Here is a 66,859-nt window from a genome sequence, read left to right as displayed (position 1 = left end):
TTCTTGGGCTGAATTTGAAGTTGTTGTCGTGAATTACTACTTTGATGTTGTGAATGTGTCTCATGTGTAGGCGTTGTTGTAAGTCGATGCGAGACATAATTGTTGAGCTGATTCTGCAACAACTGATGACTCACCGGGAGGTTAGAGGAAATCTTCTAGGACGGTCAGTTGTCCAATTTGGATAATATCAAGAATGGAAAATGCAGAAAATAAGAATTTTCCTATTGGATGGAGCCTTGACTTTTAGAGCTTATAAAAGGGGTAGCCTCCGCGCTTTTCACACCCTTCTTCTTCCCATTATAATTTTTCTAATTTTATGTCATCATTAAAAACAATAAAAAAATATCACGTCAATGTTACAGTTAATTTTTAAATATAGATGATTGAAATAAAATAAAAACGTCTGAAAAAGATAATAGTTAGATGACTAAAACAAATATTAAGTAATAGGTGAGTGACAAAATAAGTAGTTTACTCTTAAATCTTTAACAGAAAAGGCACAATTTGTTAATTCTTTTAAGTCGTGTGACCATTTTGTTATGTTTCATAATTGGGGGACTAAAGAAATATCCTATAAATTGGGGACTAATTTATATTTTATGAAATTATGGCGAGTAGCAGAATGGTATCACGTGAGTTTGGACAGTGCCAAATTATCTGTTGCTTCAAACGGTCGAATTCAATAGGATGTATAGGCATAGCTGATCCACTTCTGATTGTACTGCCATCTTCTGTGCCATTTACCCGTTATATTTATTTATTAAAAAATAATTACCTTTAAATATATATATATATATATATATATATATATATATATATATTGTTAATGGTTTGGGTTGATGGATTTTGAACCGATTAATTTTATGGTTTAAATTGTTAATTGGATTTTTTTGGGTGTTAATTGAATCAATTATTTGATATTAAATGTTTATATTTTTATGTACATGGTACTTGAATTTGATATCTTAAAGAATAACATTAATTTTTTAATTATTAAGATTGCCTAGATTTATGAGATTTTGGGTGTTTGTTCAAAAATATGAACAGTGAAAAATATTATTTCGAGAAGACGAACTTTTAATATGTCGAACTTTTAAATAAACTTTCATCGATTTTGATTGAGTTTTGTTATAAATCAATCCTAAGAGAAAGAAAGAAGAGTGAAATACTAATAATTTGGTACTGATTTAACCATGAGATATGATCGATAACAGGCCGTGTTTGTTGTAGGTGGAGACCGAAAAGTGTATTGCTAAAAAAAGAAAATTGTTCAAAAGTTTAATAGTAAATTTGATACACTCCTAAAATTCAATATCTAGAATGACTTCGTTTTAGTTATCAAAATAGCCACATCAAAATGACGTCGTTTTCGTGTGGCATGCAACATTGGTCACTATTAGTCATGTCATCGTCTTATTACTAGCTTAACAACATAGTGATACGACTGAATGTAAAACAAAAATTTAATGCTATAATTGATAAAACTGAAAGTTTAATAGTATAAATAAATTACCAGATAAAGTTAAGTGGTATTTGAAATAATTTCTTATATCAAATAATAATTTTTAAATTAAATCTATACTTGTAAATTAGATAAGGCTGTGGAGGTCAACGGTCTTCACTGGGGCAATATTATAGTAGTTGATTTTTTTTTCAACTATTAAAACTTAAGTTGATTTATATTTCCAATATCTAATTATATGTTACAATCGGATGGTGATAATGCTATTTTTAATATCCAAAATATAATGATCGGAATATAATAAAAAATATTAGGATAAATTACACATTTAATATCTAAACTATCAGTTTTGGTCTGTTTTAGTACTTAAACTTTAATTTTTAAAATAATACATAACGTTTAGTTTTTATTTCATTTTAGAACCTTGATTTTAAAAACTTAGTTGAACTGTTACAACTTGACACTTTTTATGGGCAAATTATATCATTCATCACTCAAATATCTTCTCACTCTTATTTTGGTCATTAAAGTTTCTTTTTTCAATTTAATTAATTAACTTTAAAATTACTCCTAATTTAATCACTCTAAATTTCAAAATAATTTTTTTATTTTAATTATATAATAAAAAATCATGCCACCAAATATTATTAATAAAATAAATTAGAGTGATTAAAACAAGATCAATTTGAAATTTGAGTATTTAAATTCATTTTTTTTAAATTTAATTACCAAAATAACATTGAGAAGATAATAAGGGATGAATGATGTAATTTACCATAAAATATCACGTAAAAGTTTAGTTAAAAAAATTTAACGACGGTACTAAAATGAAATAAAAACTAACAGTTAGGTATGATTTTGATAATTTTGAAAGTTTATATACTAAAATAAATCAAAATTGATAATTTAGATACTAAATGAGCAGTTTACCCAAAATATTAATAATAAAGAATCTTCCATGTGGCCCACCACAAGGAATTTCCATTCTCATTATCGTTTCTCTTTAACTTTTAGGGTAAACTACACGAACGGTCACTAATTTTTAGTAAATTTTTGTTTCCCCTGAAGTTTCAAAAAGTAACAAATTAGTCACTAACATTATCGATTTGTAATAAAATTATCACTAACATTATCGATTTGTAACAAAATGGTCACTCCACCATTATTAAAATATCAAAGTATAACACATTAAACATAACTATAATATATAAATAATTTTTAAGATTTATTTAAACAATATAAATTAAAATAATATAAACATTCTGATAACTCGGTCAATTAATTACTTTTTTTAGATTGTTAAATTAACCGAAAATAGTGACTAAAATTAAAACTTTTAAATGAAAAATAATTTACATTTTTCATAAAAAAAATAGTTATTCTTTTTTATTTTCAATCTCACCTTTTCATCTTTATTTATTCAACTATAAAAAATGTATAAAATTATATATATATATTCCATATAAATACACAAATTATTGTGTCTTTGCTAACATAAGGAAATAATAATGTCATTTTCGAGAATATAAATGGTCTCTTGATTATATGATACTTTATTATTGAGTCCATTGACTATTAAAAGTTATAACATGATCACTCCACTATTTATTATGTTCTAAACCGGTCATTTTTCATTAAAAATTAGCGGTCAATTGGGTTGGACGTTAACATGCTGATTGAGATATCGTTTGAGATTATGAGATTAAATTTTATCATATCTATGTCAGTAGGTTAACGTACAACTCATATAATCGTCAAATTTTTAACGAAAATAGATGAGTTTGGAACGTAATGAATAGTTATTTACCATTTTTAACTTTCAATAGTCAAGGGACTCAACAAAATAACTCTCTATAGTTGATGGATCAATTTGTAACTTTTAATAGTCGGAGACTTAATAAATCAATATCCTATAGTTAAGGAGACCGTTGATGTGCTTTACCCTTATTTTTAATTAAAAGTGATATGTAAAGTATTCCGTCCTTGACCTAGAATACCCCCAATGTTAATTTCGTTCGAAAGTGATATATATCCCACATCCACACGGACCACACCCAATGTTATTTTTTATTGAAAAAATTATTTTAGATTAGAAAAATTAGATTAAACAAAATGTAAATAATATTATTTTTACTCCATATAGGATAGACCGAAGGGGGCGTGAGGATATAATTGATATTTGAAAATTTAAAATTATCATATATTTTATATTTTTTTTATGTATTTTCTATTGAAAATATGTTTTCATCCCCTGAAATTTTAGTTCATCCCCCCAAATTTAAGTTCGCTCTCCTAATATAAAATCATGTGTTCGTCCCTGCTCCCATAAAAGGTAACTAGATCGTCTTCATTCAATCCCTTGGCTAAACAATCTACTACAATTTCTTTTGTTCTAAAACAATGTTTCAAACTCGTCATATTATGTTAAAAGATTGACGACCGTCTGTGCTATAAGTTTAACATGTTGATTAATATATTATATTAGTATGTGATTTTAAGATTATATTTTATTATATCTCAGTCAGTGAGTAAACTTCTAGCTCAAATTGTCTTCAGTTTTTAACAGAAAAAAAGAGTTTGGAATATATGAATTGTCGGATGACAATTTTGTAACTTTTAATTGACGGGGACTCAACAAAGCAATGTCATATAATAAAATGATCATTTTATAATTTTTAGTAGTCAAGATACTTAATAAAGTATCATTCTATAATCGAGGACCATTTGTATACTTTACCTTTTTTTTAATGGAGTTAACTTTTGAAGCACTTTGAATAATGTATGAATACTTTAGATATGAAATAAATATTTTAAATATTAAATTGATAATATATATATATATATATATATATATATAATTTAAGTATAATTTATCAATTACTTTAAAATAAATACTTCTTTTGGAAAGAGTCAAAGTAGAACTTAATCTGAAAATAACATGTATGATTATATACATGAAATTAGTGTTTTATCTTTTGAAACTCTTAAACATAGTTGTAATGGGATAAATTGACGGAAGTTTCAATCAATAATTATTTGGGTAAAGTACATAAATGGTCCCGGCTATAGGATAATATTTTATTGAGTCATTGACTATTAAAAGTTACAAAATAACCCTCCAACTATAGTTAGTTGCTTTGTAGAGTCCTTCGACTTTTAAAAGTTACAAAAATAGTCACTCGACTATTCATTATGTTCCAAACTCATCATTTTTAATAAAAATTTAATAATCATTTTAGTTGGACGTTAACGTGTTGATTGAGATATGATAGTTATTAGAGATTATGAGATCATCTTTTATCATATCTCAGTCTGCATGTTAACGTACAACTCAGATTGTCGTCAAAATTTTAACAAAAAAGGTAGGTGACCATTTTGTTACTTTTAATAGTCAAGGGACTCAACAAAACAACTTCTTATAATTGAACGATCGTTTTGTAAATTTTAATAGTCAAAGAACTCAATAAAGTATTATCCTATAATCAATGAACCATTTGTGTACTTTACCCAAACATTTAGCACGAATCAAAAATATTTAGATAAGGATACAAACAAAGAATAAAATCGGTCGGTTTTTGTTTTTCTTAAAAGGGTTAACTACACGATGATTACTTATATTTGTGTTTTGTCTACTTTTGGTCAATGATTTTAAAAAACATAAGATATGGTCACTTTTATTTTTATTTAATTAAGATGTGGTCTCTCCAAGTCAAATGTCGTTAACAACAGTCAAATATTTTGATATAATCACACATTTGATCTATGTTATTTACATATTCTCTCAATCTAGTCTTACTTTTAATAAATTAAAATAAATTCAATCATTCAATCGAATGATGCCACATGTCATGCCATGTGTCATGCCAAGACCATTGTTTGGTCTAAAGTAGACAACATGGTGTATATATTTTGTATCTTAGTGTACAAATACTTAAATTCATAATATTTTATATATATTAACTTAAAAATATTTTTTATATTAACTTATTAAATATATTTTATTATTAAATTAATTTAAAAATATTTTATTTTTATTTTCATTTAAAAATATATATTTTATGTTAAAATTTATTTAAAAGTATGATTAAATTGAGAGAATATGTAAATAATAAGGACCAAATGTGTGATTATACCAACTGTCACGTCAAATATTTTGTTAATTATTAACATCAGTTAACCCGTGATGACCACGACTTAATTAATTGAAAATAAAAGTGACCATATCTTATATTTTCTGAAATCAGTGACCAAAATTAGACTAAACATAAACATAAGTGATCATCCATGCAATTAACCCTTCTTAAAATTATAGCAAAGTTTGGCAATCGATGACAACAGGTACAGCTTAGAAAGCAGCGTGAATTGGCGGCAAGCTGTGCCTTTCCAAAGTTGAAAATCGCAGCCAACAGGGAACAAAATCAACTCGCCAAACTCTTTCTTTTTTTCTTGGGTAAACTACACATTTAGTACCTCAATCATCACTTTTGTTTCATTTTAGTTACTTAGCTATTTTTTAAAATCATACTTAACGTTATGTTTTGGATTCATTTGATAATCAATCGTTAAAAAATTAACAAAATTATCGAGGTGACATTTTTTGATGATGATGTGACACCACCTTTATGGTGACATGTCAACATCATCATTATTTTTTTACTAGCAAGTGACGGAAATAAAATTATAACTAAACATTAAGCTTAATTTTGAAAAAGAAAATAGATGAGTGATAAAAATGGAACAAAAGTAATAGGTAAGATACTAAAGAGTATAGTTTATCATTATTTTCTTTCTCCTAACATTACATAACATATTAAATTTAAGGTTAAACTACGCATTTAGTACCTAAACCATCAATTTTGGTATGTTTTAACAACTAAACTTTTAATCTTTTCAAAAGCATACATAACATTTAATTTTTATTTCATTTTAGTAGCCTACAAAAACTTAACACTTTTAGTACCTATAACTATCAGTTTTAGTCTATTTTAATAACTAAACTCTTTTTTTTTCAAAATCATTCGTAACATTTAGTTTTTATTTCATTTTAGTACCCTACCGTTAAAAACTTAAAATGTTTAGTACCTAAAACTATCAGTTTTGGTCAATATTAGTACCTAAACTTCCAATTTCTTTCAAAACTTAACGTTAAGTTTTGAACGAGACACTAAAATAAAACAAAAACTAAACGTTAAGTATGCTTTTGAAAAACTTGAAAGTTAGGTATAAAAGCCGACCAAAATTGATGGTTTAAGTACTAAATTTATAATTTAGCGATTTAAAACAACAGATGATTATAACCAAAAAAGAAAAAAAAAAGTTAAACAAACTATAATATGCAAATTATACTATAAGAAAATGCAAATTATGGACATCCCTAAGCTTCCATGTTCAAGAATAATGGTGGTTGTAGTTGTACACGCTATTCTTATTTGACCGCCCAAAAAACCCATTAACATAAAGCCTCCTCTTCCGCCTTCTTCTTCTCCAAATTCAAAGCCATTGAAATTGATTTAACCTATTTTGACTGCCTCTTGTTTTAGCCATCCATTAACCACCATTATTATTATTTATTGAAGCGAAAGGGAAACAAACCCAGAAGCTTACTTGCCATCTAAAACCTCTCCTCCTTCCTCATATAAATCTCTTTCTTCTCTCCTCTCTATCATACTCGATAATATAACTTTCTTTTCTTTTCTTTTCTCGGGAAAAAGTTAAACAAACAAACCAAAAACCAAGTGAGACACCTTCCTCAAAGCACACACTTTCTTCTCAAAAACCATCTCCTTTCCCTTTTCGTGAAATTGGGGTTCTAGTATTTTTTACGACCCAACACATACTTTGCATAGAAAGCAAGCTCCTTTCGTCTTCCTTCTTCTCTCTCCCAAAGCAAAGTTTGGGTTTTGAGCATAGGAGATGGTGCACCATCATCGTTACGCTTATCAGTTGAAAAAGGATGGAGATGAAGAGGAAGGGACACTTGTTCTCGTTTGGACAAACCCTGGTTACTACAAGAGGAGGAGGACCAAGCTCTTCTCTTTCCTTTTGCTCTCTCTTCTCTCTTGTACCTTCATTTTGGCTCCTCACCTCTTTTCATTTTCTACTCCCTTTTCTCATCTATGTGAGTTGTCATCTTCCCCTGCCTTTCTCTTATTTTTTCCCCTGTTTTTTCCTCTGCGTTCTGACATGTCTTGTATGGTTTTTGCAGATTCTTTTGGTGTACAGAATGAAGGCCTTGCTGGGAATTTGGATGTAAATGCTCCTATTTGTTCTTCAATCTCTAATGGTTAGTTATATTTTCTTTTAATAAACCGCTGTTAAAAATTTTAGTTTTATTCGAAAGTTTAGGTACTAAAATGAATCAAAATTGATAGTTTAAGTATTAATTTTTAACTGTGGATACTAAAATGAAATGAGAACTAAACGTTAGGTATGATTTTAAAAAATTGAAAGTTTTGGTATTAAAACGATCAAAACTGATAGTTTAAGTACTAAATGCGTAGTTTACCCTATTTTTAACACTGAATGATATATCAAAAACACAATATTAGGTATGATTTTTAAAAAATAACAGTTAGGTGATCAAAGCAGAATAAAAAGAATAGTTGAGATACTAAATATGTAATTTACTCTTTTTTTCAATGTCTCCAAAGTGCTTATTTGAATCTTATGGTTGGGGTTAAAAAACAGGTACAATTTGCTGTGACCGAAGCCATTTTCGATCCGATGTTTGTTTCATGAAGGGTGACATAAGAACACATTCTCCCACCTCCTCCGTTTACCTTTACTCATCGAGAGCCGATGCCGACGAAGGGGAAGACGATGAACTCCAACACGAGAAGATCAAACCCTATACCCGAAAATGGGAAACGAGTGTGATGGACACCATCGACGAATTGGACCTTATCTCAAAGAGACGAAATTCGGGTGTTCGCCATCGCTGCGATGTGATTCACGATGTCCCGGCGGTTATCTTCTCGACCGGAGGCTATACCGGCAACGTTTATCACGAGTTCAACGATGGGATCATCCCTTTGTACATAACTTCACAGCAATTCAACAGGAAGGTCGTGTTTGTGATCCTTGAATATCATAATTGGTGGGTCATGAAGTACGGCGACATACTTTCACATCTCTCCAATTATGCACCAATCGATTTCAACCGAGACAATCGAACCCATTGCTTCACCGAGGCGATAACCGGTCTGAGGATCCATGACGAACTCACCGTGGACCCTTCTCTGATGAAGAAAAACAAGAGCATAGTCGATTTCCGACACCTTCTCGATCGAGCATACCGGCCTAGAATCGAAGGTTTGACACATGGTGGTGTTGAGGATGCACAAGAGAAGATGCAACCAAAGTTGGTCATACTGTCACGAAACGGTTCAAGAGCCATAACCAACGAGAAAGCTCTGGTGAAAACAGCGGAAGAAATCGGGTTTCTGGTTCGGGTCCTGAGACCCCAACCGACGACGGAATTAGCCAAGATCTACAAGGAACTCAACTTGAGCGATGCCATGATCGGTGTCCACGGTGCAGCCATGACTCATCTGTTGTTCATGAGACCTGACTGCTCGGTTTTCATTCAAGTGATCCCACTCGGAACGGATTGGGCGGCCGAGACGTACTACGGGGAGCCAGCAAAGAAGCTGGGTCTGAAGTACATAGGGTACAAGATCATCCCGAAAGAGAGCTCATTGTCCGACGAATACGACGAAGACGACCCCGTTCTGAAAGACCCTTCGAGTTTGAATCGAAAGGGATGGGAATACACCAAGAAGATCTACCTCGAGCGTCAAACCGTGAAGTTGGACATGCAGAGATTCCGGAAGCGGCTTGTTCGTGCTTATGATCATATAATCAGCCGGAAAACTCAGCTCCGGTCGCACTCAATTCGGCAATTGAGATTTGATTATATTACTTAATTCTTTAAACTTGATTTCATGTATAAAATAAGCTTTTGTACAGCTTGTCACATTTGTTGAATAAATTTTGCGATTCATATTTCTATACTTTCTTAAATCTTGACTAATAACATAATATCATGCGGTTTTAGTGATTAAAAAAAATATTAATGTTTTAGAGATTTTGAGTTTAAGAGGTTGTTTCTGTGAGTGTGTATACGTTAGGGATAGAAATTGGATGGGTCGGGTTGGATTTTCAGTCCACTTGACATGACCTAAAAATTATAAATCCTTCACCCAACTCGAAAAATACACTTTCCAACCGACTTGATTTTCTGAGATAAAATCCGAACCCGAACCAAAATAATATATTTATTAAAGAAATATTATTGTTATTCAATAAAAATAGGGATTTAATTGAAAGAAAATAATATATAGAGTAGTATTATTGCAATTATCTTTAATTATATAAGATAAAATTACAATTTTTTTGGTCGGTTCGAGCTTTTTTACCCTAAACTCGAATCCGACCATACCCGAACATAACCTTAAAATACCTAACCAGACCTGAACCATAATTTTTCTTAAAATGAAAAAATCCGACCCGATTGGGTCGGGTCAAAACCTGTCGGGTTCGAGTCTCATACCTATTCCTAGTATACGTTATTAATAACAAAAAAGTTTAAACATATATTATTTTATAGTAACTTATTATTAAAAAATTATTTATTTAGTAGTTAACTTTTCTTTATACTTTAATTTTCACTTTAGTCCTTCAGCTATCGCTTTAAAAAAAAAGTTCCAGACACAAGCCAATATGATTAAGCTTAAACTACGCCAATAGCGCTGAATTAGTCAACACACAAGCCCGGTAAATGGGGGTTATGCCCAACCTATATTGTAAAAAACAAATAGATAAATTAGGGGTTTAGTACTTAAATTATCACTTTTCATCTGTTTTAGTACCTAAACTTTTAACTTTTATACAATCATACCTAAAGTTTAATTTTTGTTTCATTTTAGTACTCACCGTTAAAAAATTTAATTTTTGTTTTATTTTAGTACCTTGTTCAAAATTAGGTATGACCTCTCTCCCACTTAAAATGTCCTTTATTGACTTTTAAAAGTCAAAATTTTTAAACTTTGACCATGATTATATTAAATATTTTTTAAAAAATAAATTATATTAAATATATATTTCGAAACTACTTGATTAAAATTTTCTAAAATATATTTTTCATATTTTTTGTCAATAATAAATTTTAAATAATAATGAGTTGAAGTTGAAAAACAAAATTGACCCAAAAAAAGTCAATAAGGGACATTTAAAATGGGACAGAGGGGGTATAATTTTAGGTACTAAATGCATTAATTTTTCAAAGATGAGACACTAAAATGGAATAAAAATTAAATGTTAGATATAATTTTTAAGAAATTAAAATTTTATATACTAAAATAAATCAAAAAATAATAATTCAAATACAAATACTAAATGCGTAGTTTATCCGTTAAAAATAGTGCATAACTTAATCTTAAAAAGGGAAACGTTTCTTAAAAAATAAAAAATAAAATAAAAAAGGAAACGTCTTTCAAAATTAAATTATTATTATTTTGAAAATTTGTTACTGTAATAATTTAAAGATAATAAATTTATCAAATGATTGGCGGTAAAAGAAATATTATTTTTTAAAGAGATATTAAGTTCGAGCAGATATGTCAGTAAAATATGTTTACATTATCAATTGATTAAGAAAATTTAAAAAAAATATTATCTTATAATTATTTTATACTATTCAATTTTTCTAAAGATAACAGATTTAAGTGATGTTTTTTAAAATAGTTAAGTATTAGGAAATAATGAGTAATTTTAGAATTGCATCATAATTAGAGATGGAAACAGGTCAGGTTTTTAGTCAATCCGACCCGAAAATATGTATCTTTCACTCTAACCCGTCTCGACCTAAAAATTTTATATCCCCCACCCAACTTTACCGGACTCAAAAAATATATATTTTCACCTAACTCAACCCGACCCAAATTTTAGAGTATAAATCCAACCCGACTCGACCATATATAAAATAAGGATTTAATTAAAAAATAATATTTTTAAGAAACTTACATTATTATCCTTGGATCGGGTCGGATCGAAGTTTTTTCACCCTCCACACGACCCGACCTCTCCCCTTAAAAAATTGACCCGAACCCGATTTGTTTATAAAAATATACGACCTTATCGGGACAGGTCAGATCGGAACCCTTCATATTCGAATTAGATTGCCATCCCAATCATAATATTATCTTAGATATTATGTGTTAGGAAATGCATAAAAGTTTTAAATCATGATATTATCTTTGTGTTATTCATGCGTCATATGATTATGTCGTATTTAAATTAATTTTTTTTATACATGCGTAATTAAGTGTTCTTAATATGTATGCTTTAATTTCAAAAGGCCTAATAGGATGTGTGACAGTGTAAACAAAATCTAAACTAAAACTGTTTATACGTTGGGATTTCAAATGTTTTAATTAATACATTTGTTTGATTTGTACTAATAAACATTGATAAAATGTATTACCAATATGGTCACGATCGTGCTTAAAGAATTTGTCGTTAAAGATAGATGTTTAATATTTTTTTTACACTTTTAGATGACTACAGTTTAAAAAATCGTTAAGTAACACGTATTACATTTATATTTTTATATTTTTTTTAAAAATATTTTTTAAAAATATTTTTAAAAAAAAATTAAATATAACACATGTTATTTAACGAGTTTTTTTTTTACATAATATAGAAAATATTACACACCTATTTTAAATAAAATTTCTTTAAGCACAAAAAATAAATTTTGGGTATGGTTTTGATTTTAGTTTAGACACTTATTTTTATATTAAGCCGAGATGTAATAAGAATCTGCCATGTTTTGATATTTCAAAGGCTTAATTATAAAATAAGTGTCCAAACTATATTGTTTTTCTCAAATAGGTGCCCAAACTTTTTTTTGAATCATCCAGGTGCCTAATGTTACAAATATTACCACTTTAGGTGTTTGAGCCGTAACTGGCATTAAATTTCTACTTTAAGTGACATGTGTCACGTTCAGGTAATTTTGAAAATAACTAGACATCATGATGTAGTTCGAGGTCACCTCAGCATCACGGGACTCACACCCCTCTAATCTACGACGTAGGTACTTTGGATAAGACCTGAGTCACGAAGCATCGACATCTTACGTTCAAATGATAGTCGTTACTAAGTACCTAGGATGAAATATGGGTCACGAATCATGAACATCTAACAACCGACTAGTATATACTTCTAGAGTACTCGGGACGTGTCTAGGTCACAAAGCTTCAAAGTGACATTCAACTAGCATTTAAAGTGATCTCGCACTGATTTGGATAATTCTCAATCAATTAGACGGTCGTCACACACACACAAGTAACTCGAGTGTCTTCATTGTTTCTCAAGCGTCAAATAAAGGCACAAGTCTAATATAATCATACTTCATAAGGTTCTTATGATTTACACACATATAACATTATTATCATATTGTTATCTCGTCTTTATTAATAAGCTTTTCTATAGAAATAAGCATCACATCTCACATTAACCAATGCCACACAAGGACAAATGAGGTAATTAGACTACACACTACCATAGTTCTACAAACAGGTGAGGTTATCCCATTACTCGTTACTATCTCGCTCGTTCTCTAATCTAAAATGTTATGTAAGGGTTTATCGATCTTTTAATGTTTTATTCCAATAAGGAAATTAATATTCATCGATATTCATTTGATATATTATTATTAGTCTGACACTTGATTTGGGGTTGTCTAATCAATAACGACTCTCTAGTCGCTCTCATCAAACTTCCCAACAGTTCATCCTTAAATTAGATGTTCAACTTGTGTATCTTTGATTTATAGATGTTCACGTGGTACTTGATTTCTTCTATCACACTATTCGCAAGGTTCATCCCCTTACTTGCGATCGTTTGATATGTGCTCAATTGAGAGGTATTTGGGAGTATCCTACCATTTAAGGTTATTTCGATCATAACCAACTTCGAAGAATGTTTTTAATCATTTGTAACCATTTAAGCCTCCCTCAGGCTAAAACCCACCATTACGGGTCATCCCTCGTTCTTCAGGTCTTAACGAAATCGAAATTAACAATCCAAAATAGGCCGTATCGATACCCGACATGTAGTATCGGTACTCCCTAGTCAACTACCGATACTCTCTTGAGTATTATTGCCAAAAATAGCTTCAAAGTTGCAAAAAATCCCTTCAGTATCAATACTTACACCCTCATTATCGATACCAAAGGAATAGTATCGATACTCCCCCTAACAATATCGATGTTACCCTTATAAAATGCCAAACAAATCTTCTCAATTCATCTAATGTCGATATTGTTCATCTAACATCGATACTTAAACCTAGAAATGTCTCATTTAAGCTCAGAAAACACTTAAGAATCCTTCCAAACACCATCTATGGGATAAATCAAGTAAAAACCCTAATATCACTAAACACTAAAATCTCAGCAAATCATCATGATTATGAAAGTTATAAGACCACAAAGGATCATAAATACACTACCCTGACACTTGAATCTCAAAATGAAACTCATTTCTTAGCTATACTTTCTCCTTCTCTTTTTGGATTAAAAAACTCTCCGCCCTTTTTCTCTGGCCATCAAGAGAAATTATGAGTTTCTAATTAAAAAGGATGTTTTTGGAAGACTAAGGGACGAATTTAAAGTCTAAAGGAAACCTGAAAGATGCTCAATAACTTACCTTTGAGCTATGGTACTTAGAGAGAAAGGATGGAGAAGAAATGAGAGAGAAGAAAATAAAGAGAAAAAATATAAAAGCCGAAACACTCCAAAAAAATCTCAAAATATCAGTCATATTTTCATAAATGGGATAATTACACTTTTTGTCCCTCATGCTTTGATCCCAAAAATACCCTCTTTTATAACCCTTTGGGTGCAATCCTAGCCCAAAGCAAGCCCAAACTTGGTTCAATTCTTCTTAATGGACTAATAGGTTCATCTAAGGCTTACTCATGTCAACTCAAACTACTAATTCAGACTTCAGGGTGTTGCACTTATTCAAATTGAAAGTTATCCCTTGAGATCTCGGGTTCGAACATCATGAATATTAGGGGTATAAGTATGTAATGTGGTAATGACTATTTCCATCCACCAAGAAGTATGCAATGTGGTAATGACTATTTCATCCACCAAAAAGTGAGTCCCCCCCCCCCCACTTGTTCCTTTGATTTAGAGCAGCATAGAGAAGTCGGTTGCAAATTACTCCAAGTGTATAGAGCACTAAAACAATCTAAAAATTTAGCTATTTAGCACCAAACAAAATATCTAAATTTCCAATTGGGTCCAAAGAAATCAGTGTGAGGCCACTTGACTCCCTGAATCATTGCTAATAGCTTCGATCTTTCTCAATTTCCTCTTGTGCCCAACCTCTGATGACAACCTGACCAATATCCAACATTAACTCCCAAAATATAAAATTATCTGAATTTCATATAAATCATATTTTTTATCTTATGTTTTATAAATTTATTAGGGTAAACTACATCTGATATCACTGAACTTCAGGCGTTGTATCATTTATACCACTGAACTTTTAATTTTACCAATTATAGCACTGAACTTTTATTTTCGTTTCAATTATACCACTGAACCGTTAAATCGTTAATTAGACGATTATTGTATGAATGAAGAAATATGTCTAGCATGCATACCCCAAGTTCAAGTGCAAGGAAGTGTCGGAATGATCTTCATCGTCGTCATCGTCTGATGCGTCGTCAAAACCGAAAGCAGCCTTTAAAGTGTTGGGAGAGAATGTTATTTGCAGAGGATTGCGTTGTAGTAAATTTGAGCTTGTTTTTTGTTGCAACTCCTCAACCTTAGTATATATATGTGTGTCACATAGATAATAGAATTTATATTACAAACACTTAAATTTATTTTGGTTATATTTCATGTGTACCTGTTTACGTAGGCTCTCCTTCTCAAGAAGAGCTTTCTGCTCCTGAAAAAAATAAATATATTAAAAGCAATGGATCCTCATATTCATATATATATATATATATATACACACACACACACAGTTGTAGACTCCATTAAAGAAATTACCTGTAGTTTAGACCTTTTAAGCTGCTCCAGCAGAAGTTGCTCCTGAAACACCACAGCTCCACTTAAACAACTTTTTATTTCATTTTTATTAGTTTCAACTTATTGACCGATTAATTGAGATCGGATAATACAAAGACTTATTATTATGAGACAGTTTTCCGAATATATTTTTCCGAATAAAGAGAGGTGGATAAGTAGGGGTGTAAATGAACAGAGCGTTCAACGATCTGTCGTGAACCGTTCGTATAACGTCGTTTATTAAGTTAGATAAATTAATATGAACAAAATTTTTATGTTCATTTAATAAACGAACAAACACGAATTAAGGCGTGTTTAGTTTGTTTATGTTCACGAACAAGCTCGTTTATTAGCTTGTTTACTCGTTCTCCTTTTCCTGTTATTGGCGAAGATAGAGACTAAATTGAACGTAAGCTAAAATTTAGAGTTCAAATTATGAAAATCAATGATCTTAATGAATTGTGGCGCAATTTCGCCATTTTTCTTTGGTTTGCAGATAAAATGGTAGAATGAGAGTGTTGGTTGTCAAACATTAAACCAACATGTTTACGAAAGCTAAACAGCATGTTCCTGAACACTAAATTAACGAACACGATACTAAAAATTTAAGCGAACACAAACCAAATATGAAACCTTTCAAAAATAAATAAACGAACACGAACATAACTTTATTTATTTAAGCTTGGTTCAATTACATCCCTATGGATGAGACAAGGGTTAAAAATGGAAATCGAAGAGTACCTTATGCTCTTTAACTGAGAATAACCCTTCATTTAATTGATGCTCCAGTTGTTGCAGCTCCTTGAAACTCATACCCTCCAGCTCCTTTCCATTCAACCACCTGCAACTCTTTCGTTTACCCAATTCTCTTTTCTTATTTTACAAATGGAAAATGCATAATATCAAAAATAGCTCCCGATATTTATCAAAATAATCATTTTATCTTATATTTTATTTTATGAGTATTTTGACCCTCAACGCTATATTTTAGGGCAAAAGGACCCCTAACATTTGACAGAATAATCACTTTGTTCTTTGTTCTTTTTTCCTAGGGCATTTTAGCCCTCAACGATTCATTTTAGGTTAAAAAAGCCCATATTTTAAAGCGTTAATAGTATGTTAACTAATGGTTTTCATCCATGGAGATTGTTTTACCCCAAAGTGAAATGTTGGGTACCAAAATGACCATTTTGATAAACACTTGTCCTATTTTTGGTATTATGCCAATGGAAAATGCAATAAGAAGAAGAAGATTACATGTATGCAGCACGCAGCCTTAAATACTCCTCTTTCAGAGTGTTCACATCAATTGGTTTAGGGTTCGGCTTTTTGTAAACCATGCACAACAAAACACCAGCATCAGAATCAATGCAAATTAACCAAAGGATAAATTACACATTTAGTACCTAAATAATAAGTTTTTAATCTATTTTAGCACCTAACTTCCAATTTTTTAAAACCATACTTGAAATTTAGTCGTTTTAGTACCCGCGGTTAAAAATTTTAATTTTTGATTCATTTTAGTATCGCACTCAAAGTTTAACGTTAAGTTTGAAAAAAATTGAAAGTTTATGTATTAAAACATATCAAAACTGATAATTTATGTACTAAACGCGTTAAGTTTTTAACGGCGGGTACTAAAATGAAATGAAAACTAAACGTTAGGTATGATTTTGAAAAATTAAAAATTTATATACTAAAATAGACAAAAACTAATAGTTTAGGTACTAAATACATAGTTTACCCCTAACCAAATTTTGGTTTAACATTACCTCTGGTTTTTCTTCACCGGAAGACTCATCAATTGCTTTCCCTCTATTGAATCTTGAAAGAGTTTCTTCCATGCTACATTCAATTTTCATCATCAACTCATTTTTTTCTATATAGATTATAGAGTAAACTACACATTTAGTACTTCAACTATCATTATTGTTCTATTTTGACCATTCAACTATTTTTGTTTCAAAATCATACTTAACATTGCGTTTTGATTTCAGTTTGGCTATCCACACGGTGATGCTGACATGTCAACATAAGTAATGTCACCCCATGAGTGATCAAAACGAAACAAAAGTAATAATTGAAATACTAAACGTTTAGTTTACCATAATACTTGGTTTTCAATAATTTTCTCCCATTTTTTTCTCGGAAAAGAAAAAGAAAAAAAACCCAGCAACGAAAATAAATACCTAAAATATACTATCTTTTTCATTTAAGTAATTAAAGTATTTTATTATCAAAACAAATACCTAAAAGTTATCTTTTTGGTCAAAATAGATACCTGGTGCTAGACCATTGATAAACCTTGCCGGTGCCGGAGAAAATAATGACACCAACTTCAGCATCGCACAAGATGGACAACTCTTTTGCTTTCTTCAACAGCCCATTTCTTCTCTTTGAGAATGTTACTTGCCTGCTATTCAAATTCTCTATCTTCTTCATCTCAATCTTCCTTCTTCCCATTTTCTTTTTCTTGGGAAAAAACCCAAAATTTTCTTTTCCTTTTCTCTTTCAAAGCAAAGAGCAGTCGTGATTAACAATACAAAAAAGGAAGGAAAATATCATGGAGAATTTTAAGATGAGAAAACTAGTGGTGTTCGTATATAACTACGCTTCTCATGTAGGATGGGATTCTATGGAACAAGTAATGGAAGGAAAGTGTGACTGAAATTAGGATATACTGTGGAAAAAAGGTGATAGATGGGATACTATATCTAGCAATTCTCCATATATGGAAGTCTTTTTCATTAGGGTAAACTACGCATTTGGTACATAAACTATTAGTTTTGATCTTTTTTAGTACTTAAACTTTCAAGTTTTTTTTCAAAATCATACCTAAAGTTTAGGTTTTCTTTCATATTAGTATCTCGTCGTTAAAAACTTAACGTATTTAGTACCTAAACTATCAGTTTTGGTCCGTTTTAGTACCTAGACTTTCAATTTTTTTCAAAACTTAACGTTAAATTTAGAACGAGGGTGCTAAAATGAAATAAAAACTAAAGTTTTTAATGGCGGGTACTAAAATGAAATAAAAAATAACTTCAAGTATAGTTTTGAAAAGAATTGAAAGTTTAGGTCTAAAACGGACTAAAACTAATTTAGATACTAAACGTATAATTTACTCTTTTTGTTACAGTAGTAGCTAGTTTTCCCTTCCTACTCACTTTTTACCTTTCTCCTTTCTTTTCCCAATTTAATTATTACTCGTAACATATTTTAAGATAATTATAAGATAATATTTGTTTAAAAAAAAATTGTCTTTTAACAACGCATACACGTAGAGATGAGCACGACTTAAATTTGATAGGTTTCAATCCCAAACTAATTCTATTGGGTTATTTTTTTTAAAAAAAAAAATCAGATTTGAGTCGGGTCGAAAATTTTAAAAGATTTGAGTCGGGTCCCGAAAATTCAACCCATACTCATACCTACTCTTACAAGACACAACTATTTAAACCCAAATTCTAATAATAATCCTGCTACACTAAAATCAATAAATAAATTTATCTCTTTTTATTTTTTTATTATATTTCTAACAGGAAAAAAATTATCAACTCATGTTCATTTGGTCATAGAATGCATGGCCCTTTCTAAAAGTAGGTTGAGCATGCAAAACTTGCAATGACTCATGAGATTTGTCATTTTACATTCCATTAATAAAATATATTATTAAAATAGGGGTTGTATTCTTAAATGTGGCATTTCTTTTTAAGATAATAATATTACTTTTTTTAAAAAAAAATAATATTATTTTTCAAAAAGTATAAAAGCAAAACTTGATTCCAAATGCATCCTTATTGTATAATTTGTGAATGTCAACTGACTATTATTGTTGAGATTAGGTTTCCCATTGCTATTGGGGTTTTGTTGGATAAGTAGGGAAAGGATTTAGAAAGATAAGATAGGGTAAAGTACGTATTTAATACCTAAACTATCAATATTAATCCGTTTTAATATCTTAATTTCAATTTCTTCAAAATCATATCTAACGTTTGGTTTTTGTTTCATTTTATCATCTTTCTGAAATGATGATAATAACAAATAGTAATATTTTCCATAATTAGTCAATAATATTCTTTTAAAAATTTATATAATAAAATTAAGTACACTAATTTAATATTTTTTATCTTAGATTAAAATGATACTATTATAAAATAGTATTCGACTCTAAACCATTTGGTAATAAACACACTCAAACACCTCTATTTATAGAATGTTTTGAAATAATTATATTATAATATAATATCTGTTTAAAAATCCTCGATCTCATGAAGAACAACATTCTATTTAATACTCAAATGTAAGACCACTCGATATAATAATATCATGATACAAGTGGGATAGCTTTCATGCTATACAATATACACTAAATTTCTTTTCCTATGCTCTCAGAACTCAGGTGACAAACTTGTATAAGTAAAGCAAAAGGCCGATTCTAAGATAAACTGACCTGTGTTTTATGAAATGTGCAACATAAGAATCAAGCTTAAAGCACCCTCATCACTCATTCCTCGGGCCGAAACAAAGTATATGTCGAGCTCGTCCCCGTCTTCGGAACCTGCATGAATTAAACTCTATGTAAGGAAGAAGAATTAATGGTGATGCCAACGTGTCATCATAAGATAACGTCACGTCTTGCCGCATCAACAATTCTGTTTATTTTTTAACGACGGGTGACCAAGACGGAACAAAAACATAATGCAAAATGTGATTTTGAAAAATAATAATAACTGGGTGATAAAAACAGAACTGCAGGAATAAGTGAAAGACTAAAAACGTAATTTACCCTATAACTTAATCAGGCGACATAAACTACACAAAAGATAGAACATGTGAGCTATAAACTACAACAGAACCTTAATCTACTAATAATATCATTTTATTCTAGTTCTTCTAAAGGGATAAAACGTTAATGTAAAATTATACCAACCTCAGGATTATGAGATGGTCCGGTGGGAAGAACAGGAACAAGGGATGTCCAAAGCACAGGGTCCACCAAGGAGTCTATGGCATTGTAGTTGGTGAAAAGTGGAGCAGACAAGAAAGGAGTCGAAGGGAACACATTTTTCTGAAGAGACAATCCTCCACTCATCACCATTGTGGCTTCGAGTCTACCGCTCCCGGTATCATGACTTACCGATTTCTCAGCTGCCTTGCCAAGATCCATTTTGTTTATAGTATTTTTGTTCTCATTCTCAGCGACATGTCCTTGTTTTTTCAGTGCTCTTTCTTGAAGGCTCTTGAAATCGGCCGAAAGGGACAATATACTCAAGGCAGAGACAGAGGACCCTTTCCGTTTTGTCCCTTCGAGAGAGGTGCCAAGACAGGGCATCTGGTACGGCTCAGTAGGCTGCACTGCCCATTCTGATGTTTTAAGTTCACCGCCAAAGTCTTCTGGGCATGCATGTTTAGTTTCTTCAGAAGACTTTGCTCCAGCTTCTGCTTGATGAGTTTTGTTGGTTCCCCACCACTTGATATAACCAGTTAAATCAATCTTTCTCTCGACGCAAAAACCACCCATATTGTGGCAGGATCATCACCTACAAAATCAGTTTAAAATGATAGAATTGGACGTTACTAGGGCAAAGAACCGACATATGAGCGATACATATTATACTTGTCTAGATATGGTGCAAACTAGTTTCTTACCATAATGTATACTATTAAAGTATTCCGATCCAGCAACAAGACCAAAATATGAGCCCCACCTGCGACTATGGTAGCCAAAGATTCATATTAAAAATTAAATAATAAAAAAGTGAAAAGGGGGGAAATAACATTAATAACCAATGCATAATATGAAAGATGACATGCTCCCAAATGTTGGAAGTGAACAATATTAAGGGGAACAAAACACAAATGTTTTTTTTCCCTTCAGACTTCTTTCAGCTATAAGGGATGTTTCTTCCGACTAGCAACTGAATGGTAGAAAATGCACGTCTGCAGTATGAAAATGGATAGATATGATAAAATTGTACCTTGAAAGACCACGATATTTAGAAATTCCTCTTGAGAAACCACTGCTCTTTCTGTAAAGAGAGGCGTTATAAGTAAACAGTTCTAAACAGGAATACAGACTTCTAAAGTTCACACACACCTTCGAAGAGATGCAAGGTAGTCTTCCCTTGAAACATTCTCCATCTCTTCAAGATCCCTAGTATAGTCGGTAACCTGCACATAAATTCCCTTCCTTTAGAACATTCGATTTCAGGTAGATGAGGATTAAAGAACAAAGGTGATGAATTAAAATATATTCTTTTGTGCCAACCCAGCTCTCTCGAAAACACTCACCTTCCTCAAAAAGTACGAGAGCTCACCCAAACAAAACCGAATAAAGAAGAATAAATGGAAAATGGTATCAATTTCATGTCCCCTAAAAGGTGAAACAAAAGTTTCAAATGCCATATTTGAATATCAACACTAGGAGTAAGAAGTAAGAACTGAAAGGCAAACTCATGATTGCTAGGCAGAAGTTAAAATCTTATGAAAAGAAAACGTCTTTTGACCTGTTTTCCAAAATATATATTTATATAATGCAAGAAAAAAATATATAAGTTTATAAAAAATATCATTTTATAAAATTTTTAAGTCTAAAAACCTTTTTTCATATAAAAATGATTTCTGAAAAAATATTATAAACAATATGACAAGAGTACTTTTTTTCACTAACAAATTAGTTGATGGGGAAATGTACTAGATATAATTCAAGTTTGAATACATGATCGTGAATTCTACCCTTTAGTGTCAAATTAACAAGTAGTACGACTTCAGCACGGTATTATAATTACACATTAACAGAATTATTTTCAATTAGTAGGAAAAAAACATGATGAGCGTCCCAGGACCTAAGATTCAAAGCATCTACTTTTAGTGCTGTGACCATCTTACAGGAAAATTTATAAGCGTCCCAGGACCCCAGTATTTCAAAGCAGCAAGGTCATATGCTCTAGCAGCAGCCTCCTCCTCATCATATGTCCCTGAAAATATGTCTCTTAATAAATCGAAAATAATAGAATGAATGGACAAGCATGTTCAATAAAATAAAGACAATGAATCTTCTAACTTACCTAAGTAGACTGACAATAGCCAAATACCGTACCAATCATCAAATGCACCAAATAAGAATATTGTCAGTTGCAATAATTAGGCTTCAAATCTAATACAAGAGAGAGAGGTAGAGAGACAGACCTTGCTTCCCCTTCTTATTCTGGTTTTGATTCCAAGTGCTTTTGTCCCAAAGGTGAGCTTCGTAACGACCAGTCCATCTATGCCTATTATATATCAATGTTGAACCACAAACATCAATCACCCATGAACAGGAACGAACGGTATTAAAATTCTTTAGTAGTTTTAAAAGATTTGCAACTGTAAAAGAGGCATCACCCGAGAGAAAGGTTGCCGGATTAAATGGACCTTCAGAATGGAAGTTTATCTATTTAATATAGATATCAACTTAGCAATCGTCCCTAATAGATAGGATATCAATAGCAAACCACAGAAACCTATGTGATCTAATAATACAAATAGCTTTAAGAAAAGCATTCCTTGTTGTACGCATAATTCGGTTACTTAAGCTTAAACTATTTCTTACAGAATTGTAATCCAATACATGCTCACAACTGCTGAAAAAGAAACATACACGCTAAAAAATTTTGAAATTTGAATTAACATCTCTCCTAGTTCTAGGTCTTTTAGTCACCACGTTGTGTACCTAAGTGAAAATCCGTTGAATTTTTTCTCCCAAACCTCTTCTGCATTACGCTTTTCAAAAAGCTGGAAGAAGACTTAATATGCTATCATTTTGTGCCCTCTCCTAGGCTGCAACATACACGGCCATTCACAGCATCCTGATCAATTAATCAAAGGCAAATTTCCAACTTCATCTCCCTCTGAAGTTTCCTTCTTACCTGTCTCAAGCACCAATTATCAAACACATCAATCGGTGCCCACTGAAGTTTCACCCCCAATTTTCCTGTACTCACAACAATGATAAACTTTACAAATCAACACGTTCTCACAATTTAGTTCCTTTTACAGTCTAAAAGTCTAAAAGCTACTGTTTTTATCAATTTAACAGCTAACTTTAGTGATAACTTCCAGCAACAATTACAAATGCCCAAAGCTAAAACCAGCTGATTGAATCCATATCAAATCCATCAAGAACCATTTGAAACTGTCACCTTTCTCCCATCAATTAATCTAATAAACTAAACATGAAATTAAAAAAAAATCAGATTTCCACCAGATTCATACATCAACTTTACAAAAACTATAAATCCATGCTCATGGTCTTTCTTTTTAAATAATAAAGTAGATATTTCAAGTAAAACCGAAACTTTTAAAATAAGTAAATAAATTTCAGTAATTAATTTGATTTCCTTTTTTTTTTTACCTGGTGACTCCTCGGTAAATGGAACTGCGTTTGCCGGCGGTGCAAGGCGGCATCTTACTGATACGTTCTTTAGCGGTGCATCCCCTCTCTTTCTTCGCTTTCTTCAACCCTCTGCACAGTAGAAGCTGATCGTTTGCTATCACGGTCTCCGAATTCTCTCCGCCACTGGCCTTCGCTTTCATCCCGGGATCCGAAGACGAAGTCGAATCCATGCCTAACTAACAAAATCAAAACCCCTACCCTAAGCGAAAGAATTGCAATAAACCAAAGAGGAAAAAATAAGGAAGCTCAGAGTGTGCGTGTGGGGGGGGAGTTGGTTTTTGAGGAGTTGGTTTTCACTGTGAGTAAAGCATGAAATTATGGAAATACCCTCAATGGTTCTTGCTATTTACTTGGGGTTGGGAGATTTAAAAACCGCCGTAACGGCTAGGATAGATAGATGGGTAGTTGTGTAATTTTGGATATTTTTAAGATCTCTGTGCTTTGTCACGTGGCAGAAGCATGGGAGCCCCACGTCATGTGTGTTGCATGTTTGATGTTTCCATTGTCGTTATAATTGATTCCCAAACAAAGACAAAGAACACCAACGATGTTTATACATGGCTCAATATAAAAGGGTAAATTAGAATTTGGGTTGCTGAACTTTACTCTCTCTCCTATTTCGCTCGTCCTATTTTAAATATTTTTAATTTTCTCACCAAACTTAATCTATTAGGTTTTTTCAGTCACTCGGCCGTTAAATAGTTAACGGCATTAAAATGAGCTGTTATACAGTGCAAAACGATGTTATTTTGGTGAAAATTTTATTTTTTTTAGACTGCGGAGTGACCAAAATAGGGGAGAGTCAATACAGTGAGAAAATTGAAAACTTTTAAAGTTCAGTGAGCACAATAGGAGAGAGTAAAGTTCAATAATGAATTTTATAGTTTATCCTAATATAAAAATAAGCGTCTAAACTATACTCAAAATTGACTTTTTATCTTTAAAAAAGTGTCCGTTAAAAATAGGTGTCTAATGTTTTCTCCGTTACACTTTTAAGTGTCTACCGTTAAAATAAATTGTTAAGTGACACGTGTTACGTTCAGATTTTTTAAAAATAATTTTAAATAATATTTTATATTTTTTAGAAAAATTAAAAAATATATTTAAATTTGTAGTATGTAATAATGGTGAAAGAAGGAATAGAGCAAAAACAAGAGATTGAGGAGAACAAGTAGTGAAATTTGAAATTGGAAGATGCAATATTCATTTCAATGGAATTGGTGAACTTATCCACCTAAAACCCTATCCCCATCAAACTTTAAAATGTATTTGCGCGCAAAATTGAGACCCCGTTAAAAACAAAATTAGAGGTTATTTTATTAAAATGCTTAATACAAAAATAAGTGTCTAAAATTTATCTCGAAAAATGATTTGTTGTCTAAAGAATTTTTTACTAAAAATTAGTGCTTAAAGTTTTCTTAACTACACTTTTAGGTGGTCACTGTTATTTTTTTATTTTTAATAATAAAAATATTATTTTTAATAAAAATGAAAATTAAATTAAATTAGATGACCTTATTCTCATATGTAATGGGGTAAGGGGGAGGTAGAGTAGTAGGTTGCCCCCAACGCCAGGTTGAGAACAGCTTCCGTGAAAGACCTCCGTTATGAGTTGCCCTCAGTGGGACTCGATCCCATGACCACAAGGTTAAGAGCCTTGTGCTCTACCAACTGAGCTAGACGGAGCAACGACGAGGATGGGTTTTGAGCGGAATTGGACGGTGGTCCTAATGGTGGTTACGGCGTGGCATATGGACGTTGAGATCAACCGGAATCAAAGAAAAATAATGACGGTGGCTTAAAATTCAACGAGCCTTCGAACGCTTCTCCACAGCAAAGATGGCAACTTATGGGGAAAGGACAAATGGAGTTTGATCGGGAGTCGACGTCACTCCTAACGACGGTGACAAGATGATCATGGAAGGGGGAAAGGGGAAGGGAGATCCGGAGAAAGGGTGGGGAAGAAAAAGTGGGGGTTGTGCATGCGGGATGTGGTTTTTTTTAATAAAAAATATTTTTTTTTAATTTTTTAAAATAAGTTCTCAAAATTATCAGGGCTCGACATGTGTTACTTAACGGTCGTTACGGTCCATGCACCTAAAAGTGCTCCGATAAAAACGTTAGACACCTAATTTTAACGAACAAAAATTTAGGCACTAAAACATTTTTAAGACAAAATTCAAACACTTATTTTTATATTAAGCCTTATTAAAATGATCACTTTTAATAATTAGTCTTTTAAAAATTATAAAGTAATTAAATTCTTTAAACGATTATAAAATATCATCACAAATGTAATGTAGGGTAAAGTATCTTTATTAAGTATTCGACTATTAAAAACTACAAAATGATCTTATGATAATAGAATGTTATTTTGTTGAGTCATTCGATTATTAAAAATTATAAAATGATCAACTAATTATTTATTATATTCCAAACTCGTCATTTTTTGTTAAAAAAATTGACAACATTCTAACGTGAACGTTAACTTGCTGATTGTTATATGATAAAATATGATCCCATAATCTTAAAAGACTATCATATCACAATCATCATGTTAACATTCGACTTAGACAACTATCAATTTTTTAACAGAAAAAGACATGTTTGGAACATAATGAATACTCGGGTGACTATTTTGTAACTTTCAATAATCAAGGGACTCGACAAAACAACATTCTATAATCGAATGACTATTTTATAACTTTTACTAGTCGAGAAACTTAATAAAATAATACCATATAATCAGGGGACCATTTGCGTATTTTACACTATAATGTAATATATTTGAAAAGCTTTGAATTATGGGCAAAATTGGCCCAATAAGCTAAGCGAATAAAAAAATTAACCCATTAAACCAACCCGGATTTTAATTTGTAATATACGGCAAATGCTAGCCGTGACAAGTTGGTCCAACTAATATTTTTTATTCAAACTCATCACGTCGACGTGATGAGTTCAAAAAAATATATTTTTTATTAGAATTTATCACGTCATAATAAAAAGTTCCAATAAAAAATATATTTTATTAAAACTCATCATGCAGATGCGACGAGTTCCAATTAATTCCCAAAATAAAATGTCTGGTGCTATGTCGGGCTAAATAATTAGCCCACCTACGATATTGGGCCAATTTTGCCTTGAATTATGTCTACATCCATTTGGATATGGGTCTTAAAAGACTCATTGTGATTGGTATGTAACAGATAAAATAAAACTAGAACATAAAATTAGCTGATCCTATTCTCATATGTAATGGGGGTAAAGGGATGAAGAGTAGTAGGCTGCCCACAACGCCAGATTGAGAGCAGCTTCCGTGAAAGACCTCCGTTATTAATTGCCTTCAATGAGACTCGATCCCACGACCACAAGGTTAAGAGTCTTGAGCTCTACCAACTGAGCTAGACGGGTATCTAACAAAATAATTCAAAACTTAAAGGGTAAATTGCATGTTTAGTACCTAAACTAACAATTTTAATCTATTTTAATACCTAAAATTTCAAAAAAAAAATTAAAATCATACCTAAAGTTTAGTCTTTTGTTTCATTTTAGTACCCATGTTTAAAATTTAACGTTAAATTTTGAGGGGAAAATATATTAAAAATTTAGGTACTAAAACGGACCAAAATTGATAGTTTAAGTACTAAACACGTTAAGTTTTTAACGGTGGGATACTAAAATGAAACAAAAACTAAACTTTAGACATTACTTTGAAAAAACTGAAAGTCTAGATACTAAAACGGACAAAAATTAATAGTTTAGGTACTAAATACGTAGTTTACCCAAACTTAAATGCAAAACATGACAAGATGGAAACAAAAATTCCAATTATGCTCAATATCCATTGATTATACCTTAAAATTCAACTACACAGGATACAAACAACCATCAAATTTTCACCAAGAACATTTGCAGCATCTCATCTACCAACAATCATTTCATTCTAAGAACATCTAAACTACTGAGATAAGCCTATCTAGACTTTAATGAGATCAGACTTAGACTACATCTAAACCCTAAATACAAAAATTAACAATAATTAGCGGTAGATATTTACACGACTCCAATCTACAAATACTATTCTTAGAATCAAATTGTTGTAAAAACAGACTAAAGTAATGCTTCACAAGCGCGGAAGAATTTCAGATTACCTAGTCTTTCTTGTATTTTATCTGCATATTCAGCCCCACACCCTTTCTGTGAAAAGGAGACGATATCAACAAACATCCCTCTCGAAGGTTGAATTCCGGCATCCTCCATCCACTGAAGAACCTGCATAGAGATTTTCCGAGGAGGTTTGAATCATATAATGTAGCATAATGCTATTGCTGCAAAAGTAAGAAGTTTTAGGACTTGGGTCGCCTAAATCAAAGGCCATTCAGATTATAACATGTAGCCATCATGCCAGAATTTCAAATTAGAAAAATAGATGAATCCATATCATTTACACCATATATCTAAGATAATCTATGGTGTAGGTTAAAGGTTGATACGAAATGGTTAAGAGCTAATACAGAAGTATAACCTCAATATATTTCCGCCAATTTCCAGCCGCCAATAGATTTTTCAGCAAGATTGAGTATGTACTAAAGTTGACTGGAACACCTGACGATATTATCTTGTAAAACAGCTGCATGTGTCCAATTAAAAAAATGGAAGGCAATTAGGATGTGCAAGATAAGAATAATCAACCTCCGCACCGATCATTAACCTTAGTGATAGAACTTGAAAGCTTTCAAGTCCTTCAGAGAGGGACCAGAAACATAAACTTTTATTACATATATAAATATTAAGGAAATCACGTACCTTCATCATAGATTCAATTTTTCCACTCCTCCCAAGCAGATGAAGAAGTTGATGCAAAAGCCCAATGGAAACCGAAGGGAACCAAGGCTCCATTAGTTTGATCAGGTCAAGTGTGGTCTTCCAATCTTGTAAACTTGATTCAAACTCCCAATGTTAGTTTCTAGTTAGCAGATAAAGCAGACTGATTTTCATGTAAAAGAGGGGAAAATCTATTTATCTGAAAGCTTCATCGCAAGTGAGATTAGACATTTGAAGGAAAAACAACACACTTAGATGATGCAGGATAATCCATTATTATATTTAGACATGGAACAAAAAAGGCGACATCAATAGATATAGGATTACATATTACGCTATTGCTTTGATATTGTACAGGTAAAATGACATCCGATTTGACTCCAGCAAAAACTAGTCATTTCTTCCATCTATTTCCCCCCTTTTAAATGCAAAAGGGATAAAATTGGGTGTCAATATAAGTGTAGCTACATGGATTCATTATCCTCAAATTCTGGAACTTCTTCAATAGTTAATTTTCCTCTGCTATAAGGGTAAAAATAGAAAGATTTGCATCAGCTGCAAGCAAGCACACCAGGAGGGGAGAAAAAACAACCCTAAAGAATATTGTTTGAAAAAGGGGCAAAAATTTAATGAAACCTGTTTCATTCAGAAAATATAGACATGAAACTTACATGCTACAAGCTGATACCATTTCAAATAAAACAGCATCGTTTAAAGGAATTGTTTTCTCTGTCATATACTCTCCTAAAACAAGAACCTTGGTCGGTTGTCCTCCTTTGTTAAAAGCTCGCATTAAAGCTGAACATGATATAGAATCTGGTTGGATATTATTTTCTTCCATCTCAGGAAAAAGTGCAGAAGCCTTTGCCCAATTTTCTGAAACATTACATAGCACCAAGTTTTAGTTGTCAAAGAAGTTCTTTCCAACTAAAGAAGGGATACTTACGAACAAATTGAACATATTATCATGAGAAATAACAAATTTTGATGCAGCTATAAATAAATCTCCAAGTAAAAGTAAACAAAGTTCTTTAGATGAAGTTACCGATAAATTTTTTTTTTGATAGAAATGGGATGCCTCATTAAAAACCCCCTTCATAACCATCAAGCTACAAGGATAACTTGACGGACATTGGAAGGAGGAAAAGGGTACCTCAAAATTTTATTCCTGAAATACCAAGTACATCAATAGTTCATTACAACCATACACAACCATCTTCTTATCAAAAAAAAAAAACATACACAACCAAAAGATTTCATCAAAAAAGAACCCACAATAATCTGCCAACTTAAGAAAAGCTAGCTAACAAAGTACCATGGAAAAAGTACCATGGAATCAATCAAAAGACTTCCATGGTATAGAATTGAAAAGGGTTTAAGAAAATATCAGATAAGATAATAAAAGTTACATTGGAAAGAACTCTCTCATTTAATCTCCACATTTGCAGTTTCCTAGTAGTAAACTTAAGAAGTGTATTGTGCAACTAACCTGCAGCATTGTAAGCATGAAGCATTGCAGTATATGCAACAACATCGGGACTACAACCAGCAACCTTCATCATGTTGAACATTGATTCAGCTTCAGCAACTTGGCCCTGAAATGTGTATTCAAAGAAGAAAATAAATAAGAAAACATGTCCCCCATGTTGTATACGAACAACTAAAAAATAACACCGTGCTGAAGCACCTGCCTGTTTACTATGGACACAAATAAGAGAAGAGTAGACCTCCTTGGTTAAGGGAATTTTCAAACCAACCATGTCATCAAGAAACCCAAGTGCCTCACTATATTTGGACTGTTTACAGCAACCACTTATCAATACTGTATAAGTAACAGAATCTGCTATGACTTTCCTTTTCCTCATGGATTTGTACAAAGCTAAAGCCTTCTCAAACTCTCCGACATTCATATAACTTCCAATTGCTGAATTGTAGGCAACTGTATTCAGTTTGATACCTCGGAACTCTGCTGCTGACAGCACAGTATCAATATTAACTTTTTGCCCACAGCGTCCACAGGAAGCTAAAAGGGTACAAATTGAGACAATGTTTGGCTCAATCCCATCTTGCTCCATTTGACGCAAGACTTCCACAGCCTCAGCTAATAAACCATTGGATCCATAGGCATCAATCAATGCATTATAACTTACAAGATTAGGTTTGCAATTCCCTCTCTTCATCATATCAAAGACTTCCCTAGCCTTTTCAGGTAATTGTGATCTTCCATAAGCATTAAGTAAAGAAGTATAAGAAACAACATCTGGACAGAAACCATTTTGTTTTATCCGGTCAAAAACAGCAACTGCTTCTCTACTCATTCCATGTGAAGCATATGCAGCCATTAGTGTGTTATATGAAACAATATTGGGTCTTATACCTTCTGCAAGCATTGTATTGAACACAGCCTTACAATTTTCAATCTGTCCACTAACAGAGTACAGGTGAATGATGCTGGTGAATGTAACAATGTCTGGGCGGCAATCTGCTCTTTCCTCTCTCATGGAATTAAAGATATCAATAGCCTTTTCATATTGTCCAAGCTTCACCAGGCAATTTATCACAATATTGAGGGTAGTTGTGTCAGGGCGAATATGTGTCCCTTTCATCAGTTCAAAATAAGACAAAGCTTTTGAATACTGGGGCCCCACTCTTATATGCAGACAATACAATGTTGTGTGTCACCAGATCTGGCCCAACTCCATTTTCTGTCATTTTCTTGCAAACCTTCAGCGCCTCTCTCCAGTTTCCACTAGATCCACAAGCATTTATCAAGTTGTTATAAGTTGATCGACTTGGAGGGATCTGCACATATACAGTAGGGTCAAAAACATCCCTGGTTAAAAGATGTAAAATTTCTGAAGAAGTGAAGTGTAAAAGACAAACACCCATTATGGCCTATAAACTTTGACCACGTAATCTTGTTCGAAGGGGAAACCCTGACAGAACTCTTAAATGGACCATGCAGTATTGCAAACATTTTCCATGCACTATGATTTCAATGTGAAAAGAACAATAAAAAATCTCAAATCAAGTTATTCCCACTAAGATTCATTAGGGAAGAAAAATACAAATACACACAGCTGCACTAAGCATGTCTTCCATGATATTCATAGCCCAACGCCATTGACCGGCTTGACCATGTGCATGGATAAGAGCATTGTATGTCTCAACATCAGGTTTGCACCTACAGCAAAGATATTACGGGACTATTATATAACACAAATTTAAATAAGATCGTTGAATTGAAAACCATAAGATGCTTCAAAAAATAATATGCACAATTTTCGAGGATATTAGAAGCTTATTGCTTGGAAAATTATAATCTCCAAAGTTAACAATATATGCAAATATCATGTTGTTGTTAGCCCTACAAGTCAATCTATCACTTGCTTTACTACAATATTTAAGTCATTTCATGTAAGTCAATTATAAATTTCTTTAGATAATTGTGATATTATTGTATAGACAGGTGTTCTATTATAAAAATTTTAACAACTCACGTAGTTAAGTACATGAGACACAAACAGCTCGCAAAGGAATTGCATTGTGTCACAATCGTTGAGTTGATATAAATTAAATCCATGTTTATAAAAACATTCCTCATCACTGTATAGTCAAGAGAATACATTTACAATGCTCAAAGACTAGGATAAATGTATGCAACCGGTTCCATAAGTTGGCACATGGAGATATTTAAAGATAACATAAGGGTGCTTGGAATGTTGACAAGTTCACTGAACATGACTCGCTATGACAGTTCCTCTTGGTATTTCACTCAAGAGTATATAGAAATACTAGTGTCAATAGTGCAACTAATACTTTGACTTTAACACAAACGGTTCCAAGAAGGGATGCCAAAGGTAGAGTGATTTTGTATATGACACGACTCATAAGAAAATGGATGAGTGATCCGGAGAGAATTCATTCCCCAAAGTGATGTAATTTGGAAATCACACACTATATTCTATACAAGATCAAACAAAAAGATGGCGTTACCTCCACTTTTGCATTTCAAAGAACAAACCCCTTGCTTGATCTGTCCGTTTATGTCTAGCATGTAATCTGATCATCATATTGTAGATATCAGTTCGTGCACAGTAGTTCTTCTGATTCTTCATCCACTCAAATACTTTTATACTATGTTCAATTGCACCCCTTTGAGTCAATTCCTGCCAAAACACCATCAAAATCACTCAACAAATACAATTTCAACCGTTAATTTCTAAGTATCCTTAGGCTCCGAGGTTTGTGCTTTTGTATCTGTCTGTTTTTTTATTAAAAATGAGTAAATAAAGAATGCAACAAATTCAAACATATTTTATTTCCTATCAATTAAAAGGGGGAAAAATATTTTTCCGTTGTTTAACGATTTTAATTATTTTAAAGTTGACTTGTTAAAATTTCTAAACTTCTATTAGAAATAGCAAAAGTAACTTCTGGTTTTCTGTGTTTATAACTTAATAAAGTAGAAGAGGGTTTCAAATTGCGGCCGGATAGCAGAATAGCGGCCACTACATTTATTGTGTAAAATTGCAGTGTGAAGTTGGATCACACCAATAACGGTGGGTCGCAGCCGCAAATTAACATTAGCGGCCAATTGCAGCAATCCCACTATTGTTCTGCTATTCTAATTTAAAAAAAAGAGAGAGATTAGCTCCTTTCTCTAATACAACAACTCCTTTTAAATAAATTTACTCATTATAACTACAACCGTGATAAATACAATCGAAAATGCGACCACAACCGCAATTTTAATCCCCGAGTAGAAGTACCTTGATGAGGAAAGGGAAATTCTTCCTCGCAAAACGACCAACCCAGCGATTCAGTACCGGTTCGACATTTTCCCAATGATTGAGCTCCAGAACCCGGTCGACCACCTCGGATATGGTCCAGTCCTTCTGGAAGCGGTTGCCTTCTACACGCAAACGGTAGCGTTTAGGTATATCGGCCTTCCCGAGTCCACTCAAGCGAGTGGAAACCTCATGGTGGCCGCCGTCGTAGTCGACGAAGGTGGATCTGTGCTCCTCGAAAGCGGTGTCGTTTTCGCGTTTCTTGCATAGTGTAAGGGATCTGTGGGTAGAGGAGTGAGCGGAAGCGGGTGAGTTGAGTGGGAATTTGATAGCGAGTGGATGGGATAGAGTGGTCATTTCAGATGAGAGTGGAGAGAGAGAAGGTTGGAAGTTGATAACATTACTTGGAAGCTCAATTTTGTTAGATAAAATGATACGCGAAATGCTTATACTTTTAAAAAGAATCGATTTAGTCCTTGTACTATTTTCTCTTTTACTCTGATTTTCTAATTCAAAAAAAAAAAAACTCAATTTGGTTTAGGTTGGAATTTGATAACATTTTCCGTTATTAACCAACCTTAGTATAAATCCTTCGTCGTTTTTATGCTATAAGTTAACCATAAGTTTCTGGTAAAGTTATCTCCATGATTATTTTCCTTCGTCATTAGTATGAATGATCGTATTAATTTTTATTCGTTTTAGTAATTAAACTTTTAATTTCTTCAAAATCATACTTAAAGTTCAATTTTTATTTTATTTTAGTATAGAGTACACTTAAGGTTTAGGGAGGGTATAGCTCACTCTACTGTAATTACTAGTGCTGGAACCTATGACCTCTAGAAACAACAACGATTCCTTTAATCACTGAGGTAAATTAATTCATGTGAAATATTATATATTTATATATTCATATGTAATATTGCAATGATTGATGACATATAATCTATTTTATTTACTCAAGTTGTTGTCTACTTATATTGTAATATTTATAATCACCTAATGAAGTATAATAGAGTATGTGTATCACTAAATTTTATAGAACTTGATGTTCGATTTATTTACGTGCACGAATTGATAGGTTGTTGATGATCGAGTCAGAGCAATAACATCGATAAGAAGTCCTAACAATTTTTATATTTATGATTTTAACTTGATTTTTTTTAAGATTATAAAGAGTATGAGAAAATAACCTCAGTAACCGAAAATACCTTGTAATATACGATTTTGATCAACTTTTTTTGGATTTGCCAAAATGACCAAATAAATCGCAATGCGATCGATAATTCGCAACGCGATAGTCGAAGTTCGCATTGCGATTTATTCCAAATTCGTTGCGATAGGCGAAGTTCACGTTGCGATTCATTCCAAACCGTTGCGATAGTCGAAGTTCGCGTTGCGATTCATTCCAAATCGTTGCGATTCGCGTTGCGATTCATTCCAATTCGTTGCGATAGGCGAAGTTCGCGTTGCGATTCATTCCAAATTCGTTGCGATAGGCGAAGTTCGCGTTGCGATTCATTCCAAATTCGTTGTGATAGGCGAAGTTCGCGTTGCGATTCATTCCAAATTCATTGCGATAGTCCAAATATTGCATTTGTTTCTTAAGAATTTTATCTAAAAAGATATAATTCGCGCGGACGTGTCGAAGACACGTATTACCACGACCACGAGACGGGACGGCGGCGGCTGCGGCACGCGAGAGTCCCCCTTGTTCTCTATCACTCAACAAGGAAGTGGGAAAGCCAAGCCTTAAATATCATTCCCAATAGTGTTTCCAATACTATGTGGGATTGAGCATTACCAACACTTGTTTCCAATACCATTACCTTCATTGTCTGTAAGAGTTTAATTTTGAAACTAAAAAAATATTTATTCGAATAAATAACTTACCCTTTGAGGACTTTGATGGAAGAAAAATATTAACCAAACAAATGCAAAGGAGACAATGATGAAAGTTTTCAACTGAGGATGCTACGAAAACTAGCTGATAATGACACAAAGGAAACATATCGAGTTGTTTGGTCATCATATACTCTTTGCAAGTAAGTCATTTGAACACTATAAGAACCCGAATCAGAGTTAGTTTTAGCAATTACTTCATTTATCATCAAAGTCCTCAAAGGGTAAGTTATTTATTCGAATAAATATTTTTTTTAGTTTCAAAATTAAGCTCTTACAACAATGAATGTAATGGTATTGGAAACAAGTGTTGGTAATGCTCAATCCCACATAGTATTGAAAACACTATTGGGAATGGTATTTAAGGCTTGGCTTTCCCACTTCCTTGTTGAGTGATAGAGAACAAGGGGGACTCTCGCGCGCCGCCGCCGTCCCGTCCCGTCCCGGGTCGTGTCGTGGTCGTGGTCGTGGTAATACGTGTCTTTGACACGTCCGCGCGAATTCTATCTTTTTAGAGAAAAATCTTAAGAAACAAATGCAATATTTGGAATGAATCGCAACGCGAACTTCGCCTATCGCGTTGCGAATCTGTAAACTGATTTGCGATACCGGAGATCGCGTTGCGAATTATCGATCGCATTGCGATTTACTTGGTCATTTTGGCAAATCTAAAAAAAGTTGATCAAAATCGTATATTACAAGGCATTTTCGGTCACTGAGGTTATTTTCTCGAAAAACAAAATATCATTTGTGGGTCACTCTAATGAGCCTAATGTGACATTCACATATTTGTTTGGTGTTATAGTCGAATTCAAGGGTAACATTCTAAAAAAAACATAATTTTTTTAGGTAGATGTAATTTAAAATGTTACATTATTCAAAATATTTTTTTTTACAATCTAAAATGTTACATTCTTCAAAACATTTAAGTTGCAACAAAAAATGTTAGGAAGAATATAACATTTTAAATTGCGATTAACCTAAAATATTATGATTTTTATAATATTTTTATATATGTTTTGAGTAAATTACCATTTGGTATCTAAATTATCAAATTTGATTCATTTTAGTACCTAAACTTTCAATTTTTTTCAAATCATACCTAACGTTTATTTTTTGTTTCATTTTAGCACCTCATTGCTAAAACTTAACTTATGGGTAAATTATATCATTCATCCCTCAACTATCTTCTCACTCATATTTTGGTACTAAAGTTTAAATTGTTGTAATTTAACTACTCAATTTTCAAATTACTCATACTTTAATGACTCTAATTTATTTTATTAATAATTTGTGACATGATTTTTTCATTCTTATTTTATTAATATATAACTACAAATAAAAATAATATTTAAAAGTTAGGGTGATTAAATTTGGAGTATTTTCAAAGTTAAGTAATTAAATTAAAAAATTTGAACTTCAGTAACTAAAATAGGAGTGAAAAGATAGTTAAATAATAAATTATGTAATTTACACAAAATAAGGTGTCACATACAAATCACCCGTTAAGTTTTTAATGACAACGTACTGAAACAAAACCTAAAGATATAGTTTTAAAAAAATTTGAAAGTTTATATACTAAAACGAATTAAACCTAAAAGTTTAGATACTAAATACAAAATTTACCCTACCATTTTAGACTTTTGCGTATATAAATCATGCATGGTATGTGTAAAAGAATCCAATAGTGTTTGATTTTCTTGAGAACAGTTATTCAAGAATAAAAAACATCCAATAAAACAGTTAAATGACATCCCTCCTTCAAAATCCATGTAAATAAATAAATTACATATTTAATACCTAAATTATCAATTTTAATCCATTTTAGTATTTAAACTTTCAAATTTTTTAAAACTATACTCAACGTTTGTTTTCATTTCATTTTAATACCCGTCATTAAAAACTTTAACACATTTAATACCCGAGCTATCAATTTTGATCCATTTTAGTACCTAAATTTTTAATTTTTTCAAAACTTAATGTTAAATTTTGAACGAGTGTATTAAAACAGATCAAAATTGATAGTTTATGTACTAAACACGTAATTTATCCAAAAAAATAAAGGTGGTTATGAAAACATAAAACAATATTCTCAATCCCAAACCATGGATGAAATATATTCATACAAATGCAAATCATATACACCAACCTTCTTTACCAAACTGGAAATAAAAATCACAACAAATATGAGATACATGACAACCAAATGAAAGAATGTCGACCTGCCAAGTCAACTCTCCTTAACTACTACCATGTGATCATTACAAGAGCCAGTGACGCCAGGAGGAGGGGTGGAAGCTACAAAAATCACTCTTTCAACCAACGTCGCTACCGGATACTAACCACGACTATATCAAAAAAGGCAAACGAGATAACGCAATCCAAGCATCGTATACTAACGAACCCACAGTTTTCGAGAAGTGAATATCGGATTCGATGAAGCATTGCTAGTTGGAATGTAAATGAAGGGCATGGTATGCATTCATTCTCTAGAATAAATCGACCTTCTTTTTAAGCATGTCTTGCTTCCACTTTGGCAATTTATAAAATGCTGCTTTCTCCATCCCAAATACCGTCTTGAACTCCTCATCTGACAAATAAGCCTGAAAAATCAAAGAGTGGGAATGTTATTATATTTGGAAGAAGTTAGAGTGAACTTAAAAACGTCAACGGCGGGACAAACCTCTCTCCGTTTGAAATCAATTCCAGTTACAGGATTTTCAGATTTGGCCTTCAGTTGATCATAACTGAAAGTACTTTGGGGTGCTTCCACTCCGTTCTCATTCTGCTCACTCTCTTTCTTTGGTTCTGAATCCTCCCCATTGGTTTCGGATACCACACCAGTCTCGTTCGCTTCGGGAACCTCTATTTCAGAAGGGTCGACTTCACTCTTTGCTTCAGCTGTTCAATCCGAATGCATTAGATAACATTTCAGAATTATATGAAAAGATGGATCAAATTTACTTATCAGTAGCTGCAAGAAGATTTAGCAACTTCTTTTGAATCAGCCGAAAACAACGGTTCATGTCTTTAGATGACGATGTCCAAAGAGTAGAAGGGGGTTCTTACGAGGTGGGCTGGTTACTGCAGGAGTACTGCTAGTGGATTTTGCAGGGGATGCATCAGGTGACTGTTTCTTCTTTTCAGCAGTAAGAACCGAAGAAAGAGCCGCTACAGCTGCCGCTCTTTGTGATCCCTGACTAGTGCTGGAAGGTTTAGGTGTAGAGATTTTGGTAGCAGATGATGGATTAAATGCAGATGATAAGGCAGCTAAAGCTGAAGCTCTTTGTGTAGATCCTCCTTGATTTCCGTTGGTTCGATCCTGTGCCTGCCATAACGGCACATATCAAATGCTTGACACGTAAGCAACGTAAGCGAGTGTCTCAAATTCTCATAACACAGACACAGAACTTCACGTATGATCGAGAATATGAAAAGCAACAACACATTATGACGTGTATAGACAGAAATGGAAACTAAAGCAAAAGGAAACAATAATAAACTGCATCGAGTAACATACACATACAAAAGGGTCAAACAAACTGCCTTAAGTTGAAACAAACATTATTAATGAAAACAAGCATTACTAACATTTAGCCCACTAAATAAGGGGAAACGAAATGCATTATAAATTAAATTAAAAGGAGATGGGGAAAACAAATATAATTTTGCAAAAAAATAGAACAAGTAGCTAACAGGGCAAATTAAAGAACTAAAGCATAAAAGAAATCTACTTCACCATTTTCCACTTTTAGAAGGATGACTTCTTTTTTTCATTCTGCCTTTCTGGATCAAGTTATAGAATCAAGCATGGATGAAAATCATTAATCCCAGAAAACAGAATGCATAAATATTCAGTAAACAAATATAGAGCAGCTTGCCGTCATGTTTGGAACCCTTCTTGGATCCACTTGGTCGTGCGGCTAAAGTACAATTGACAATTTTCAAAAGATCCAAGAAGATTATTATTGTACTTTCACTCGATCATAGTCTAAAATTTGAGCCTCGTCTTAACCATGCAGTAAACATCTTGCTAAGGTGGTAACGTTAATCGAATCTTAAGATTTTCTTTCTGCTTTGAATGGTAACTGCCAAGTCCTAATTTCCAGATGATAAGGAAGTTATGATGTTTCATCATTCCCCAACCTGTCAAATTTCAACACCTATTGCATCTATGATAAAAGGTCAAAGAAAAGATGCTTCGACAGTTAAGGACCTTAAGCCTTTTGACCAATTCAGGGATGGAGTAAAACTTTGAACAGAGGCAAAGGATCGTTAGCAAAATAAGTAATAATTGAAATCACATTACAGCAAATAATTTTTTCCATAAGATGAAAATTGCAGTATAACTTGGATAAGGGATGATTCATAATGGTTTATTTTTGCAGTGAAAAACTAATGCCAACTGGTTTAGGCAGCAGCTACAAATGCATGTCAAAGGACAAAGGAGGCAGAAATTGGAATAGCTAGGGCTCACAATTGTGATAAGCTGTCATAAAGACTACCTTCTGTGCAGTAGCGTATATCTCAAAGTAAATAAAACCAACATGTAATCTTGTAAGACATTGATCTTCATGTTCTATAAACCCCTTCCAAACTTTTAGGGAAAACTCATTAGGTCAGTTTATAGTAGTTTTAACACCTCGCAGCATCAAACCACTAAAGAACCAAACATAATAATCGATTGCCCTAAAAAGCCCAAATAATTTGGTTACAAGGGAGTGCAACAGGTTCAGCTTACGACCTACTTTTCAGCTTTATTAATTGAGATTCTATAGTACATATAGTCAAAACTAAATATATGTACATATATACATATATGTAGGTATATATACAGAGAGAGAGAGAGAGTTAGAAAAAGTTAGTGCCATAAGCAGCTTATTACCGAAGGGGTTGATTTGGCAGAAGAAGGATTAAATGCAGAGGACAAGGCTGCTAAAGCTGAAGCCCTTTGTGTGTGACCCCCTTGGTTCCCATTGGGCTTGTTGTCTCGACAGCATGGAAATCATCAGTCAGGGAACGAGTTTAGTTCATGAGCATCATTGTTTTGAGAGAGAGAGAGAGGCATTTTCATCTTCACATAAGATCTAATATCATTTCCTAATTTACCGATTTGAATTATTATCCAAAAGGATCAAAGGCTCCTCTTTAGCAGCAACCGTGCTAAAGTTCAATTCCATCAAGCCATAACATATGTAATATCATAAATTCATATTAGAAGTAAAAGACATTCACTTTCTGAGTTTAGTTGGCAACCATCTACATTGGATAAGCACATTAAAGAAAGAATAAAGGTTATAACAGGAAGCCAAAAGGAAAACATATTCAACAGCACAAACAGGTGTAATATTATAACACAGCTATGTGGTCCATTGGCAGAATGTTGGAATCTTAGTTCCCATGACAACATTCAAATCTCTAGCAACCTCAAGTATTGGAAAAGACAAAAAAGTTAGAACACAATCTCATCCATGCTTCCAATCCATCAAAACTTCATATATATAAAATAATTATTTTCCTTGCAAGAAGCTAAAATTGACTACCATAATTTTTTCTGATCCAAGTTTCTATGTACACAAAGAAACTTCCTATATTGAAAATTTTCATGTCATGTGAATTAAAGAAAAAATTACCTCTGCAGCATGGCTAGCCCCAAAGAGTAATGCCACCTTTTTCTGGAATGAGTTTCCTTGCACCTGCATCCACAGAGAACATCTACAGCATAAATATCAAACAGACGCAGCTGAATTTAACATACATGAAAGGAAGGGTGGACCATGTCAGGAACATAGTGTTTCATAATTTTTCCACTATGAGTAGAAATATAACTCTTTCTTTTTTTTTTCTTTTTCTTTTTTTGGGGGGTGGGGTGGGGGTGGGGTGCAGGGGGCTGCACTATGAGGGACAACAATGGGATAATAATGATGCTGAAGATGAGAATTTCTTAATTTTGGAAGACTTGTATTGCAAGTTCTTAAATCATTGGACTCCCTCTCTGGTTTCATCCAACATTAATACATCATACTATCCTACTTTTCCATCATTGGGGCACTCCAATTTCAATTTAAATTTTAGATTCTCAATATTTGTTGCTGAGGAAGATAAAAGTGATCTAACATTAATTGAAGTGGCAATAACTTAAGAATAAAGTAAAAAACCAGTCATGGGCACACATACAGTAGCTTGGGTGGGATCCCATGAGAAGAATGTTGTGAACAAGCAGGGTTCGTTTCCTTCAGTAACTTTGTAAAGTGGAACATGTGAAGACAAGCCTTCTAGAGATGCAGCCATGTCTATGTATTTCTGCAAAGAACTTATAAAATGAACAACGGGTATCTTGAAAGGATAAAACAATGAGGAACCAATGCTTTATTTATACCTGGGCAATTTCGAAAGCATTTTGCTTTTCTTTGGGGTCAGCACACTGGCCAACCCAAACAAACACTTCAGCATGTGTGTCAAGTATCAAATATCTTCTGTCAGAGATCGTCCTGAGAGAAATTGTAAACTTCTTCAACCTGCACAACAGAACGTGGATTTACATATGGAAGACACTTGAATACCTGTACCACCAACTGTCAATTAATTAAAAAGCTCACCTCAAACTTCCTGAGACATCCATGGGGAACCAGACAAAATGCAAAGAACAGTTAGAATGGTTAAAGTTGCATTAATAAACGGGGAAGAGAGAAGGTGAACAAGTGGGGATCCCTCACAACCTCCGTAGCTGCATTTTTGCTGGTATAACTTTGTTTCCCCCCGAGTGCAAACCAGAAGGCAGAGCTCTCCTTTCCTTCTTTAGCATGTTTGAGAGCAACTCCAGGCTGAATGCAAAAGAAGATTATTAGATTGATTGAAATGGGGGAAGCAGTTGTTCGAAAGAGCTAGACAGTGCTGCTATTGACTTTTTATTAAGGAGGTTCAATCAGAAGAAAAAATATTAGTTTTGCAAGGATTAAAGACAGCCATCTCACAATGCTCAATTTTCAGTATAGTTTATCTTTTCCTGTTATGTATTCAGAAGAGATTCAAAGGAAAAGAATTGTAGCACATAACAACTAGATCTCAAAAAGCAGAAACAGGTATAATTAGCTGGAACTGTAATAAATGAAAACTGCAACACTCAACAGAAAAGAAGTATAATCATTATACAAGAATTAAATCATACTATTTTATTGATACAGGGTATACAGGTACACACACACGCACATATATATTAGTTAATTTATAGATTGGTAAACACAACTAGTTGGAACTTAGATGTGCTAGACTGTACCAATATAAAGTCAAAAAGTAAGCATCTATAAATAGTAAACCTTCAAAAATTCAGCAACTCTTTCAGCTAATTGCTGCTGCTCATAGGTGCTTTGATTTCCATCCCAAGTAAACATTGAAGATCCAGATTGCAGTAGGAAACAATCAGTTGAGTTCAAAGATGTTGCCACCTGAACAATAGTTACAAAAATGAGGTGTTGCTGTCAGGATGCAAAAGGAATATGTAATCATGCAGCACCATCATGAGGACAAACTGCAGAAATACTGTCATCACCACACATTTAATGTCAAATAAAAGTATCTTGCATCTCACAGTCACTATTAGTAAAATGATAAGAGTGAAGGAAAATTGCATTTTTGGTCGTTTTATGTGCCTTTCAACATGCATAACCAGGTTAGAAGCACTTAACTAATTCCCAAAACTTTAATGTTTCTTTTTTCTTGAGTTAAACCAGGTTAGGAGTACTTAACTAAGTCTCCTTGAGAAAAGACTTGGCTTTTATATACTGCGTCCTAGTTGATTTGACATCAAGTAGTTTGCTACTCTTAGTTGTAAAGTTAACCTTCTCAATCAATGTATATTCATCTGATATTTTCAGCATTCCAGGCCAGCATTTGTCCAACAAGGCTACTTGTAGTAACAAGTTCTTTTCAGTTTTCACAATACTTTAATCCTTAACTTCTGAAAAAAAAAAAAAAATATATATATATATATATATATGTATGTATCTAGCATATGATACCTTTTCAGTATAGTTTCAGATAATTGCAGCACTAATTAACGAAAAAATTACGCAAGTATATTTTTGTGCTTAAAAACAATAAGTCCTCAAAAGATTAGCAATTTGAATATTTTAAAAGCATAGATATATTGGATCATTTACAAGTTGACTTCCAGACTTTTAATCAAATTCTTCAACCAAACAAAAGTTCAAATTACCAACTTCTCAGCGAAAACAGAAAAAGGCACACAGATTCTGTACTCAATGGTTGCAACAGGATATGCTAGGGTCTAAAGAATGCTTGTATGCAAAACAAAATTAAACTGGTTTGCATGTAAGTTTAAGGAAAAAATAAGTCTTCCTTGGAAACCCAAAACCAACCAAACATAAATTTAAAATGCAAAAACTTACAAAATAACCAAACAATGCATACCGCATCAACTTGCAATGTTTTATTATTGTGCACGGAGGCTCCTGAAATTCGAAATAGAGAAACACAATCTGCAGTGTAGGTTTCGTCAGTCAAGCCTTTGTCTGCTATACTCTTTTTGTAGCCAGTGCTTAGACCACCCTAGATAGGAATCGACCAGGGTAAATTAGTTAATACCCTCCTATTCTAAACCGAATATTCAAAAGCAATTGGTATTATTGATAATGATATTCTAGAACTTTGATGTCAAATCGAATACCTTAAGGACCACCATAGGTTGAAAAAGTGCAATGAATTGGGGTGGTTCTTTACCTTCAAAGACTCGACCCTGCAATAAACATCTATTAGAAATACAAGCATTAGAATCATTGTACTCAGCTGAAGGTAATATGTTACCTGAACAGGCCTGCCCTTAAGTGAGTTACACATCGTATTAGCCAGTCGAGCAGCCATCTTCTGGTCCTCCTGAATTAAGAAATATAAGAAACTATTTATAAAATAAATTTTTGAGTAGTGAGTGACCACCACAAGGAAGTCCATCAAGTTGACATGTAACCACACAAACACCTTCTATGCAAAAAACATTAACAATGGAAACAAAGGGGATTTAGATTTAATGCAGTAACAAGCCAAATCAAGTAGATATTGTTACCACTGCATGAGGTGCAATTAGTGAAACTTATATTTAAGAAACAAAAACGATGAGGTACAATTAGTGAAACTTGATTTGGCAGAGTAAATTAGCAGAGTAAAAATCCCCTTTGTTTTCATTGTTAATGTTCTTTGCAAAAACGATGAGGTGCAATTAGTGAACATTAACACCTTCTATACACAATATAATTTACTCTGCTAATTTCTTTGCAAAAATCAATAATGAAAATAAAGGTGAAACTTATTGCAAAGAAATTAGCAGAGTAAATTATATTTAAGAAACAAAAACGATGAGGTGCAATTAGTATCACAAGCAATACAAGTAATGCACTACCATCAATGAAAACAAGTAATGCACTACCATCAATGGGAAAAAAGCAGCTTTCAAGTTACTTTTATTTTTCAATTGCTTATCACAGATGTCAGGTTTTCCTTTTACCTTCTAATTTTATGTTCAAGGTACCACGAGTGCTATGATATTGTCAGATTTTAGAATGCAATCATGCATGAGAAGTATGGGCTTTATGTCTCTTCAATTTAGCTTCATTTGATTGTTTAATTTTACAAGTAATCTTAATTCCCAGCCACTAATTAGTTTACTTTGTGCAATCAAGAAATTCTCCCTATTGAAGATCCATCCAGATTGGGACTTGCTAAAACTGACAAGTTTCCAGCAACAATTGTTGAAATCTGAATCTGCATAGAATTCATTATTTTACAGATCATTACCAGATATAGTTGTTCTAAATTATTCATGACTTAAACTGAAAGTACTATAGAACTGTTATATATGTGTATGGTGGTGTGCATTCACTATTTTCATAGCTTGATCTTAAAATTATAGAATCAAATAGGTGCAACCAAAATTCAATCCTCTATCAATAGTACAATTGGAGGTGCTTCAGGACTTGCAAGCTACCAAAATTAATGATACTTATGAATGCCAGGGAATGAATAGAGCAGCTTAAGAATCCAATTTAGGAAGCAATCAAAGTTTATGATGTGCGTGAAATTTGGAAGGCATATTCTAAATTCCATCTCAGGGGGAGGCTCAAATATTGGGGGCATATCTACCATTCTTTTAGGAAATAACAAGGATCTCATTGTGGCAGCACTCTAGTGAGTATTGTTATTGGAAAGTGTTTTATAGCGAGCAAAAAGTAGAAGATGAATGAAAAAGGGCATGCTAACCAAATTCAAGCCAAAGGACTTGCTGGCTTCACGCTAATGAGGGCTGCTGCAAATGTAGTTCTAATGGTTTTTGAAGACTCTGATTCGTTGAGAATCGTGAAGGATGACTATCTAATAATTTATTCAGATTATGGTGCATGAATTGATCCATCCTTCAAACCTAACTCTTGGGTCCCCGAAGATTGCGATATCTCATTAGAACTTGATCCTCCAATTGATACTTAATTGTTTGGCATTTTTTCAGAGGCGTTTTTTTTCAAGTTTTTGGTTGTAATGTTGGTTTGTTTTGCATTAGGTGTTGTTAGATTTGGTTAATAGGACAACCAATTTAGAGGTTGATGTCTTACCTAATGAAGGAATTGGCTGGTCTAGTGGTGCTATTTATGGGTGGTTTTAGGTTGTTTTTGTTCATCGGTTCTGTTATAGGTGTTTGTAAAGTTGTATCTTTTGTAATCTCATATGTGCAATAAAATCCTTAGGCACTCTTTTCCTCCTTCCGCTGATTAAGGAGCTACAATACTAGCTCCAACAATCAAGAAGGGGGTTTTTAACGAGGCCTGAAATTCTTATATAAAAAAAAAAAGGGCATGCTAATAACATTATTTCAAACTAAGATAAGAATGATGCAAATTACCTCAATGCTATCCTTTCCAATCCAACAGCAAAGAAAGTAATCTTCTTTCCTGTCACCTGAGTGGTAGGTATAAAGCACAATGTAGCAGTCTCCACTATAGAATTTACCAATATCCGCTTTTGGCAATGGTGTCTTGGCACTGCCATTGATGCACCATACCTGGAAAAAAGAGAAAAAAGGAACCACACTCATGTCAACAGTCTGTATGTTCAAGTCAAATGCCAAAAACCAACAAAAACGCAAAAAATGAACTCGACCTCCATCTTTCCACCGCCTTCAAGCAAAGGAGGAACTTCTTCGTTTACAGGAGCACTTTTGCTCGTCCCCTTGACACCAATTCCTTGTTGCTTCAGCAAAGCTAGAACTTAAAAAAAAAACAATATTGTCAACCACACAATGTAATAGCTTTATTTGTAGCTTATTAAGTGATCCAAACCTGCTACTTTTCCTCTTCCTTCCTCAGCACCAGGAGCAGTAGACCCTGCCGGCCAAGAATCAAAGTGGCTCTTGAATGAATTTGTTTCATAACCTTGGATGACCCGGGTTATGCGTGTTGCTTTTGGTCTATTCTGGCTAGCAATAAAGTCCTGAAGATAAAAGGTTGGGAAAGAGGATTACCTTTCTTGAAATACATGAATAAATCAATGACATGCCTGTAGTTCTACCTCAGCAACTTGACTGGAGGCTTTTCTGTCCTCTACTTGTGTCACCCGTCCAACCCAAACAAAAACCTCAGCACCGCAGTCTAGTAGATAGCATTTGTTGTTTTCCAATAGTCCTTTTGATAGTTCACCTTCTACAATCTTCACCTCGCCCCCGGTTATGCTACAAGAGCCCGTGATTCCAAATGATCAATTGATAGAGACACAACTTTAGAAACAGTAGGATCAAAAACTAAAAATGATTTCAATCAGGACTCACTTAAATTTGCCCCTAAATCAATGATCTAACTCAAAGCAAGCATCCAATGAAAGAAAGTTCAGTTCATCTAGATTACCCATTATAAAGGTGACAAGAATATTTTAAAGCTGTCTGGCGAATAATATAAAATTAGCTAAATACGTTATTTTATTATGTTTTTCTCCTTTCCCTTTCAGATAAGGAAAGGAGATTGACAAAGAGCACAAATTAGACAATGCTAACCTTATAGTGCTGCCTTGTGGATTCAGAACTAGTCATAACATTCTTGATAACACGTTAAAGTATTTGATTTTAGATTTCTTGCACTGTAAAGAAAACTAACAATAATTCCAATACCACAAAAAACAAATAGGGTAAACCAAAAGAACATGTTTTAGAACTAGAAATCATAGAAGACAGTTTCAGAGTCTTTACAGTGCAAGAAATATGTGGAATATTGGAATTCTTGAAATCATAATAAAAACAAGTTATTTCAGTACATAAAAAGAGCCTTTGATGTGCGCTTGAAGCAAAGGGGGAAAAAACTTATGAGTGCTGTTTCAATCTTCCAGACCCATGACCGGTGCATTAACACAGATGCTTAATTTTACCAAACGATTCATTTGGGAAAGATGTCGGGGGCTAAAAGCTTATTAATCAGGTCGCAATCACTAATAAACTGAAACACTAATACGAACTTATAAATAAAATATTAAGTATTTGTATCTAACTCAAGAAAAATTGTAGATGCACCTGAAACTTCATTTTGCCACTTTTAGGGGAAAAAAAGGAAAGAAAAAGAAGATACAAATACCTGAAAAGTTTAGCAGTAGTACTCTCAGGAATAACATCATCTTCACTGACAACCTTCTTGCCGATTGGAGCAAAACCACCAAAAAGGACCCAGAACTCACCAGAATCAGACTCCGTGTCCAATTTACCATCATCTGGAAGGGTGATTGTTTATATTAAAATGCATATATAAGTGTAGATAGAAAAAGTCCAAGTCTCAGACATAGTAAAATAAACAAACCTAGACCGCAATTAAATTAATACTTGTAGGGAAGTAGAAAGCTTGAGCAATTAAATCAATACTTGTACAGAAGTAGAAAAGCTCGATAAACATCATTGATACTGTAAATGCATACACACTTACCCACAATTGCAACATCGCATGTTCCCTCATGATACTTTTCCTTCAGAAACTGAATAATTTCCAATGCTTTTGCCCTTTCTTGAATGTTAGAGTTTGCACCATTGAATTGATAAATCTTATTCTGAGTATCCAGGATAAATACATCATCATGATTCAGTGAAGAACGGGCAAAAGGAACCTGCAAAGAGCATGATACAAAATGATATTTCCCTATCCCACAATAATCCCATATTAAATAATTTATAAGTACTTTATGTAACTTTTTACTCTTGCTTCATTCCATCCAGACTAATCAAGCTTATGCAAAGAGCTCAGATACCTGCTTCAATCTGACAACACGCTTCCCTCTACAGACATAGAACCGTGTTTCAAACTCTTCTTCTTCTGGCTTCTTAAATCCAGAAGCAATACCACCTTCCAATGGCATAATGCAAGGTCTAAAATACGACAAAAATTTGTCAGATTCAAGCCCTTGAAGTTCCCTGTGCTGTACAGCACGCCCTCCTAGTACTGCATCTAGCTCAACAGTTTTTATAGCAGCTGTTCCAGCCTCATCCTGCATGTGACAACATGTTCTCAAATGATGTTTTAGATCATTTGGAAGAATGTTTAAATCCTCAACAAGTTAAGTAAAATTCGAAGAAGCAAAAGCACACCTGACTAGTATCTTTACCAATCCAGAAGTGTATGTCATACAGATATGAACCTGCCTTGCTAGGCGTTGTCTGTAAAAAAACATATAAAATACCAAATGAGATCAAAATAAAAAAAGATGTAGTAATTCACCTTAATGATTTGTCCTGGAAAAGAATTGAGAGAGTTAAGCATCTAAAGAAAGAGCAACTGAGAGAGAAATAGAGTCTGCACCTGTAAGACAATATAAGAATCCCCCATGTAGAATTTTCCATAGTCCGACTTTGGTAAAGGAACTGGCTGAAAATTCTCAATACGCCAGATTTCAGTCCCGCTACAAAATGTCAAGTGCAACAGCTTTTACATGAAAAATTATGTGGGCATGTATGCAATGTAAGCACACATCTCAGGGGGGAAAAACACACAAATTTAATAATTATTTTAGCCAGAAGGAATTAGACAAATAACTTAGTGATCGATTGTGGTCCTTCAAAACAGAAGGTGCCGATAAGTTAGCTAAAGAAGGGATTGGGTGACTCGGTAGTTTTAGTGAGGATGTTTTTTGCATTTTTGGGGGATAGTCTTCTCTATTGTAATGTGAGGGTTTATTGTTGTATGAATTTTATATCGATAAAATGAGGTACTCTTTCCCTCCTTCCGCTATTTGCTCCTTACCTGTTGGAAAGGGTCAATTATGAAGGGGTTTTTTAATGAGACCTCCAACTTTTATCAAAAAAAAAAACAGAAGGTGCCGAAAATGTTATTGAATTTAGAGAAGTCTATTTCGGAAATTGAAACAGCATTACAGCAGGGGTCTTCTTCAGCTTTGATGGACTCCGTTGTGAAAGCTAAGAAGAAACTGTGGCAATAAGGATGGGTTAATATCAGAGTTTGGTTTTTTTAACTCGGGGGACTGGTGTTGGGATGTCCAATTGAGGAGGAATTTGTTGGACTGGGAAGTTGATCAATGGATTGAGGTAGTGTTGATGTTGGGGAATGTCAGTCTCGGATCGGTTGTGGATGATTGCTGTTTATGGACAGGGAATGGGGATGGTGCCTACTCGGTTAAATCATGTATTAAATTAGTGTCTCGATTGTCTGAACCAGATTTGTCTTGGTCGAAGCTAGTGTGGATTGGATTAGCCCCTCCTAAAGTGGAGGCATTTCTTTGGCAGGTTCTTCACCAAAAATTGGCTGTGAAAACAGAACTCATCAGACATGGTGTTAATGGGATCAAGGATAATCTTTGCCCATTGTGTGGTTTAGAGGCTGAAACTATTTCTCATCTGTTCTTTTCTTGCAGTGTAGCGTGAGGGTTATGGGTTCGCTTCTTGAGGTTGTGAAATTTATCTACTGCTTTTCCTAATAACCCTATGGATTTTCTGTCCTCGTGGGGGAATTTACTTCCAAATTCTGAAATTTGGAATTATATCCCTGGGGCTGTAATGAGGTCATTATGGAAATGCCGGAATCATTTGGTCTTTAAGAAAGGAAGGTTAGATCAAACTCTTTTTGTTTTTCTTATCTAGATATAGGGTGGCTGCTTGGTTTTCAGCAAAGGTATCTAATTCCTCTGTTCAGCTGGATTCTCTTTTTTGGGATCTATCCTTAGCTGATTATTGCATCTGGTCAAGGAAGTGCAATTCCTCCTCGTCCTCTTGGAGCCCCCCGCCTGCTGGTTTTTTTAAAGTTAATGCAGATGGGCTATTAGTAGGGATTGGAAGAGCAGTGGTATTGGTGGTCTCCTTAGTGATGCTAATTGTAAGTTACTGGGATCTTTCTCGATTTCGTCTGGTCTAGGCTCTCCTATTTTAGCTGAGTTGAAAACCATTCGCTGGGTTGTCTCTTTTTATGGATTTTGAGTGGGGTGCTAAGGGTCGGTTAATCTTGGAAAACGATTCTGTTAATGCCTTGAATTGGATTAAGAATCCAGGCGCATGTCCTGCTTCTGTTCTCTCATCTAGTTAAAGATATTGCTAATTGTGTGAGGGATCGTAATGTGATTATTAGGCATATTCAGAGATGTTTTAATTGGGAAGCGGATAGCTTAGCTAAGGCAGGCATAGGATAGTTGGTTTGTATCTTGTATTCTTAAGTAGGTTGTGTTTCTTGAATGAGGGATGTGTTTAGGTCTGAGGGTGTTGGATTGTAATCTTTTGTTTGTAAGTTTGGTGTACTTTGTATTTCAGTAATAAAATTTTGGGCACTCTTTTCCTCTTTCCAATGTTTGTTGGGTTACTTAATGTAGCTCGACGGTTATGAAGGGGGTTTTTAACGAGGTCTCTTTTCTTATAAAAAAATTAATAAAAATTTTGAGAAAATAATTAAATCCATAACTTCACAACTGCTATACCCTTCAATATAAGGATACGGTCTTTGACCCACTCCCTGAAATGAAGGATCCAGAACTTTTGAAGTGCTAGACATTTCTGGTAATTCTTCTCTATAACTGTTTCCTTAAGCAAAAAATGTATAGCTCAACTTCAGAATCCAACCTTTAGCAGTCTGGAAGTGCACAAATCTTACTGCAGAAATATAGGTATTAAATCATACAAGGAAAAGTTCGATTACAGTTCAAAACAAAATATTAAAAAGAGAGAGAAGAATAAAATCCTTTGTTAATCAACTCATACACCAATTTAAGCCTAATAAAATACCGCATAATAAAAATCACCATTACAGAAAAAAGAAAGAAAAAAAGCAGTTCTCCCTGTATAACAGAAGCAAGTCAAGAGAAGAAGCAGCTTTTCACAATCTTCAACAAAACGATGTTGGCAAGACTTAGTATTGTCAGGATCTAGCATTAAAAATTTCAGAAAGCGTCTTTATGCCTAGCATTCAGACCAGCGCACTTGACATGTACTGTTCTAATTAAAACAATTGTAAATAACCTTAACACTCTTAGTAGCCCAATCCCACCTTCTCCAGGACCTTCTTTTAAGGTCAGCATGCTGGCCAGCTTCCCTAATAAACTGCCATTTGTATACTAATTACTTGGCTGGTGAAATTCATGGTTTTGGTTGTGAGAATCTTCTTAAAGGAATCCCTCAAAGCAAGGTCAACTGATGAGTACAAAAACTTTCCTCCTTGTGTTAATGCTTTGGAAATCAATCCACATCAGAAGGAAACTCCCATTAAAATCAATGCACTAAGAAATAGTATAATCCATGCCTTAAAGCCATATATCGTTGTGCTCTCAAAATCAAATCTAGCTGTCTAGTCTACTAAAACTAACTGTATCTTTAGTTGTTACAGATAATTACACCCTAAGACTAACACTTGGGCGAGGTCTTAAAACTAGTTAAAAAGCAAAGTCAAACATTTGCATTTTTTTCATTCCATAAAGTTGCTCCCTTACTACAAAGTCTACAATTATATATGCTGCACCACTATAACAAGGCTTAGGAGCAACCTTTCGATTCCAGAAATAAGAAAGTGCTCAGTCCATGCATGATGTTTTGCATTGCAGAATTCAGAAACTTCGGGATGAAATTCACGTAATTGACAGGGGATCTCCGATCAGCATTCTTACTTAAAGTGAAAATAATCATATATTCCATATATGCACAGATTAGCCAACTTCATATGTGTCGGAAATTAATGACTCCTATTCTTCTGGCCCAAAAAACACTAAATTAGATAAACTCCTATTCCTTAAACCAATCATCCATTGTTTTCATACTAATATAAGAAAACCATATGCACGTGTCTGATTTTTCAAATCTTTGCTTGCAGTTCTTCCAGGCACTTTGGAGAATAAACTCATCAATAGTGCTCAAATCGATAAAATCCAACCGACACTAAGCACTTTGAGGAAAGCAATACTGTTTAATTTGATCACACATATCAACAGAACGTTTCAAAGCATCAAAGGATTATTAGCACTGGAGCCGTAAATAAGAAATCCAAGAAGCACTTAATTCTATAGATCAAGGGATCAAAAAGCAGAACTGGACCAAGTCAATAACCATTCAAAACTTCGGGTCAGAGGTAAGATCTTTGGATCTCTAATCCTCGGTTTCAATAAGAAACAAACCCATTTCCATGGCTGCTATCATTAAACTGTATTCTCCAAATTCCAGTACACTTAAAAATTCACAATAGATGGTTGAAAAACAGATTCAACAAGCAAAAAAAATTACCTTAAAGCAGAACAAAAAAACGAAAAAAAAAAGAGAGAACGAAATGAAACAAGAAAATCAGGACGAGAATTAACTAGAAAAAGAAATAAAACCCATTAAAACTAAGACAAGGTCAAGCATAACCCAGATCAACAAACATCAAAATAAAGACGAAAAAACGTTGATCCAAATGAGTTACAAGCCAAAAAAAATGTTGTTATAAAAGTTGCTACTTGCTATAACCCATATCAACAAGCATCAAATCAAAGACAAAGAAGAAGGGTGTACCTATTTGGGGTTGAAGAAGGAAGTGAGAGAGAGCTAAGCATAGCAAAGCTGGCAAATTAAAAAAGATGGGAAAGAAAGAAAAAGTGAATTATTGAGCAGTGAGTATGGATATGTAAGGGGTGAAGTGTTTTTCTATTTCTCTCTCTAAGTTTATCTCTTTGCTTTTGGAGATTTGTAAATTAAGAGAGTTGGATGAATGGAATTATGATGGTGAGTGAACGGGTAGAAGAAGAAGAAAGCTTTTGTCATTTTTTTATTGGGTAAATTATACATTTAGTACTAAAGTATCAATTTTAATCCATTTAGTACCTAAACTTTCAAAAAAAATTAAAACATTAAATTTTGAACAGAGTTATTAAAATGAAACAAAATCTAAAATTTAAGTATGATTTTGAAAAAATTGAAAATTTAAATATTAAAATGGATCAAAATTGATAGTTTAGATATTAAATACGTAATTTACCCTTTTTTTCTTCTTGGGGGTCTTGGTTTTAACCATGGTTTTCAGAACCGGATCGGTTAGCGAACCGGTCATGCTACCGGTTCACTGGTTCAACCGATCGAACCGGTCCGACCGGTCGGAAAAACCGGACGACGTCATAATTATTTAAAAAATTAAATAAAAATATCAAAAATATTTAATAAAAAATATTTTTTTATATAACAAGTCATATTCAAATCAAGTCATAACATATATAAGTTAAAAACTATAAAATCAAATGAAACAAAATTATTCAAATTAACTACAACATAATATTTAAGGTAAAACATATTAAATAATAAATATAATTATATAACTATAATTAAAAAATAAATTTGGGGTTAAAAAATCATAACAAAATGATATTGTTTAGTTTAATTTTTTTTTAAACAATCTCACATGGCTAAGAAACATAGAAGAGCATCCCAAAAGTCTAAAGAGTAAAAATATGAAAACAATACAATCTCACATTGCTAAGAAATATAGAAACGCATCACAACTAACTTCTATAAATAATAGAGGTAATTTGACATTCAAAATCATGGAGCCTTTTGGTGAGCATTGAGTGAACTATTCTTTCACTTCAATCAAGCTCGAATTTTAGGCTTCAATCGAGCTTCTAATTTTTTTTTAGTTCAAGTCTTTTTGAGTTCAAGTTTCAATATTATATTTCGAGTTTGAGTTGAACTTGATAATTTTTAGCTTGTGAGTTTGAGTCGAGTTGAGCTTACTTTTAAAGTTTTCAAGTTTGAGTCGAGCTCAGCAATACTCGAGTTCTACTTGGCTCGTTTAACAAACGACGTTGTTTGGTTTAATTTTTTTTAAAAAAAAAACAAAATTTCTGTTTTTTTCTGGTTTTCAGTCGGTCCGGTTCGAACGGTTCAACGGTTCACTAGTAGCGGTTCAACCGGTTTAGATTGAACCGGACTAGCACACGGTTCCCGGTTGAACCGGCCGGTCCGGTCTGGTTTTCAAAACAATGGTTTTAACGACTAGTTTGTAAAGAAATCAAAAGACCACATTAAGGGGGTAGTTCTGCGGTGCGGCGCCTAAAAAACGGCTAATATACGGCGTGACCGGTTAAACAAGTGACTGGTTAAAATTTAGACCGGTTGTGTTATATTATTTAACCGGAAATATTATAAAGTAGAATAACATACTAGGTAGCGCTTATATAATGTAATAGGTAGCGCTTATATTGACCTATTTTATAAGTAAACCGGTATATTTATACTGATAGCATTGCAAATTTACCTATTACATTATAATATGTTGAAAGTGTATATATTTTTTTTATAAAAAAGATCGATATTTTTTTTAAAGTTATGTAATTTATGTTTCAATTTTTTAATAGTGTTTCATGTTTTCCACCTACAATATTAATTTAATAATTTCATTCGCACAAAAAATTATTTGATTGTTTTGATATTTTATAAAATAATATTTAGAATTTAAATTTAACAATATTAACCAAAGATAATAAATATGTAATATATGTTTATTGTTTTTAATTTAATGATAATATATACCGTAACATAAAAAATAAATCATTAGATACATATAATTACTAAATTGATATCTTAAAACTCACTCAAAAGATAATCTTAAATTAATGTTTTTCACAGTGAAATAAGTATGGACACTTTTATAAAAATGATAGATACTTTACAATATAAGCACTACCTATTACATTATATAAACGCTACCTATTACATCATATTTTTACCTATTATATTGAAAGTGTCCATACTTTTATAAAAAGGATCGATACTTTTTTTAAAGTTATGTAATTTATGTTTTAATTTTTTTTAATAGTGTTTCATGTTTTCCACCTACAATATTAATTAAATAATTTCATTTACACAAAAAATTATTTGATTGTTTTGATATTTTATAAAATAATATTTAGAATTTAAATTTAACAATATTAACCAAAGATAATAATAAATATGTAATATATATGTTTATTGCTTTTAATTTAATAATAATATATATCGTAACGTAAAAAATAAATTATTAGACGCCTATAATTACTAAATTAATATCTTAAAAGTCACTCAAAAGATAACCTTAAATTAATGTTTTCCACAGTGAAAAAAGTATGGACACTTTTATAAAAATGATAAATACTTTACAATATAAGCACTATCTATTACATTATATAAACGCTACCTATTACATTATATAAGCGCTACCTATTACATCATGTTTTTACCTATTATATTGAAAGTGTACATACTTTTTATAAAAAGGATCGATACTTTTTTAAAGTTATGTAATTTATGTTTCAATTTTTTTTAAATAGTGTTTTATGTTTTCCACCTACAATATTAATTTAATAATTTCATTTACACAAAAAATTATTTGATTGTTTTGATATTTTATAAAATATTATTTAGTATTTAAATTTAACAATATTAACCAAAGATAATAATAAATATGTAATATATATGTTTATTGTTTTTAATTTAATAATAATATATACCGTAACGTAAAAAATAAATCATTAAACGCCTATAATTACTAAATTAATATCTTAAAAGTCACTCAAAAGATAACCTTAAATTAATGTTTTCCACAGTAAAAAAAGTATGAACACTTTTATAAAAATGATAGATACTTTACAATATAAGCACTACCTATTACATTATATAAACGCTACCTATTACATTATATAAGCGCTACCTATTACATCATATTTTTACCTATTATATTGAAAGTGTTCTTACTTTTTATAAAAATGATCGATACATTTTTAAAGTTATGTAATTTATGTTTCAATTTTTTTTAATAGTGTTTCATGTTTTCCACCTACAATATTAATTTAATAATTTCATTTACACAAAAACTTATTTGATTGTTTTGATATTTTATAAAATATTATTTAGTATTTAAATTTAACAATATTAACCAAAGATAATAATAAATATGTAATATATATGTTTATTGTTTTTAATTTAAAAATAATATATACCGTAACGTAAAAAATAAATCATTAGACGCCTATAATTACTAAATTAATATCTTAAAACTCACTCAAAAGATAACCTTAAATTAATGTTTTCCACAGTGAAAAAAGTATGGACACTTTTATAAAAAGGATAGATATTTTACAATATAAGCACTACCTATTACATTATATAAACGCTACCTATTACATTATATAAGCGCTACCTATTACATCATTTTTTTACCTATTATATTGAAAGTGTCCATACTTTTTATAAAAAGGATCGATACTTTTTTAAAGTTATGTAATTTATGTTTCAATTTTTTTTAATAGTGTTTCATGTTTTCCACCTACAATATTAATTTAATAATTTCATTTACACAAAAACTTATTTGATTGTTTTGATATTTTATAAAATATTAGTTAGTATTTAAATTTAACAATATTAACCAAAGATAATAATAAATATGTAATATATATGTTTATTGTTTTTAATTTAATAATAATATATACCGTAACGTAAAAAATAAATCATTAGACGCCTATAATTACTAAATTAATATCTTAAAACTCACTCAAAAGATAACCTTAAATTAATGTTTTTCACAGTGAAAAAAGTATGGACACTTTTATAAAAAGGATAGATACTTTACAATATAAGCACTACCTATTACATTATATAAACGCTACCTATTACATTATATAAGCGCTACCTATTACATCATTTTTTTACCTATTATATCGAAAGTGTCCATACTTTTTATAAAAATGATCGATACATTTTTAAAGTTATGTAATTTATGTTTCAATTTTTTTTAATAGTGTTTCATGTTTTCCACCTACAATATTAATTTAATAATTTCATTTACACAAAAACTTATTTGATTGTTTTGATATTTTATAAAATATTATTTAGTATTTAAATTTAACAATATTAACCAAAGATAATAATAAATATGTAATATATATGTTTATTGTTTTTAATTTAAAAATAATATATACCGTAACGTAAAAAATAAATCATTAGACGCCTATAATTACTAAATTAATATCTTAAAACTCACTCAAAAGATAACCTTAAATTAATGTTTTCCACAGTGAAAAAAATATGGACACTTTTATAAAAAGGATAGATACTTTACAATATAAGCACTACCTATTACATTATATAAACGCTACCTATTACATTATATAAGCGCTACCTATTACATCATTTTTTTACCTATTATATTGAAAGTGTCCATACTTTTTATAAAAATGATCGATACTTTTTTAAAGTTATGTAATTTATGTTTCAATTTTTTTTAATAGTGTTTCATGTTTTCCACCTACAATATTAATTTAATAATTTCATTTACACAAAAACTTATTTGATTGTTTTGATATTTTATAAAATATTAGTTAGTATTTAAATTTAACAATATTAACCAAAGATAATAATAAATATGTAATATATATGTTTATTGTTTTTAATTTAATAATAATATATACCGTAACGTAAAAAATAAATCATTAGACGCCTATAATTACTAAATTAATATCTTAAAACTCACTCAAAAGATAACCTTAAATTAATGTTTTCCACAGTGAAAAAAGTATGGACACTTTTATAAAAAGGATAGATACTTTACAATATAAGCACTACCTATTACATTATATAAACGTTACCTATTACATTATATAAGCGCTACCTATTACATCATTTTTTTACCTATTATATCGAAAGTGTCCATACTTTTTATAAAAAGGATCGATACTTTTTTAAAGTTATGTAATTTATGTTTCAATTTTTTTTAATAGTGTTTCATGTTTTCCACCTACAATATTAATTTAATAATTTCATTTACACAAAAACTTATTTGATTGTTTTGATATTTTATAAAATATTATTTAGTATTTAAATTTAACAATATTAACCAAAGATAATAATAAATCATTAGACGCCTATAATTACTAAATTAATATCTTAAAACTCACTCAAAAGATGTACATACCTAAATATGTAGTTATTGTACATACCTAAATTTAATGATAATATATACTTGTAGTTATTGTACATACCTAAATATGTACTGCGAATTTAATGTTGTACCCACCCTTTAACTACCACTACCAATACCACATCCTATTGAAAGCAGCACGACTGAAACATGTTCAAAATGAACTTTTGCTTACATCTCCATCAACTCCTGGACCACTGAACTTGCACAACAAAATTTTTGCCATAGATAATACTGATGTAGACAATGTTAAGCCAACCGAGGAATGCCATGAAGTACATAATGTTGATGAATCTGACAGATTGGTTGGTCAGCTCTTCTGTTCACGTGATCAAGCTTGGTACTTTTACAAGGGATTCGCACGGGAACATGGGTTTAGTGCACGTAAGGGAACAACACGGCTTGACGTGGAAGGGAATGTGAAGACACAAGAATTTTGTTGTTCCAAAGAAGGGTTTCGAGTATCAAAAGTCAATACTGTTGATCGTCAACGTGCTCATACGTCAGTCACAATAACAGTATGTAAGGCTAGAGTCGTAGTTACAGCAACAAATACAAACGATCAGTGGGTTATAAGTAAGTTTGATCAGAAACATAATCATGCATTGTGCACACCTGCTATGACACCATTTATGCGTTCTAATAGAGCTGTAAGTAAGGCTGATATCGATGAGGCAACAACATTGAAAGAGGTCGGTGTTGGCACGTCACAAGTAATGAACTATTTAACGCAGCAGGCAGGGGGCTATCATAATGTTGGATTTACACATAAAGACCTCTACAATGCACCTCAAAGAGGTAAAGCAAATGAAATCGTCGATGGGGATGTGAATGCGCTTATTGCCTACTTTGATTATAAGAAACATGATAATCCCGGGTTTTTTATGACATACTCGGTAGACGAATCGGGGGCATTGTATAATCTTATTTGGTCGGATTCTACATCGAGATCGGATTACACATGCTTCGGTGATGTAATTGCGTTCGACACAACGTACAAAGATAATTTGTATGGTCGACCAATTATGCCTATTGTTGGTGTCAATCATCACCATAACACAATTGTGTTTGCCACTGTCATAATCGCTGACGAGACATCTCAATCTTTCGAGTGGGTGCTACAGAATTTTTTAGAAGCCATGATGAATAAATCACCTATTTCAGTTGTCACCGATGGGGATAGGGCAATGCAGAGGGCTATCAAATCTGTTATCCCTTATGCTAAGAACAGATTATGTTCTTGGCATCTTTCTCGCAATGCACAAGCTAACATTGGTGACCCAAAGTTTACAGCAGCATTCTCAAAATGCATGGCTTCCTGGTGGACAACCAAGGAATTTGATATTCAATGGCGTTCAGTTGTTTCAGAATTCAATGTCCAAAAGTATCCATGGGTGATTGAGAAGGGAAATACACGACACTTATGGGCACAAGCATATCTAACCGGTCATTTCTTTGCCAATATTCGCTCAACACAAAGGTGCGAGTCTATGAATGCTTCACTAGCTATTGTGCTGAAACACAAGAAGACATATTTAGATGTTGTTCGTGCAATTGAAGATGGAATTAGTAGAATGCGTATGAACGAGTTGAAAGCGGATTACTTAAGTTCCCATACGAAGCCCTTCCAGATCACAAAACTGGTCGACCTTGAAAGCCATGCCGCTGCGATTTTTACCCGCGAATCTTTTCGTGTGTTCCAAGATGAACTTATACGGGAGACATTGTACCGGATTGAGGCAGAGATTAAGTCCTTATCAGATGAATGTCAACATTATATTTTGTCAAAGTACGCAGAAAAAATAGGAAATTTGAAATTAGTTTTGATTCTCGTACGAAAACTCTAATTTGCTCCTGCAAAAAATTTGAGACCGTTGGACTTCCGTGTCGCCATCAACTTCACATTTTGAAGCACTTGGATTACACATATTTGCCCGGGACTTTGATTCAAAGTAGGTGGACTAATGATGCGAAGGCTTCTGCACCCAGTTATGTTGACATGAATGTGTCTCCAGAAGTGATGCAGATGGCAAGGTTCGCTGCTCTACGTTCAACGTCAAGTAGGTTATGCTACATTGCATCAAAGACAGACGAGTCTTTCAAAACCGCAAGAGATGAGATGAAAAAACTAATAGAAGAATTAGAAAACTCGTTTGGTTTGAATGATTCAGTCAACCAAAGCATTGTAGTAAACAATGTTCGTGACCCTCAACGAAAACAACGCAAGTGAAAAGAAGTGCCGAATAACAAGGTCGAGAAGAAAATTAGGCGATGTGGGTACTGCAACGGTGAGGGACATAACAAACTAACATGTCCTCAAGTCAAGCTCAGTTTGAGTACAAGCACACAACCTACATCAACTGATTTTTTCGAAGACGGAATGGAATGACAACGATCTCCATATATCGTAAGTATCAACATGACTCCTATTGTATGTACATATAAATATTTTGAAGGAAGGAAGAAAAACCGCGTTACTTAAAATTACCGACACAATATTAAAAAGTGTCGATATAGGTTGTAGACCTATTCGCTCATAAAACCGGTATATTTATACCGGTTATATTACAAAATTATCTATTACATTATAATTATGGGTTCCGATGTATAAATATCGACACTTTTTGACAAGGTATCGACACATTTTTCTTCCAATCTGGACATAAAGTACCAACATAATATTAAAAAGTGTCGATATAGGTTGTAGACCTGTTCGCTCATAAAACTGGTATATTTATACCGGTTATATTACAAAATTATCTATTACATTATAATTCTGGGTTCCGATGTGTAAATGTCGACACTTTTTGACAAGGTATCGACACATTTTTCTTCCAATCTGGACATAAAGTACCGACACAATATTAAAAAGTGTCGATATAGGTTGTAGACCTATTCGCTCATAAAACCGGTATATTTATACCGGTTATATTACAAAATTATCTATTACATTATAATTATGGGTTCCGATGTATAAATGTCGACACTTTTTGACAAGGTATCGACACATTTTTCTTCCAATCTGGACATAAAGTACCGACACAATATTAAAAAGTGTCGATATAGGTTGTAGACCTATTCGCTCATAAAACCGGTATATTTATACCGGTTATATTACAAAATTATCTATTACATTATAATTCTGGGTTCCGATGTGTAAATGTCGACACTTTTTGACAATGTATCGACACATTTTTCTTCCAATCTGGACATAAAGTACAGACACAATATTAAAAAGTGTGAAAACTTTGTTGTGGATAACATGGAAAACAATGATATAGTAATGTGTTTCGATACATTTGCAAGCAGATGTAAAATACATTAATAACTAGTATTGATATTTCAACAATCCTCAAATGTATATGTATACAGAGAAGCAAATATGGAATAATTAATGAAAATATACACACAATATAATCACACCAAAATATACTTACACAAGAATGCTCAAATAATGTACCGACAAACGAAATTAATCCGATGAAAAAGGGTTCTTTCTAACGAAGTCCGGAACATTAGAGGCCTTCAACAAATTTTCCAAATACTCTCGTATGTTTCCGCCTTTTTCTGAGGACATACATAAATAATTTCAATTATCAAACTAATAAAGTGCAATTTTACTAACAATAAACTAAATTCGCATAAGCATGAATAAATTTGTGTCATACCTAGAGCATTGTCGTTCGAATGGGAAGCATCGTCAAAGGTATGTGGACATATGTAATTGTATTTCTATATAAACACATAAATTGTTAAAATAATCAATGTCTGAACACCTGTTCAACTGGAAAAACATATTGCATAAATGCAACTTACCGGATTATAAATTATTTTTTCCGCTGAATCATCGACCAAAAGTCTATTTAGCTCGTTAAAATCTGGACACGCGTTCCAAACATCATTGAGATCTTTACAGTAGGTAACAGCATCGTATGTTTTGCATTTTTCTTGATCCTGTTCACAAACAGTCGAACATAAATATGTAGGAATCATAGACAACGAAAAGTCAGCAAACTGTAATGACATTCATCCTACCCACACGAATAGAAAATGCTCAGAAAATAAAGGTAGTTTCTCAAGTACACGGTCGACGTTATGCCTGAGATTGTAATCAAGTTTGAATGTTAACATTCAAATGTATATTAACGATTTTGACTACAGTAATTCAATTGCTCCAAACATGTTCTAATCTCATCTTTGAAGACCAAAGGGCAACAACAAAATTATCGACACAAAATTGCATAAATTCAAATAATCCTCTTCTGAGGACAACATCTACAACATGAAGAAAATGAGATTAAAGTCCTACGCTTATATGTTAAAATAATGGATACAAAAGAATAGAATTAAAACCTGTAGGCAGTCTTGGGATGTAGGCAAGGACACCATTGAGATCAAAAATTAAAATTTTTCTTGAAGGCGGCGTTGCAGACACGATATACTTGTTTGGATCATCATCATCATCATCATCATCGTCGTCATCTTCATCGTCATCTTCATCGTCATCTTCATCGTCAGCTTCATCTTCATTGACCGCTCGGTTGTCCACATCTGTTAAAAGAAAATAAAATACAGTTCAGAACGTATAAATGTTTAGAAACATAAATAATGAATTACCTAACTCGTTTTATGTCGTTGACGTAATTCGTCACGCAACATGGAGACTTCATGTTGCAATGATGAAATATCGGATCGCATTTCACTCACAAGGGAATCAATATGCTCCCGAAAATTGACCATGTATTCCATCACGGTCTTAATTGTGACATCCTCTGTAACTGGAGCTTCTTCCATCATTGCGTCTCCACTTGGTTGCTCTTCTTCATGGCCAACGGGGTCCATTTCCTCCCTCTCTTGATCTAATCCGACCTCCTTGACACGCTTCTAACTGAGTTTTTCAACAAAATCATATCTCGCTTTTTTAATAAATACCATGTCAATCTTGCGGGTTAATCGAACAGGGGAGTCATGCGAAAAATCAACTTCCTTCTTCTTCAACAGATGAGTGATGACACATCCATATGGTAGTGTAGTTGAAATTGTTGCTCCCTTTGTGACCATATATACAATTGTATTAAATATGAGTTTTACAATGTTTGGAGCCGTTTTGGATTTGGATTTATACTTTGTTATCCACCAATAATCGATGTCTCGAAGCGTTGAATGTTTTCCCCCACTAGGCCGGATATACCATGTGAGTATTTTGTGAAACACTCTCGACTCTACATCGAGGTGAATTGGGCTATTTCTAGAAACTCGTTTAATTGTAGACCAATCTACACTATTTTCATCTAAATCCCCTTTATTCGCTACACCTAAACCCTCCGCAATAGTTTCCGGAGATATATATATATCCTTCCCCATGACATGTGTATTAATTCCTATTATATTAGTCTTATTAGGCTCGTGCTGTAAGGAAGCATTGTTGTAGAATACTCTAACTAGGTTGGGAGAATATCTTGGTTCTACGCCAAGGAATTCAAGCCAACCCCAAGATGTAAATATGGATTTAAAACTAAATGCATATTTATCATCAAACAAGAAACCCAGGTCAATGACACGTTCGGGACGAATCTTCCTTACTTTAAAACTCGTCTGCCATCTTTGTTTCTCCATATCGGATCTAAAGTTCAGAGTTTTGAAGGACCTGATTTCCTCAGAAGAATCGTTTGTTACAGAAGGAGGTTGTGGTTGAGAAGAACTGGGTTGAGAAGAGCTTTGAGAAAGACCGCGCTTCTGACGCTGACGTTTTGGAGCCATTTTGGTTTGATGCTATTACAATGGAACACAAACACATTCAGGAAAAAAACTCCAATAAAGAAATCAATCAAACCCATAAAATATCGATAAATTTACCTGAATATCTGATCGTCACTGTCATGATAACGCTAGTATTCTTCAGAGAGGAAGAGTTATCTTCTGCCTGCTTGCCTTTATGTTTAGGGTTTTTTGATTTAGAGTACTATATATAGTGAACGATGGAAAAACACTTGATATTTAAATTAGTATCGACAAAACATTAAACAATGTCGACACATTATTAAGACCTATTCTCTCATAAAACCGGTATACTTGTACCGGTTAGATTGAAAAATTACCTATTACATTATACTTTTGGTTTTCGATGTTTATGGGATCGACACTTTTTATATATGGATCGACATTTTATGGTTGCACCCTGTTTGCCATTCATTATGGACCAAAAATATCGACACAAACTACAAAAGTGTCGACACATTATTAAGACCTATTCTCTCATAAAACCGGTATACTTGTACCGGTTAGATTGAAAAATTACCTATTAATTTCGATGTTTATGGGATCGACACTTTTTATATATGGATCGACACTTTATGGTTGCACCCTGTTTGCCATTCATTATGGACCAAAAATATCGACACAAACTACAAAAGTGTCAACACATTATTAAGACCTATTCTCTCATAAAACCGGTATACTTGTACCGGTTATATTGAAAAATTACATATTACAATATTCTTTTGGTTTTCGATGTTTATGGGATCGACACTTTTTATATATGAATCGACACTTTATGGTTGCACCCTGTTTGCCATTCATTATGGACCAGAAATATCGACACAAACTACAAAAGTGTCGATACATTATTTAGACCTATTCTCTCATAAAATCGGTATACTTGCACCGATTAGATTGAAAAATTACCTATTACATTATACTTTTGGGTTTCGATGTTTTTGGGATCGACACTTTTTATATATGGATCGACACTTTATGGTTGCACCCTGTTTGCCATATTGTAAATTTGCCTTTTACTTTAAAGTATCAACATGACCCTTAATGTGTATAAGAAACATGTACAACAACATACTGCTAACTTTTCTCATCTCATTTATAATTATATTCACATACAAAATTATAAATCTTATACAAAATTAACCCTACATTTACATCATTGTATCCTTTTGTTATTCTTATGTATCATGGCACCTTTTGTTATCTCCATTCTTCGTTGATTTTGATTGTGGCTTACGAGATCGTTTAATATTCGCGATCGATCTCACTCTCCAACAACCTATATTCAAATTGTCAGAACGTTAAGTATTGTAAACTACATCATTCAACTACGACTTTTAACAATTTTACCATAAACGAATTTTTCTTTCCACTTACAAAATCACCAGTTGTCCCTGTAGAACCGATCGATTCCATTCACATCATCACATACATGCCGCAATCATGTCTGTTACAAAATTTGAAAACCACACATGTCAATTATGATGAATACTGCATAAATTAATCTTTCTATTTGTGATAACATCTCATACCCATTCAATTGCTTATTCTTCTTATGCTCCACAAATTTGAAATTTTTCAAGGGATACTTTCCTAGAGATCCACAGGATTCAACCCAAATGCATTTCTTATTATAAAAATCTAATATTTTAATCTGCATTAAAATAGAAGAAGTTATGATCCAAAAAAATTATGCATTATAATTTACATAATGTCCTTTCATACATACATACATACCAATCTCTTAGCATCCTTCACTCTCTGTTTAGTTGCTTCAGTTGTAAACATACTATCATATATTGTTGCAACACGATCTACCATATCCAACACCAACAGATATCAATGTGAATTATGGTAGTTTATTGTGATCATGATCTGCAACAAATTTCACACCCAATTTGACAAAATTCAACATTCTATATTCGAAAACATCATTTGCAATTGGTATGGTGTCTTACCTTCTCACAGTCGGTGAATTTCACATAGTTATTCAGTATGGGACCCCAGAAGGTAGCAATACTCTCAACACTTTCTTTGTTGTTGGCATCCAACGCCTGCTACTGCAATTACGCAACAAACATTATTAATTTACCGTCTATAACACTACTTATCTCCATTTATTAATTTAACTCACCGCTAAGTGGTAT

At 32.7% G+C, this 66,859-nt stretch overlaps 3 protein-coding genes and 2 pseudogenes across 3 annotated transcripts; 1 reads left to right on the top strand and 4 right to left on the bottom strand.

Annotated features, from left to right (window-relative positions):
* The first annotated feature begins 7,268 nt into the window (after positions 1 to 7,268).
* Positions 7,269 to 9,468, top strand: LOC120143183 (alpha-1,3-arabinosyltransferase XAT3-like). Its single transcript, XM_039157573.1, has 3 exons — positions 7,269 to 7,580; positions 7,668 to 7,745; positions 8,150 to 9,468. The coding sequence occupies exons 1-3, from the start codon at positions 7,376 to 7,378 to the stop codon at positions 9,385 to 9,387; spliced, it is 1,521 nt and encodes a 506-aa protein (XP_039013504.1). The 5' UTR covers positions 7,269 to 7,375; the 3' UTR covers positions 9,388 to 9,468.
* Positions 9,469 to 14,778: 5,310 nt separating this feature from the next.
* LOC120143151 (agamous-like MADS-box protein AGL18) lies at positions 14,779 to 18,111 on the bottom strand. Its single transcript, XM_039157544.1, has 8 exons — positions 17,840 to 18,111; positions 17,331 to 17,403; positions 16,816 to 16,883; positions 16,300 to 16,399; positions 15,541 to 15,582; positions 15,395 to 15,436; positions 15,147 to 15,310; positions 14,779 to 14,875 (listed from the first exon to the last, which is right to left on the bottom strand). The coding sequence occupies exons 1-8, from the start codon at positions 18,019 to 18,021 to the stop codon at positions 14,788 to 14,790; spliced, it is 759 nt and encodes a 252-aa protein (XP_039013475.1). The 5' UTR covers positions 18,022 to 18,111; the 3' UTR covers positions 14,779 to 14,787.
* A 1,769-nt stretch (positions 18,112 to 19,880) lies between these two features.
* LOC120143184 lies at positions 19,881 to 24,216 on the bottom strand (annotated as a pseudogene).
* Positions 24,217 to 27,907: 3,691 nt separating this feature from the next.
* Positions 27,908 to 33,990, bottom strand: LOC120142990 (pentatricopeptide repeat-containing protein At2g41720-like). Its single transcript, XM_039157422.1, is given in 10 exon segments — positions 27,908 to 28,264; positions 28,518 to 28,622; positions 28,799 to 28,931; positions 29,488 to 29,692; positions 30,306 to 30,411; positions 30,508 to 31,455; positions 31,457 to 31,618; positions 31,895 to 32,000; positions 32,813 to 32,985; positions 33,589 to 33,990. Coding segments are annotated over 10 exon segments (2,475 nt in total). The 5' UTR covers positions 33,964 to 33,990; the 3' UTR covers positions 27,908 to 28,102.
* Positions 33,991 to 37,929: 3,939 nt separating this feature from the next.
* Positions 37,930 to 51,638, bottom strand: LOC120143083 (annotated as a pseudogene).
* Positions 51,639 to 66,859: the final 15,221 nt, after the last annotated feature.

Source organism: Hibiscus syriacus, unplaced genomic scaffold (assembly GCF_006381635.1).
Source record: "Hibiscus syriacus cultivar Baekdansim isolate YM2019G1 unplaced genomic scaffold, ASM638163v2 tig00110833_pilon, whole genome shotgun sequence".
Classification (NCBI taxonomy): domain Eukaryota; kingdom Viridiplantae; phylum Streptophyta; class Magnoliopsida; order Malvales; family Malvaceae; genus Hibiscus; species Hibiscus syriacus.
The sequence above is the reverse complement of the archived record's forward strand: the minus strand, read 5'-3'. Positions and strand labels throughout refer to the sequence as shown.

What these genes read in the sequence shown, in the direction of transcription:
- LOC120143183 (XM_039157573.1), top strand. Translation starts at nt 7,376, where the DNA reads ATGGTGCACCATCATCGTTACGCTTATCAGTTGAAAAAGGATGGAGAT. An exon ending in TACTCCCTTTTCTCATCTAT is followed by an intron (nt 7,581 to 7,667) that starts GTGAGTTGTCAT and finishes TGGTTTTTGCAG; the next exon opens with ATTCTTTTGGTGTACAGAAT. An exon ending in TTGTTCTTCAATCTCTAATG is followed by an intron (nt 7,746 to 8,149) that starts GTTAGTTATATT and finishes GTTAAAAAACAG; the next exon opens with GTACAATTTGCTGTGACCGA.
- LOC120143151 (XM_039157544.1), bottom strand. Translation starts at nt 18,021, where the DNA reads ATGGGAAGAAGGAAGATTGAGATGAAGAAGATAGAGAATTTGAATAGC. An exon ending in TATCAATGGTCTAGCACCAG is followed by an intron (nt 17,404 to 17,839) that starts GTATCTATTTTG and finishes AATTGAATGTAG; the next exon opens with CATGGAAGAAACTCTTTCAA. An exon ending in TTAAAAGGTCTAAACTACAG is followed by an intron (nt 15,437 to 15,540) that starts GTAATTTCTTTA and finishes TATTTTTTTCAG; the next exon opens with GAGCAGAAAGCTCTTCTTGA.